The sequence below is a fragment of the Stenella coeruleoalba genome (genome assembly GCF_951394435.1).
Source record: "Stenella coeruleoalba genome assembly, chromosome: 12".
Classification (NCBI taxonomy): Eukaryota; Metazoa; Chordata; class Mammalia; order Artiodactyla; family Delphinidae; genus Stenella; species Stenella coeruleoalba.
The window spans coordinates 16,267,926-16,340,014 of record NC_137158.1 but is presented as its reverse complement, the minus strand read 5'-3'; the positions used below and the strand labels follow the sequence as shown (position 1 = coordinate 16,340,014).

Below are 72,089 nucleotides of genomic sequence, written 5' to 3'. Positions count from 1 at the left end.
ATTCGGGGGTGGGAAAGGCGACGAGAAGAGCCAGCAGTGTTTGCCCGTTGTGCGCATGCGGAAAAGGGGCAGGTGAGCTCCAATGAGATTGTTCCTGGAGGCGGAGTCCTCCCAGTGTCAGCTGCCAGGGTCCGGGAGCAGAACGCGGTTCTGCAAAGTTCCACGCTCTACCTGGGTTTGTTCTTTTCCAACGTAATCTGCGTTGTGAGGTTCCGATGGCTTTTCCATTTTAAGATTTATATTTTCTTTTGAAATGTAACCCTTTTTTATCCTCTCCTGCTCTTTACCTTTATTATCCTGTAAGTAAGGGATGGAAAGGGTTACCGATCGGCATTGGTTACTGGCTTTGAGTTTCAGAACACTGCGGGAATCGCTGCTCTTAACCTGCGCTCTTTAGTTAAACCCTCCCTGAGTATTTAATAATTTTGTATAGATTTTTATTTTGTTTTTCTGGATTTAAATGAGAGTGAAAGAGGTAAATTTAGATTTCATCCTGCAAATCCACTTAATACGAATTCGGATGCAGTTTTGCCCAGGTACAGTGAAAATAGCTGATTAGCTTAGAAACCTGGAGAATTTGAGAATTCATTAATTTACGTTTAAAATTATCAACTTTGTAAATTTTCCTTTTAAAAATTCAGATGTTTAAAAGGATACCTACTCTGTCCATGAATTTACAAATTATAGCAAAATACGATAGAAACAAGAGTGAAAGTGTTTCCATCAGATGAAGGTGGGAAAATACAGGCCCAAAGCAATATGAAGAAGGAAGAGGGGGAAAGATTGTCTCCCTTCTGCTATTCCTGGCCTCCCAATCCATACTTGGTTTTGCAAGGAGGCAAAGGACAAGAGAGAAGAAATGGGGTGAAAGGAGAGACAAAGAGATGCACCAGCTGCCTGTTTTCTGATTGGGATTAAGAGACAGGAATTTAAAACTGCCCAAAGGAGGATCAGAAGTCTGTCGCCATTATTCCTACTCCCATGTAAGCCCCAAAATTTAACATTTCAGGGATTTTTAATCTTGTCTTTTGTTTTGTTCACCTCTTCTGTTTCATGGTGTATGTGTGTGCATGTGTACACGTGCGTGTGCATGCGTGCTGTATTATGTCTTTTATTTTTATGTGAGTGAAGGATTTTTTATTTAATTTTAATGAAGGAGGGGGTAACAAAATTAAATTACATTTACATAGTCAAAATTTAATTTTTAAAAAAGAGGATAAAGGGCTTCCCTGGTGGCGCAGTGGTTAAGAATCCGCCTGCCAATGCAGGGGCACAGGTTCAAGCCCTGGTCCAGGAAGATCCCACATGCTGCGGAGCAACCAAGCCTGTGCACCACAACTACTGAACCTGACCTCTAGAACCCGGGAGCCACAACTACTGAACCCACGTGCCACAGCTACTGAAGCCTGTGCACCTAGAGCCTGTGCTCCGCAACAAGAGAAGCCACTGCAATGAGAAGCCTGTGCACCTCAACAAAGAGTAGCCCCCGCTCGCCACAACTAGAGAAAGCCCGTGCACAGCAACGAAGACCCAACACAGCCACAAATAAATTAATTAAATTAATTAATTTTTTTAAAAAAGAGGGTAAAAAGCAAGGATAAAAACCAATCAATCTGCATTTTCTCAGTTTGCTGATAGTCTAGGGAGCTGGGGTGCTGAGATGATTTAGGCCTGGGGGAAAAAAAGAAAAATAATAAAAGAACTGGTGAGAATTTATTGAACCTCTGCTATGTATACCAGCTGGAAACAAGCTACCATTGAGACAAATATGTTCAAGATATAGTCTTGCCTTTAAGAATGTCCCAGGTGGCAAAGAAAGGAGACAGATTACATGACAAGTATAATCCGATGTGATGGGGCCCTAGGACAATGTAAATAAAATGAAACATACAAAGAGCAATAAACTCTGCTTTTGTTAAGTCAAGAATGCTTCCAGAAGTAACACTGAGCTGCACCCAAAAGATGAGTAGAAGTTACCAGGCAAACTAGGGAGGAGAAGGCATTCCAAACCAAGAAAAAAATGTGAACAGGCAAAAAAAACATAGTGCCTTCCAGGAAGAGAAAACAACTTGGTACTATCAGACTCAGGGTATAGGGAAAGATACAGGAATTGACAGAAGTAGGGAAAAAAGATTAGAGGGAGATTTTGGAGGTCTTCATATGCTGGTCTAAGAAGTTTGCATTTCCAGCTGTATTCAGTCAGGAACAACAAAGAGCGCACCTAACAGATGTGTCCGCCAGCAAATCACTTTTTGGGGGGTGGGGGGTGGAATTTCTCCTACCCTTCACCACACTATCTACCCAGTAACCATGGAAATGTCTATGTTATTAAAGTGGACCCACCCTGGCCACATTTCATTGATACTAATTTGGGAAACTGACTGTTATTTTCTGGGAATTTTGGAAAAGTACTTGAGAAAGAAAGATAGGCTATCTTTCAATGCCACTGGGAGATGCAAAGACAGTTTTCAGCAATCTCGTGGACCAGAAAAGGTGAAGAATGTGACTGTATTTGAGTTCCTAACTCTGTTTGTTCTTGAAGCCTAAACACTTTCTGGTGCTGAAGTTCTGTGAGATGCCGTGATATTCTCAAAATAGATTCTTCTCTTTGCTTAAGCTACTTCCAGTTGCATTTCTGACACCGTAACCTCCCTGGACACATACAGAGCCCTGGGGAGCCAGAGTTCAAAGTTGCTGGCCGTTCTTCAGAATGACTCTTGACTTAATTTCTGTCCCTGAGCTGAACTACTTTGCAGCCTGTACCTGTTTGAATTCAGCGTGCTTTTGGACACCCATCATTTATAGCAACATAATATTTCATAGTGATACAGCCTTATATCCTGGCCCCTGCTCCCATTCAAACTCAACCAGAGGCATCAGGGAGGCAAGTAGCCAAGGACTCAAACTCTCGCTTTAGAATTTTAAAATAGATTGTAATGCTGATGGCCAAAATAATCATTTGAGAAAAGAGTGTGAGTTTTAAAGACTGGTTTCTCAGTATTAAACCTCAAGAACCTGAATGACTTAGGGAACAAAATTTATGACCTAAACAAAAGATTATAAGTAGCCTGCTAATTTAAGAGCCAGTCTTTCCCACCTTCCATGGAGGTAGAGCCATAGAACGCGAAGAACTGTAGATGGGCCTGGAGGAGCATCACACGGTCCTCAAACACCCCTCCAGGGCATGGCATTTGGAATAGCAGAATGTTTCTTCTATATGGCCAACCCAGATGCAGATATGGTCTAGGGAACTTGAAGAGGCCCAGCAGTCAGAATGATAAGGAACTTATATCCGGAATATACTTTTTAAAAACTCTTAACAATAAACTGATAAATTACCCAGCTAAAACATAGGCAAAGAATTCGCATTCATTGACAGTGGGAATGCAGAATGGTTTGGAAGACAATCGGGCAGTTTGGGGTTTTTTTAACTAGACATATTCTTACCATATAATCCAGTAATCACACTCTTTGGTATTTTCCCAAAGGAACTGGAAAATTATGCCCAACAAAAACCTGTCCACAAATTTTCATTGCAGCTTTATTCATAATTGCCAAAATTTGGATGCAACCAAGATGTCCTTCAGTAGCTTATTGGATAAATAAACTCTGGTACATCCACACAGTGGAATACTATTTAGCAAATAAATGAGCTATCAAGTCATGAAAAGATATGGAGGAAACTCAAATGCATATTACTAAGTGAAAGAAGCCAATCTGAAAAGGCTACGTACTGTATAATTCCAACCATATGACATTCTGGAAAAGGCAAAACTATGGAGGCAATAAAAAGATCTGTGGTTGCCAGGGGTTGGGAGTGGCGGAGGGATGAATAGGCAGAGCACAAAGGATTTTCAGGACAGTGAAACTGTTCTATGTGATACTATAACGGGGGTAAATGTCATTATACATTTGTCAAAACCCATTGTACATACCAAGAGTGAACCTTAATGCAAACTATGGACTTTGGGTGATGATGACGTGTGTAGGTTAATCAGTCATAACAAAAGCACTACTCTGGTGTGAAGTGTTGATAGTGGGGGCATCTGTGTTTGTGTGAGGGCCAGGGGTATATAGAAACTCTCTGTACTTTCCACTCAATATTGCTGTGAAGTTAAGCTGCTCTAAAAATAAAGTCTATTTTTTTTAAAAGAGGCAACGGTTTTGAATAGACATTTCTCCAAAGAAGATATACAGATGGCCAATAAACACATCAAAAGATGGTCAACATCATTATTCATTAGGGAAATGCAGACAAAACCATGAGGTTTCACTTCACATCCACTAGAATGGCTAAAATAAGACATCTATAGCAAGTATTGGTTAGGATACGGAGCAACTGGAACCCTTTTACATTGATGGAGAGAATGTAAAATGTGTAAAATGGTTCAGCTGCTATGGAAAATAGCTTAACCATCCCTCAAAATGTTAAACATGGTTTTATTATATGACCTAGCAATTCCACTCCTAAGAGAAATGAAAACATATGTACACACAAAAACCTGTACACAAATGTTCATAGCATCATTGTTCATAATAGCCAAACAGTGGAAACAATCCAAGTGTCCAGCAACTGATATGGGTAAACAAAGTATCATATACCTAGATGGCAGAATATTATTTGGCAATAAAAATAAATGAAGTACTGCTACATGGATGAACCTTGAAAACATTATGCTCAGTGAAAGAAGCCAGGCACAGAAGACCACATACTATACAATTTCATTTGTATGAAATGTCGAGAATAGACAAATCAATAGAAAGAGAAAGTTGTGGTTCCAGGGACTGGGGTAAAGGAGTAGTGGGGAAGGGCTGCTACTGAATATGGAGTTTCTTTTGGGGGAGATGAAAATGTTCTAAAAGTAAATAACAGTGATAGTTTTCAATTATATCTCAGCAAAGCTGTTGCTTAAAAATCGAGTCATAGAAAAATACATTTGTACACCAACATAAGTGGGTTAGGGGATCCATCCCCCTACAGTATGTGTTCCATAACATGTATGTTAGTTCACAGACTGTTTGAAATTTGTTTCAACTCAGGACTGGGCATGCTTAGATGGAAGAGCTCCATGATTTTTCTTGCTTTGCTGATTACCACAAGGAATGATCCTATTGGGATCAATCTGAAAAGAAAGTCCAAAATATAAAGTCAATGTATTATTTTCCTAAGGCTTCTGTAACAAAGTACCACTCACGGTACAGAATTTTTCTGTGCCACAGTTCTGAGGCCAGAAGTCCAAGATAAAAGTGTTGGCAGGGGCTTCCCTGGAGGCACGGTGGTTGAGAGTCCGCCTGCCGATGCAGGGGACACGGGTTCGTGCTCCGGTCCGGGAAGACCCCACATGCTGCGGAGAGCTGGGCCCGTGAGCCATGGCCACTGAGCCTGCGCGTCCGGAGCCTGTGCTCCGCAGCGGGAGAGGCCGCAACGGTGAGAGGCCCGCGTACCGCAAAAAAAAAAAAAAAAAAAAAGAAGCAGGTCAATAAGAACAAGCAAATGGGGCCATCCACCGTGACACTCTTCCTCATACCTATTTGGCTTCTGCCTAGACATAGCCGCCTCTGAAACAGTCATCTTAAAGGAAGAAAGGAGTGACATTCATTAGCCCCTTCCCAGCACTCATCTCTCTAGACTGATAGGAAACATTGGACACTCCTGACCAGCCATTTTCCCTCTTTTCGTCTGCCACTTCTCTTTCCCCTACCACTCTGTTACTTCCTTCAGAGGTTCCTCTTCCTCCTTTCACCCTTCTCAGTGTAAGTATCCTTCCGGGTAGAAGCTGACATCCACTTCTGACACATAGGTTGAAGCCTATTCTGTAATTTGGAGGATTAGTGTAAGTTTTTTTCGTGACTCAGAGTGAAACTCAGATTGGGGTAGCTTCTATAATCATTCATAGAGTTTGGGTTTAATTGGCATTCGTTCATGATTAAATTCAGGTTATGCATTTTCTGGGGCAAGGATGCCAAAGAAATTATATTGTGTCCTGCTCATGGGGGGGATATCAGAAGGCAAAAAGGGTATGCCCCAGTCAGCTCTCTATTTTCACCAGGAGAAGGAACAGAAGCACACCATTTGCTCAGGAGACATGGCTTCTAGACCAGGTTTTCTACTGGCTTTTGTGACCTTGGAATAGTAACTGAACACACTCCATGTTTCAGAGTCCTCATCTGTGAAATGCATAATAATTCACTTAGCCTCTCTTAGGAAAATCAAATGAAACTGTAAACACAGAAGTGCTTTGAATAATATTAAATGCCATACAAATGTAAGGTATTATTATGTCTAACAGAACGCTGAGAAAATTGCGATCTATTGGCAATGGGGCAAATTCCATGGCTCTCAGCACTCATCCCTGCCAGTAGGATACTCATGTTGACAGTCACATCATCTTACCAAGTAAATCAAACTCTAGCATCCCACAGGACTGTCATTAGCCTGGCTTTAGATGTCCCAATATCTGGGACATAGCAAGTCTGCCTCTTTATGGAAACGGCATTCAGAAACCTCTCTCAATCCTCCCACTATAGATAATCCCCTCTTTTGCTATTTATTTATGTATTTATTTGGACCCTCCAGTGTAGAGAGTTAATCCATACTCATATTCTTGTCCCATTTATGGCACAGGCTCATCGCTAATACGTGTAAATATCTTCTCTTGATTTTTGTGTAAGTTGATGTATTTTTCCTTTCTCCACTACCATTGCCTTTCCCCAAATATGCACCTATTTTAATTTTTGACATGTATCATTTTATTTGTACATTTCCTTATAAAATATGTATTGTTCTGTGTGCCCTTATTTTAATTAAATGCTTTTGTGCCCAAGAGTTCTTTCTGTTTCTCACTTTCTTCGCACTGTTTTCAAGGTCTGTGCATGGTGGCCCATGGACACCTAGTCTATTGCTGCTGGCATTTACCCCTTTGATTCCATTTCCCCTGTGACAGACACCCAGATTGCCTCCAATTCCTTGCCCATAAGTGTGCTGTCATGAACATCCTTGAATGCTTCTCTGTGAATATTTGTTTAGTCTCACAAGAAGGGGCAAAGTCAAGGAATAGATGCACTATCTAATCATCAGAATCACATGATGTGGGGCAAGAAGCTCATTTGTGTATATTAAAATGCACCCATGACGGGCTTCCCTGGCGGCACAGTGGTTGAGAGTCCGTCTGCCGACGCAGGGAACGCAGGTTCGTGCCCCGGTCCAGGAGGATCCCACATGCCACGGAGCGGCTGGGCCTGTGAGCCGTGGCCGCTGAGGCTGAGCGTCCGGAGCCTGTGCTCCACAACGGGAGAGGCCACAACAGTGAGGGGCCCGCGTACCGCAAAAAAAAAAATAATAATAAACATCAATTAAAAAAGAAATGCACCCACGAGCAGTAAGACTTTGGGTAAGTCTTAGAACAGTTTTGGGCCCGTTTCCTCATTTGTACAATGAGAATATCAGTGAGATTATATCTAAATAAATATCTAGTTCTCCACTTCTTCCACTGCCCACTGCTGACTGCCCTCTGTGCCTGAGCTGTCTTCTTCAGCAGTCACAAATAAATTATGGAAAAGTTGTGTATCTACAATTTTTTTTTTTTTTTGCAATATGCAGGCCTCTCACTGTTGTGGCCTCTCCCGCTGCGGAGCACAGGCTCCAGACGTGCAGGCTCAGCGGCCATGGCTCACGGGCCCAGCCGCTCCGCGGCATGTGGGATCTTCCCGGACCGGGGCACGAACCCGTGTCCCCTGCATCGGCAGGCGGACTCTCAACCACTGCGCCACCAGGGAAGCCCAAAATAACCCACATTTATTAAGCACTTGTTAAATGTCTGACATTGTGCTAAGTGCTTTGAAGCATCATGACATTTACTGCTCAATCACGCACGGTTTTATGAGTTTCATTTCGTAGGTGGAAAAACCAAGGCTTGCAGAGACTAAACAGCTAGGGGAAAATTACACAGTACATGACACAGCTGGGGTTCAAATTCAGATCTGAATAACTTCAAAGCCAGTGCCCTTAATGATGCAAACAAAGGATATGGAGAAACTTTCAGGTGAGGATCTGAATTATACTTCAAAGTTCAGAAGAACAGACCGGCATTAAAGGCCAAGCCTATGCTAGTCAGTGTGACAATTGCTTTTACATCATTATTTCAGTTCATCTCAGTTATTAAACATTTTTTAGAATTAGGTCTCACTTCTGAAAATTTGGGATCAAGTTAGGTATTAATTATTCTCACCTAGATAAAATAAAGATTCATATAATATAGACTCTTAAAAATTAGTAGTTATTATTTTTTAAAGCTGTAGAGATTTAAAGAAAAAATAAGAGGCCTAGGATGGTCGAGTCAGAAGATCTGGATTCTAGTTTCCACTGTGAAAATAAACAGCAGTGCATCACTGGGCAAGTTGTTAACTTTCAGGGCTCAGTTTCTTCATCTACAGAGTGACACAGAGTGGCCCGAATGATACCATTCTAAGAAGGTGAACTCAGGGAGGAAGCAATTCCCCGGCTCCTGGAGGTTCACGAATGCCAGAATCACTCAGCTTACAAAGTGAGGAGTGAAAAAATAGGAGGGAATCAGGAAAGAAATCGGCACGTGGTTGGGATAGGTATGGGAAAAGCAGGGAAAAAGGGAGACAAAACTGTTTAGACTTTCAATCTGTGGACTGAAATGGCAAGGAAAAACAACAAAAAAGGAGAATGTTGGACGTAGAGCTGTCCTGATTATCAGAAGATACAAAATCAGTCTTTGTTATAAGCAGTGGCTGCTTGAATTGATCCCTTCCTGCTTGTTCCGTTGCCCCCAGTCATAGAAGATTAAGCAGCACGGACCAGCTGATGAGGACAAAATAAACACAAAGATTTGCAAGAATGCAAGGAAAGTGGTCTGGGCAGTGACCCAGACAGATTGGGTAACCTGTGATTGCCAATGTCTTTCAACCTGACCTGACCCACTTAGCAAGCCAGTCCCTGGCTGAGCCCTACAGCATTGTTTCAAGTGAGTCATTTATGCAGACTCACACCCAAACCAGAAATTCTTGCCCAGGACCAGAACCACAACTGCTGTCGCTGCTATGCCACACTGGCCTGGGGGCTGTGAACTTCGCCGCACTAAGCGTGGCTTCCAAATTTCTGGGGTGAGCGGCATCTCCGCTCCTACCACAAGGGGGCCCTCTCCAGCCAGCCAAGCGCGTGGAGCAGAGCGAGCCTCAGCCTGGGGTGGGGAGAGCATCTGGGGGTGACAAGCAGTCAGTTCTGGGGAGTCTGCATGCGAGAGAGAGCCAGGGAGCCCCTCAGAGTCGGGGAACGATGGTCCCCGCCCTCACCTGCTTCCCAGAGCTGTGGGCACACACAGGCTCACTGCTTGCCCGTTGTTCCTGTCAAACTTCCAAGCGTTTGCTCTCCTGTGGCGTCAGCGCAGACTAGAAAGTCAATGCCAGGACATCTGGGCTACAGCAAAAAAAAAAAAAAAAAAAATTCCCTTCATATCTTAGGAAGAGGAGAAACACAGAAATAAGCACCCAGGGGCAGAGACTTCAGTGTACTTCATTTATTTGAACACAGAAATACTGTATCTGGGACCGTGTCCTGTAACGCCTCTGGAAAGGCAGATCCTGATTCTGTGTGCAATCCTATCAGTCAAGGGCACACCTGGAAGAAGGGTCTGCCCCTGTGAACATCCTTGGCTCCTTGAATACCAGTGTCGCAAACCAGGTCACGCTGAACAGGTGATCGCCATCAAGGACATCTCATCTTGTCTAGCGCTCTAGGGGTTATTACAGCCGTCTGCTGGGCTAGCCACGGTTTGCTAAAACGGCTCCTATTGTATATCCTCCGTAAGAAATGTCTTATAATTCTCCCTTTCCAGGAAGAAAAGCTTTTATTCATGTTTCCAACCAGGATGTATCAAGTGGCAACTACAGGCCAGACACTGTGTTCAGCGCTGGGGATACAGGAGTGAACAAAACCAATAAAAAGGTTTGCATTGAGACTGGTATTACAATGGAGGGAGATGAACAGTAAAAAATCAATTATAGAGAATGTTAGAAGGATAAATACTATTATAAGTAATAAAGAAAGTAAGGGGATTATGGAGTACAGGGAACAGGGGGATTATGATTTTAAATATGCTGTTTAAGGAGGGTCTCATTAGCAAACTGACATTTGAACAAAGATGGTGTCACGATGTTTATTTATTTGTGGATTTATATTATTAGTTATGTTTTTGGACAAACATTAACTTCCATTCTTTAAAAACAAAACAGCTTTGTTAAGGTTTATTCTGAATTATTTTACACAAAATAAAAAATAAGGAAATATGTTTGTATATTCACGTGATAGGACATTTCATAGGAATTAAAATTATATTTATGAAAGGTTTAAATGACTTAGGAAAATGCCTATGAGAAAGGTAGGTGAAAAAACAGGAGTATAAAGTTATTAACATATTATCTCAATTGTGCAGATATGCCAAATGTTATCAGTAACTAACTCAGGGTGATGGGATTAGGTGTAACTTATGCTTCTTTCTACTTACTTTTCAACTGGATTAAGATGAGACTATTTTCAAGGAAAAAAAAAAAAAAAAAGGAATTCCCTGGCGGTCCAGTGGTTAGGACTCCACGCCCTCAGTGCTGAGGGCCTGGGTTCAATCCCTGGTCGGGGAACTAAGATCCCACAAACTGTGATACACCCCCCCCCCAAAAAAAAGAGGAGACCTTTTTCCTTTTATAATAACATTAAAAAACACACTAAATGGGGCTTCCCTGGTGGCGCAGTGGTTGAGAGTCCACCTGCCGATGCAGGGGACACGGGTTCGTGCCCGGGTCCAGGAAGATCCCACATGCTGTGGAGCGGCTGGGCCCGTGAGCCATGGCCGCTGAGCCTGTGCGTCCGGAGCCTGTGCTCCGCAACGGGAGAGGCCACAACAGTGAGAGGCCCGCGTACCGCAAAAAAACAAAACAAAACAAAAAAACACACTAAATGAACAAACTAGATAGTCCACAAGGACCTACTGTAGAGCACAGGGAACTCTACTCAATACTCTATAATAACCTATATGAGAAAGGAATCTGAAAAAGAATAGATGCATGTACATGTATAACTGAATCACTGTGCTGTACACCTGAAACTAACACAGCATTTTAAATCAACTAGACTCCACTATAAAATAAAAATTAAAAAGAAAAACCAACCCACTAAATGACAGATGCACAAGGAAAAGCCTCCATCTATGACTGCTTTCCATTTATCAAAAGAAATGAACTGGAGGAGGCAACGTCCCAGGTTTATTTGGGATGATCGGTCCCACGGAAGAGAAGAGAGGCAGCATGCTCGAGCCTCCCCAGATATGGCTCCTAACCCTTCTCCAAAGAATCTCACTCCTCTCCCTGCTTTCAATACCCCCCACCCAGCCCCACCATCACCACAGACTCCACTAGACTTTTCTCCCGGCTAGAGTTAGCTAGCCCACCATTGCTCTGTGACTAGTTATCATTTTTCTTCACTGGCACATGCTTTGAAAAAAGCATATTGTACCTCCAACATATTAGATATCCTATAAGGACATAACATATAGTAGCCTTAAACTAAGTGGAGACTTTGTAACAGAGTTTGGGCTGGGCCCTCTGCTCCACTTGCTCCAGTGCCAAGGAGACTTTGTAACAGAGTGTGGGCTGGGCGCTGTGCTTCACTTGCTTGAGTGCCAACTGTGTCAGAATGTGAACGGCCATCCACAATCACCTCCTCCTTACCCTATCTGTGCCTATAGAGGCCTTTCTGACCTTATTCTCTCAAATGCACTAATTTTGTATATTTCTAATAACATAGCATACAGATTATGTATATATTATATGTATTCTATACATAATTTTTACATTATTATAGCTCTACAAACATTGTAACCCAATAAAGGTTATTTCTTACTTTAACTATTAGGCAACTAAGTAGTGTAATTACTCATACATTTTCCTCTTCGGTACAATACACTTTCTCCAAAGGTAAAAGTGGAGAAGTAGAGGAGAGAGGAAGGAAGGAAGAAAGAAAAGAAGGAAGAGAAAGGAGAAGATTCATGGAGAGCATCCCCAAGTTGTTTGTAACTACTTCGGGAAAGTAGCATAAAATAAAACCCCTCCAAAGTGACGTAAGAAAATAGAATACTTCTATTCTCTTTGTGCCACTCAATACCCAGTAGTCCTGGGAGGCCCTGAACTACAGGGTAGGAACCCTTGATTGAAGCAAAATAAAAGAGTATTGCTATATCTTCTGATAAATTTTAATTGGTGCTGTTCATCATATATTTCTAGCTCTTTTTTTCTTTTTCTTTTGAACACATGGTTATTACATTTAACCATGTAAATTCTTTAGCCAATGAATTGTGAGTGGAAGTAAAGGGTGTCACTTTCAAAGGGTAATTTTAAGAGAGAATGTATAAAAAAATGATAAACCACAACCAAGTGGGATTTATCCCAGATATGCAAGACTGGTTCAACATTCAAAAATCAATTAATGTAATTGCTAGAGGACGGAAGAAATGAAAAGTGCCCACTGAGCTGGAAAGGCATCTTGAGACGGACAAACTGATCCATACAATCAGCGGACCAGTTTATTTTATGGTAATTTAATCATAGGGTGGGATTGGGATTGGACAGATAATGACCCGGAAGCATTCACAGCTGCACTCGGCACGCCGAGGGGCCACTGGGACAATTTTATAGTTAACTTAGGGTATGGGGGGTAGGTGCTTGGAAACAAGACAGAGTGCAATCCTGCGCAGGGTCAGCAGCAGGACAGGAGAAACTAGAAGGGCCCAAGATGGTGTCAGTTATAATAACACACAATAACACATCACATCAACAGGCTAAGAAAAGATAAATCACATGACCATTATTGATCGATGCGGAAAAAGCATTTGACAAAATCCAACACCCATTCACGATAAAAACTTTCAGCAATCTAGAAACAGAGAACTTTCTTAATTTGATAAAGAATATCTATAAAAAACATACAGCAAACATCATACTTAATAAAAACTTGAGGTTTTCCCACTAAGACCAAAAACAAGGCAAAGACTTGGCGTCACTCCTTCCAACATCATACTGGAAGTATTACCTACTGCAATAAGAAGAAATAAAAGGTATACAGATTGGGAAGGAAGAAATAAAACTGTCCTGTTTGCAGATGACGTTATCATGTACGTAGAAAATCCAAAAGAATCCATAAAACCACTCCTGGAACAAATAAGCAACTATAGCAACACTGCAGGATACAAGGTTAATATATAAATGTCAATCATTTTCCTATATAACAGCAAAGAAGAAGTGGAATTTGAAATGAAAAACACAATGCCATTTACATTAGCAGGCCCCAAAATGAAATATTCATGTACAAATCTAACAATGTATGTACAAGGTCTATATGAGGAAAACTACAAAACTCTGAAGAATGAAATCAAGGAAGAACTAAATAAATGGAGAAATAGTCCATGTTCTTGGACAGGAAGACTCAATACTGTCAAGATGTCAGTTCTTCCCAATTTGATCTACAATTGGGATTCAATATAATCCCAATCAAAATTCCAGCAAGTTACTTGGGGATACTGACAAACAGATTTTAACTCTTTGTGAAATGGCAAAACCCCCCAGAACAGCCAACACACTACTGAAGGAGAAGAACAAAGTTGGAGGATTGACACCACCTGACTTCAAGACTTACTGTAAAGTGACAGTAATCAAGACAGCGTGGTATTGGTGAAGGAAAAGCTAAATTGATCAATGGAACAGAATGGACGGCCCAGAAATAGAACCCCATAAATATAGTTAATAGATCTTTGACAAAGAAGCAAAGATCTCACTAAAGAAGGTATCAGGTGGATGGCACGTAAGTATATGAAACAATGCTCCACACATCAGCTGTCATCAGGGAAATGCAAATTAAAACAACAATGAGGGGGCTTCCCTGGTGGCGCAGTGGTTGAGAGTCCGCCTGCCGATGCAGGGGACATGGGTTCGTGCCCTGGTCCGGGAAGATCCCACATGCCGCGGAGCGGCTGGGCCCGTGAGCCATGGCCGCTGAGCCTGCACCTCTGGAGCCTGTGCTCCGCAACGGAGGAGGCCACAACAGTGAGAGGCCCATGTACTGCAAAAAAAAACAAAAAAAAAAAACAATGAGATACCACAACACATCTACTAGAGTGACCCAGATCTGGAACACTGACAACACCAAATGCTGGCGAGGATGTGGAGCAACAGGAACGCTCACTCACTGCGGGAGACAATGCACAACGGCACAGCCACTGTGCAAGACCGTTTGGCACTTTGTTACAGAACTAGACATACTCTTACCATATAATCCATCAGTCATGCTCCTTGGTAGTCAACTCCTCTGAAGCTGAACACCACACAAAGCCCTGCACACAGATGTTTACAGCAGCTTTATTCATAATTGCCAAAAACTGGAAGCAACCAAGACGTCCTTCAGGAGGTGAATGGATAAACTGTGGTCCATCCAGACAATGGAATACTACTAGGCACTAAAAAGAAATGAGCTCTCAAGCCATGAAAAGACATGGAGGTGCATGTTACTAAGTGCACATTGCTAAGTGAAAGAAGCTAATCTGAAGGGCTATGTACTGTATAATTCCAGCTATATGACATTCTAGAAAGGGCAAAACTATGGAAACAGTAAAAAGATCAGTGGTTCCCAGGGGTTGGGGGTAGGGGAGGGATGAATAGGTGGAGCACAGTGAATTTTTCAGGCACTGAAAATATTTTTACAATAGTATAATGATAGATGCATGCTATTATACATTTGTCCGAATCCCTAGAACATGCACCACCAAGAGTGAACTAGGTATATGTATACTATAGACTTCGGGTGATTATTACAGGGCGTCAACGTAGGTTCCTTAAATGAAACAAAAGTACCACTCTGGTGGGGATGTTGGTAATGGGGGAGGCTGTGCATGTGTGGGGCAGGGGTTAAATGGGAAATCTCTGCACCTTCCCCTCAATTTTGCTGAGAATCTAAAACTGTTTTAAAAGCTAAAGAAAAATTTGGGGAAAAGAATACTACATGGTAATATCCTTAAGTAATCTGTTCGATTCAGACTCAGAAATTCTGGGACCACATTTGTAATTACTCATTACCAAGCAAGTCGTACAATTGAGGTCATGCCCTATACAGACTACATCTTAGAATCCAGCATGATACTCTGAACACCCAAAACAATAGATACTATGAAGAATGAAACGGAGAATTAAGAAAGCCAAGTGAAGCCCTAAAATGCTGGAGTATTATCAGTGCCATAAAACAACTGGAAATCTATTTTAGAATTTGAACACGCTGGAATTTTTTTTCCCCCAAAGTTAATTTACTAAGGTCTACTCTCATGTTTCCCCTTAATCCATTTTTATTAAGAATTCTGTTGCCTCACCAACAATATATTTGCTTGAAGAAAACAGTTCTACAACTTTGACATTTTAGTGTCATTTTATACTATACAAAGCCTATTTACATAGTTCTTCAGAAAATATTTCCACTTTTCACCCACTATTCCAAGTGTGAAAATGATATCAAATAGATTAGATTTACAGGGAAGCACAAAAGAGAAAACAATTCTACAATTTAGTACATACAGTGTCATTAGTGGTTTTTTACAGTTTTCTTTTGAGGATAATCCACTGAATTTTTCTGCCAATGACATTTCAGAGTGAAGTTGTCTTCAGGAGTAGATTTCCACACAGAATCAAGAGTATAACAGTCCAATATATTTTACAGGTGATACCTGACAGTTTATGAGTAGGTGCAAATCATTTTTTTCCCCATTTTTTTTCCAAAGTCTTGGATGATGAACAGGAATCATGGCTCTCACCACCACTATAGTGCTCATATAAAGTCTGAAATTAAAAACACACATCTGATTTATAACTTTTAAAATTCAATGTATTACCATATCAGATTAACAATGGTTTAACTCCACATCTTCTAATATGTAACAAATTTCTCCCTTGTTCTTATAATTAGGAAATTATTTTATACACTATTGGAGATAATGAAAAATTTTTAAACAGCTAGCTTGGCCTAAGAATCAGCGATCATGCAATGCAGATCAATCTTTCTGTAAGAAAAATGTAACATAGCTATTTATAAGCATATATATGCATCCTCAAGGCCTTCTTAATCTCCCTTACTTTTTCTTTTTCTTTTCTGTTTCAACAAACCTCTTTTTAAATTGTTTATTTTTATTGAAGTATAGTTGATGTACAATATTGCATAGCAAAACTTTTTTTAAAAATTGAAGTACAGCTGATTTATAATATTGTGTTAGTGTCTGGTGTACAGCTAAGTAATTCAGATTATATCTATATCTGTATCTATCTATCCCTCTCTCTATATATTGTTTTTCATATGCTTTTTCATTATAGGTTATTACAAGATACCTTACTTTTTCTTAAATAAAGCCAGTCTTAGATAAATTCCTATACTGTAAAATACGCTCATCAGGAAATATACTTTCAGCTGATATTTAAACTAAAGAATGGAAGACATTTAAAAAAAATACAACTGCTATACAAATAAGTATAATTAGCTATATTAAAATCTACATATTTAGTAAAGGACTTAAGGCTAAGCCAACATCTAATTTATGAAGATGAAAGGTATCTTTGCCATCAAGGAACACATAACCTTAGTGATAAAGGTAACCCACCTCACTTTTATTTATAAAAGACTTTAAACAATACACTGGTAGAAATTTAAAACATAGAGAAAAATTACAAAACAAATTTTGTCCAATTTCAATTCCTAAAGCCATTGATTTAGCTATCAGAACTTGAGAAAATTTAAGAAAAAATTTATCTTATATCATATGGATACAAATATAATGGTGAATATATAGTAAATTCCTCCAAAACTGTATCCAAGTTCTTAACATCTTAGATTGGTGTTATCCCTATCCATAGAGCTAACAGTGATTTTAGTTTAAGCTCCCATAATTTTACAATAATGTTATAACTGATATATATAACTAGTAACTAAAGTCAAGAAGCATACCTAGTGTTCTGGAAATGACTAGGTGTTTGATGTCAGTGAGATCCAAAAAATTATGGTATAGATATAAAGAGGCATTGGGAGACTAAAAGATTTGAGACATTTGCTTTGAGAAATGTACTGACTGCTATATACAGCCTCACAGAAGTCATTACATGTGACAAGTACTGTGATTTCTCTACGATGGTTTAAAAATAAAGTTGGCTAGAAAAAAATGAATTCAAAAGCTGTGTTAAAAATGGTGTTGATTTAAGCTTCCTTATTGAATTTATTCCAGTTGAGACCCAACAGCAGTCTTTTCAATGCACCCTGTATGACAATCCATTTTCAATTGTGCTGTCTGCACAGTAAGAATATAAATCTAATAAATCTATATTTGTCAAAAAGTACATGTTAAGTATCTAAATACAGAAACACACTTCATAGCTGATCTGATGATTGGGCCAACTTTCCTTTGCATTACCTGTTTAAGTGTCTAACTCACTAAATTATACAAAACGATTAAAATTAGTGTAGACAAAGAATAGACATACTTTAGCAGTTTTCAAAATGGAGTTAGGAGAATTCAGGCCAACAAGTTGGCCCAGAACATATTTCATTTCTTCAGTGGTTCCCTTAGCCATCTGGTTCCCTGTAAAATAATATATATAATCAATAGCACACTGGTATCAAATAAGAAAAATATAAGTTCATATATAAATATGTATTCTGTTTAAAAGCACAATAACTGGCATTCTTGTAACTTATCACTGATCATAGCCCCTTACCTAGGATAGGTAAAAATGAATGACAGCAGGTAGAGAAAGGTGATCTCATTTATTTTAGTATTTAGCATTAAGGAATATCCTTAAGGAAGGAGGCAGGCAGGAGGAGAGCAGCCAGAAGGCTGTTTATATTAGCAATCTGGTAATAAACTTATTTTTAAAGAAGTACCTGGATGAGTTTGAATCTGAACATATGGATGTGCCAGGAGCTCAGGAATGGAGATCCTCTGTTTAGGGTCCCTTATTAAGCAACACTATAAAAATAAAGATAAATTTTTTAAAAAAACGAAGCAAGTTTTCTTATGCAATATTGATACAGTATTTTCCCAGACTGCATCATATTACAGAAGTTGCTTTCTAGAGAACCTACTTAGAAATGACAAAATTATTTTACACGTCATTTTTGCAAAATCTCCAAGTATTCATAAGTTTTAAAAACCTTCAAAGTGAACTTAACACATCTTTAAAAACTAACTCAGTAAGCAATTCCTCTCAATAGACCTCTCAGTTATATCTAAGCCAGTTACATAATTCCAATCATTTCAACTATTTCTTTTTCTTTCTTTTTTCTTTTCTGGGTGTGCCATGCGGCTTGTGGGATCTTAGTTCCCTGACCGGGGATTGAATCCGGGCCATGGCAGTGAAAGTGCTGAGTCCTAACCACTGGACAGCCAGAGAACTCCCTCAGCTATTTCTTTAAGTAAACAATTAAGTACTACATGAAATATAGCTCTTCTATATGTATATACTATTAATGTTACCTTTAACACATCTTGAAGATCTTTCTCTGGAATATCAGGAAATTCAATTTCATGATTAGGGTCAATTATGGCATGTAATTTAGAAATCTGATTAATGATATGCTGAAACGGTGTTTTCCCGTAAGTCATATAGTACAAAATGCAACCTAAGGACCAAACATCACTTTTGGGGCTTATCTAAGTTAAAAAAAAAAAAAAAAAAAGAAGTTACTGTTATTTTAACATAAAATTAAAATATTATACACACACACACACACCCTAATATTTAAAATCATAACTAAATCTCAATAAATGTCCAACTATTAGACTATGTTCATGACAAAACATCCTCTTCTTGTTTTGATTACACTTGGTTATTTTATCAAAAGAAATGAACTTCAGTTTAAATCTTTCAACAAACTCATAATCAAAATATTTCAACTGAAACAAAATATGACATTCTTGTCAGCCTGTGAAAACACAAAACTAAAAACCCTAAGTGCACATTTTAAATTTACATGTTTTCCCCAAAATTACTGAATTAAAATAAGTTTTTATATAAATTCATAAGTATGTATGGATTTTAAAAAGGTTATTTAAGTTGAGCTATCCTAAACTTAAGAACACAAACTATAGAGCCAGACTGGGCTGGGCTGGGCTTGAATCCTGGTCTTATCACTAGCTAGTAATTCTACATGTCTCTGTTTCCTCATCTCTAAAACAGAAATAACAAAAGTACGTTGTCATGGGCCTTAAATGATGTAACCATGAGATATGGGTAAGCATAGAGAATAGTTTCTGGTATAGTAAGTACTCAATAAATATTACTTATTATTAAATGTTCTTTGTATTAAATAATCTCATTAGAAATAATGTGATATTATAACATAATTATGCTTTTGACTTTTAAAAGAACATGATTAAGACCAAACACAGAAGTGAGCATAATAAATGAGAATGGCTAAATTCCTCTTTTAAAAGATACTCAATATGCATTAAAACAAAATGTAACCACATGCTCTACACAAAGGATTAATCTAAACCAAATGACACAGAAAGGTACAAGGAAAAAAGAAATGGACATCTATAACCAAATGCAAGAAAGAAAAAAAAAAAGGAAATGAAAGCAGAGACAGCAATATTAATATTAGAAAAAGAGAACATGGCAAAATGCTTCTAACAGAAGAGAGAAAGCCATTTTACAGTGATAAAAGGTACAATCAACCAAGAAGAGATGACAGTTATGAACTTCTATGCACTGAAACCACATTTAATAGAACTATATAAAGCAAAAATTGTATTAAATTCTTTGAAGGAGGGCAGATTTAAACATGCCTTTCAGAACATGATAGAATAGATCCCGTTATCTGAACACAAAGAAAACTGAAAATTAATAAAAAAATAACCTGCTCTTCCTCCAATTTAACCACTTGGAAATATAAGTCCATTTCTAAATACTAAATCATGAATTAAAACTGGAAAAATGGCTGTGGCCGTGTGGTTTTCAAACTCTCCAAAGCCCCAGATAAGACAGACAGAGCAGCCTGGTAGCAAAACCATAAACATATGGAAAATATTTACAATAAAAGCGGAACGTGAATGGAGACAAACTACCCACAGCCACAGGTCGTGCGTGGTAGAGGCATTTGAAGCAGAGAGGAGAGAGGAGTAATGAATGGGCCCAACAGATCTCAGAACAGGAGCCCCAGATGGCCAAGCCTATTCACCGGAAAGCAATTCAAGAACAGAGGGAGACTGGGAGGGGCTTTGAGCTCTTCCATAACAAGGATTACCTCCCATGTTGGGATAAAAATTTATCTTCTATTCAGAATCACTAGTTGAGATTGACCAATACGACCTATTTAAGTACTGAGTTGATAACTGAAAAGAATCTGAACACTACATGCAGTTCAAAGTAAATTTTATTTTAAAGTAACAAAGAATGAAACAATTTTAAAACTGAAATTAGAAATTTTGGAAATTAATGAAAATAAGAAACACTACCATAAAACCTAGAAGTAGCAGCTAAAGTAAAACTCAAAGTAAAATTCAGTTTTAATGTTTTAATTATAAGGAAGAATACTAAAATTAAATTAGCAATTATTTAAATGCAGAAGCTGGGGGGAGAAACCTAAAGGGAATATAAATAACAAAGATAAAAGCAGAAACTAATTAGAAGACAAATGAAAATAGAATTAATAAATGAAATGAAGACCTGGATCTTTAAAATTAACAAAACCCTGGCAAGTCTAATCAAGAAAAAGAGAAAGACAAATCTAAGTATTAAAAGAAAAGGAGAAGCTAAAGAGGTATAAAAAGAATTTTTATAAGAGAGACTATTTGGCATAATTTTATGCCAGCTATTTGAAAAGATATTTAGAAGCCACAATTTCCTAGGAAGGAAAATATAATTTAGTAAATGAAAGCACATTTATTAAGCAATTGTTTCAAGCTGGACAATGTACTAAGTGCTCTGTATTCTTTCTCATTTAATCCTCAATTACTTTTAAAATAGGTACTGTGTGCAAGCCTAACTTGCAGATGAAGAAACTAGGCAAGTTCAGTCACAAAGACAGTTGATAAAGAGGCAGATCTATGACTTGAACGCAGGTACTGCACAGTGGTGTGTGCTTGCATCCATTTGAGGACACTGGTATAGAGAAAGAAGGATTAGCTTGGGAGCCAGAGGCACCATGGCAGGCGGAATGGACCCAGCAAGGGGCACCAACGAGGCTAACACAAAAGCTCACAGAGGTGGTGAAATAAGAAAAGTGGGAAGGCACCTGGGAATATTACCTACTAGAGTTGTTCTTGGAAACAGAAAATTAACAAATGAAGAAACGGTAAATAAAATTTAAGAATCAGAAAGGAAACAAAGGTTATCAGTTCACTGTTATTTAATTTAAGGTGCCCGTATCAGAGCTAATTTAGTCTTATTTTTTTTCTTTATTTTTAAAACTCAAAACACATCCTGTGTGCATTTCTTACAGGAGCACATTGTGAGGCATCACCATATTAAAAGCGCAATATTAAAAGAACAATCTCAAATCAATAAAGAAAAGTGAAACTGAATCCCATGACAGTTTGCTTAATAAAGCAAGGTCTCTGTAATGGCCTAAAAAGTTTTAGAACTTAAAGAAATAAATTTTCAGTTATCTGTTAAGTTCATTCAGAGACTAGCCCATTCCCTATTTGTGCCAGAGAAATGGTATGTAAATAACCTTACGGTACCTTCGATTTGGATTTCCCATTTTCTCTTGAGGAAGACATATCTTTGATTGCTTCTGGTGGCATATAATTAACTGTACCAACCTACTTGCCAAATCACAGAAAACACAGAAATCAATGAAAATACTTCATTCTGCTTTAGATTTTTTAAAACACGAATGCCAGATTTTTGGCAACTTGGAGAGTTACAGGTTTCAGTTAATATATTTGAGAAACTCTAATAACTGAGAAAAATATTAAGACATAAATTTCTTCACAATTCCAGCAAAATAAATTAGATTCATAATAAAAATAATTGACTCCTTACAGAATGCTGAGCTATTTCTTATGGTGGGCAGCAACCATAAATCTTTCCAGGATAAAATTATATTAATGGCCATAAACTTTGAAGGAATTGATCAATCGCTCATTTCTGTGCTGGAATAGACCCAGAACACTTTTTTATTTTTTTTATTTTTATTTATTTATTTATTTTTGCCGTAGGCGGGCCTCTCACTGTTGTGGCCTCTCCTGTTGCGGAGCACAGGCTCCGGACGCGCAGGCTCGGCGGCCATGGCTCACGGGCCCAGCCGCTCCGCGGCATGTGGGATCTTCCCGGACCGGGGCACGAACCCGCGTCCCCTGCATCGGCAGCCGGACTCTCAACCACTGCGCCACCAGGGAAGCCCCAGAACACATTTTTAAATAAACCAAACAACAACCAAAAATCTAGCTTTGTCTCCCTGGGCCCACGTCCAAATAGAGATGAGATGGGTGTCTGCATTATGCAAGATTTTCCACAGCAGGAGTATGCCAACCTTACACTGCATTCATTTTATTCTAAAATGATTCTGCTTTCAAACACAGAATACCTATACTTTAGAGCCTTACCATAGACGATATCGTCAAGCTGATTTACAACTAAATGTTCAGCCATATTTTTGATCTAGAAAGAAGTGATTGTCAAATAGAATTGTTTGAAGGGCATGCTGCCCATCTACTCCTGAAAGAATCCAGTTTTACTGCTAGGATTAAGGAAGATCCACGTCAGCAATCTGTATACATGAAACACACTGTCTTGGCTCCAAGCAGGATTATTTTTAGTCATTCTTTGGTTGTCATCACCTCAGTTTTTAGGGGGACACATTTATTAAGATTGCTATTGCATATCCTATTATAAAAATGCAGCTGAGTATATTTATTATGGTGTTTCCAATAGGAAGGCCCAATTAAGAATTTTTTTTCAAATGTAAGTGATAGGGAAAGCTTTACTTCTCTGGAAGAATGAAATAATTTTACCTTATGGACAATGAAAAACATGAAACTGCAATTCTCTCTTTGGTTGCTACCAGGAAACTGAGACAAAGTTTCAGGTGAATTTTAGATAATGACCAAGATGATTTCCAAGGCAGATATTACTGCTTCTCTACCTCAGCTATAGGAAAACCATTCAAAATTGCTGGATATATTTCTACCGGATCTTGACTTTCTATACTAAAATTGTCTTAATCATGTGATTAATTTGTTTTTTATAGTTATAATATCTGTTCTTGTAAAAAGGCTTCAAATCCTTTGAAAAATGAAGTAGGGAAAAATAAAATCCTCATTAGCAAAATAATACTTCAAAGGTGAAAAGGAATTGAACTCTACTGTGTGGTAACCAGCCATTCATTACCTGAGAGTCTTTAACAATACTTGTTGTATCTGGTTGCATTTGGTTTGCAATTCCAAAATCAATTAGCTTTAGCATTCCATCAACTATCAGAAAGTTAGCAGGTTTCAGATCACTGTGAACAATACCTTCAAAATAAAAATCCATTATAATATTAGACCATGATAAACATCCTAAGTACAAAAAAATTTCACAATCTGCTGAGTTGATTCCTTTAATTAGTCAATCAAATTAAATATTCACTTTTAATGTACACTACAAACATACAGCACTTGCTACGTGCCAGGCACTATTTGAAGTTTGTCGCTTGTATTGAATCATTGAACCCTCATACCAATGCTGAGGTTAAGTACTATTATTATCCCCACTTTTAGCTGAGGAAACTAAGGCAGAGTTTAAGCAATCTGTTCAAGGTCACACAGCCTAAGTAACAGTGTCATGAGTTGAACCCAGGCAGTCTGGCTTCAGAGTTTATGCTCTTAACAACCACTGTGATTCACTGCCCACGAGAGAGCACTGTAAATTACACTGCCAGGTGGTAGGAGCCTAATGCTCCTGACATATCCTTCCCTACAGCCTGATCTTCATCACTGGTGAATTATCTTTTAACTTATGGGACGGGAGACACAAGGAGACGATTTACAATTACCTACATTATCAGTTATTTAAAATAAGGAAAAGGTAAAGGCAAAGAAGCCATAAAAAGAACCAAGGCCAAGTAAGGTGAAAGCCAACCCAGAATGTAGGGCTAACAGTTAAAAAAAAAAAAAGTAAAACCAACTCCCATACAAGGTACACAATACAAAACAACTAGGAGAATAAGTGAAAAAAAATCTCAGATTTTTAGGATACCTGAACCCCAGTCTCATATCTGCTATAATCCAAGTATTTGGAGACCCAGGATTATGGACTATGTTAATACTGACAAAGATACATTTCGTATTATGCATGCTCTATGGATGTGGGGATTTGAGTTCATGCACTATATCCTCTCGTTAACAGCATTTTTTTTAAATTAATTTATTTATTTTTGGCTGTGTTGGGTCTTCGTTGCTACGCGCGGGCTTTCTCTAGTTGCCGCGAGAGGGGGCTACTCTTTGTTGAGGTGCGCGGGCTTCTCATTGCGGTGGCTTCTCTTGTTGCGGAGCACGGGCCCTAGAGCGCACGGGTTTTAGTAGTTGCGGCATGTGGACTCAGTAGTTGTGGCACACGGGCTCAGTTGTTCCGTAGCATGTGGGATCTTCCCGGACCAGGGATGGAACCCATGTCCCCTGCATTGGCAGGCGATTCTCAACCACTGCGCCCCAAGGGAAGTCCCTGTTAAGAGCATTTTAAAGAAATGGTTTTGTCCCTTCATCTTTATTAAACTTCCAAATATTTAGTTTATCTAGCCTAAAGGTGCCAATAACCAATACCTTAAAATTATAGGTGTATTTCTCTAAGATAGCACTACTAATGAATATTTTAATTTTACATACGAAGAGATTTTAAAATACCATGTTGATGAATCGTGTGAACTGCCTCCAACATATTTTTCCAGTAACTCTTGCGTTCCCATGGATTGATGGATTTTTTCTTTTTAAGCCAAGTATTAAGATCAATATTTCCACATTCCATTACCATGTAGATGTACTGATCTGTGATTTCACTGGCATTAAAAACAAACAAAAACAACAAAACAATAAATGGTTAGGTTATACTACTAAGATTTACAAAGTATTTATCTTAAGAATTAGAGAAAAAAAAGTCTCCTTTTTAAGTTAAAAAAAAAATTCTTACTAATCATAAAGTCGGATGATTTTATCACTGTGTTGTTGTAGTTTATTCAGATAAGCAATTTCATTCCGGTAACTATCAATTGTTTGGCTATCTGCTTCTTCTAAGTTCACATACTTTATAGCATGTATCTGTTTCTTTCCATTCAACACCTGAAATACCTATAGAGTAGAACAAATGAAAAAGGTTAGAATACACTATTTACATACTGCCACAATATTTCTACATTAATAGATAAAATCTTAGATAAAGGATTATTGATGTGAATAATTTAAAATGTCTGGGTTTATTTTGAGTATAGAAGGAAAAAAAGCATGTTAGGAGAGTAACAGTACATTCTCAACTACCTATGACAATGGGCATAGGTAGTTGCCCTATCTACGTATAAGAAAGGTAATTTAAATTTCATATACATTCATAACACTCTGTTAGATGTTGCAACCAGAAAAAGACATTAAAAAATGCTAAGGAAGACTAAGGGCTGTAATAAAGATAATTCATGGCACAGATGGTGTTTATTCCACTGTGCCTGGAGTTGACAATTTCATTCATGTGGTCGAGAATATTTTAAAATAGGTACTAATTGTAAGCTATTAGTATACTCGGCTGTAAAAAGTAGATCAGGTCCAATTTTCAAAATCAAGTTGACAGGAACAAGATGTTCCTGTCAGCATATTGAGGTCCAGGTCAAATTGCTCTGGCTATAATGACAGTCAACTTCTAAGCAATATTGATAAGGCAGATAGTACATTTCGAAAACACTGCTAATGTGTCTAACTTTCAGCAAACGTGCAACAGGGATGGGGCTTCTAAAATGCAAGAATTCAGATACAAAATGCTAGTGTAAGCAAGAAAAATTACATTCATTTATCTCCTTGCACCCACTGAAGTAAAACATCATTTATTTAAAAGCCATTAACCATGACTATCCAGCAGATGCTGGCAAGAAGTGAGAAAAGAGCCGAAGTGTAGATGCGGTTCATGCACTTCAAGTGCACTGTTAAGCAGAGTCTGTCAGGTACAGCTGAGTTACCTGCATTTTAAATACAAAACTCTAACAAAGTATTACTAGTTTTACTTGCACAGAAAGCAAATTAGAGGAGGAGGGGCATAAAACAGTGATAGGGCAAGAAGCGGCAGAAAGTAGCAAGGAAGAAAATTTTAAAACAGCAGAAAGCCATTTTGTGTGAGGTAAACAGCCTTATAGTGTCAGAGTTAGAATCTGTCAGTTTCATGGAAAGTTAATGAAAGAACTAGAAAGGTTAGTGTTTTGAACATTCCCACTAGCCCTATGAATTTTCTAAATTCTCTTAATAGGGTGTAAGTTGGTCACTGTCTATACTCTAGCATAGACAGCATAAACAATGTTAGTTTCATCAAGCATGTTACCCTCTTTTCCCTGAGGTGTGATGATTTTGTCAACGCCGTCATAATAATTAAATAATAATTCAATCGCACTAAGAAAATATGGGTCAGTCATAGCTTTATCACTTGGCCCTTGACTTAAGTAAGCTTACATTTTCATTATCCTCCAAGGAAAAAATGTTTAAAACACTGTTAAGATTATTGTACATCTTCTGAAAGCATGCTACTAAATAAATAAATATGTTGGTAAAAATCAATTCCATCATCCTTTTATTCCCATGCCTAAAATGTAAGGCAAGGAAGAGAACAAAGGAAATGTACACAGAAATTAATATTATTGAACAACTGCTAAACATGGTAATGTATACACCTTATTTATAGTAAGTTAACAAGACATCTTAAGCAAGTCTAGTTATTGTCAGCTGGCTTAAAAAATTATAATAAAACTTAAAATGAACCAAACAGGCTGTGTTTCATGTATCATCCTTAACAACTTAAGAGTAGCAAAAGAGCTGAGGAGGGCTTTTCATTCAACAAACACTTCAGTGTTTGCTATTTTTCCAGCCACTGTTCTAGATAACGGAGCAAACATTGGTGAGCAAATCAGACAAACACCCCTATGCTGATGGAACTCACATTCAAGTGCAAGGGGACACAAACAACAAAACCAAATAAGTCAATTACAGAGCATATTAGCAGATGAGCTACAGAGAAAAATAAAGCAGGAGAGGGGAACGGAGCTTGCTGGCAACTGGAAGGTAGGAGTTGGGGTTATAGAGCATGGTCAAGGAAGCACTGATTGAGAAGACACTAAAGCAAAGATGTGAGGGTATCGAGGAAAATCGACTCTTATGCTAAAATAGGCCAGGAGAGCAAGGACTGAGTCAGCGAGACTAGTTAGAGGGCGACTGTAACAGTTCAGGTGAAAAGATGAAGCTACTTTGGCCGAAGGGATAATAGTGGAGGTGGTGAGGAACAGTCAGATTGTGGACAGACTTTGAGGTAGAACCAGTAAGACTGATGATTGGCTGGGTGAATGTCGAGAGAAAGTGCAGTCAGTGACGACCCCAGGCTGCTTGGCCCAGCAACTGGAAGAATGAAGCTGCCATTTACTGAAATGGGAAAGACTATGAAGCAGCAGTTAGGCTTGGGACATATTAAGTTTTAAGTATCTATAGACACCCAAGAAGAGACGCTGAGCAGTCAAATTGGATACATAAGCCCGGAATTCAAAGAAGAAGTCTGAGCTGGAAATACAGATTTGGGAATTGTCAGCATGTACATGGTACATGAAACCACGAGACTGGATGAGAACACCAAGGGAGTAAGCGAGTTTAGAGAGAGAAGAAAAGAGAAGAAAAGCCAAGAACTGAGCTCGGGGGCCCTGCACCATTCAGACCAGGGATATGAGGAGGACAGAGAAGGAACGGTTGCTGGCCAGGAGGAACACTGAAAGAGGCGGAGTGGGAAAAAAAGCTTCAGTGAGGAAAGAAAAATCAACTGTGCCAATTGCTAGGTAACCCACAATCAAGGCTAACAATTAGTTTTGGCAAAAACATGGAGGTCATTAGTGATTTTGATAACAATTGTTTGGTGAATAATGAAGGTAAAAGTAAAAATCTGATTTAAGTGGATTTAAGTGAACAAAATGAGAAGAATTGAAGATGGGAGGTTTAGACAACTCTTTTGAGATCCCTTCCAGCCAGAGAATTAGAACCACATACATTTAGAACCCAGATAAATTTAGGAAATGATCTATTCCAAATCTAGAAATTCATGTGTTGCTAAATGTTTCTGAAAAGAAAAACTCAGAACAAAACAAAACCCATTAATCAAATACCTTGCTGAATCATCCTAGGCATAGCAGTTATTCACATCACAGTCTGACTCACTTTTAGAAAGACTCTGGTGATAATACGAAGCTGTCATTTGCCACCCCCAAGTCAATGTTAATGTTATTTAGAGAAGAAATATGGAATCATAGGACATTGGAGGGAAGAACAGGGAACTGAAATTAAGAGGTGGGTCTAAAGAAATATGCCATTTGTTGAGGGGAGGGGATGGGGGGAAGGGATGGGAGAAGGGGATGAGAAGGAGTTTTTGGCTCAAGGGAAATACAGGCCCCTAGAAGTTAAGAAAAAAGGCCTCAAAAGGTAAAAAGACAAAGAGAGGAAAGTTTAAAATATTTTTATCCATTCCTTAAATATTCAGGATACCTACCTTACTTGAACCTCCACTTCCTAGCTGCTTCAATATGGAATACATTTTTCCGTTAACTGAAATGCATTCATTTGCTGAAGAGGATGCTGAAATCTAAATCATTAAAATAGATAAGGATTCAAATGTTCAGAGAACATGCCTGAGAAACTAGCTTGCATTTAGTACAGTGAAATGCTTCCAATTCTGAAATTATCTGAACTCTTAATTAGATGTCACAATATTTCAATATTTTAAAGAAGCAATTTACATACTTTAGTCAAAAAAATAAACTTATTAAATTAATATATAGGCAAAGTTCCAAAGTCTCCGCTTCCAACTTGCCTTTACTTCTTAACATAATACATAAATAGAAAATTTAAGGGGGAAAAAACCCTCTTAATGTCCAACACACAAACTCACAAGCTATCGCTTTTCATCTTTCTTACCTGTTCTTTTTTCTTACACAAACCTTTTTACTTACATACGTACATATATAAACACACAACTTTAACTATATATTTTTTTCTCCTGGAGCATTACATTATAAAGGAAGCAGCATGCTAAGGTGCTAAGAGTTCCAGAGTCAATCAGACAGATGCAGATTTTAGTGATGCCCCCTTTATGCTGAGTGATATTCAACACGCTGCTTATTTTGAACTTGAGCATCTTCCTCAGCAAACTCTCAACCGATGTACTATATACAACACGCCTCCCCTCTCTTCCCTGATGCTAGACCATCTGTGGACCTATAAACGCTCTGAACAGATGGAGTGTGTGAGGACTTACTCTGAGCTGACAAGGAAGCTGGAGACACAGAGAGTGCCTGATTAGCTGATTAACCAAGTTGAAACAAGGTCTGAATAAACCTCAATTCAACTAAGTCCTGCTTTACAGCCCAAATGGTAGAATCTTTCTCACGTGCTCTCCTTCTACATAACATAAAAGATAAGCCTTCTCATAATTCAAAAACAGTAATGTATGTACCCCAATGTTCACTGCAGCACTATTCACAATAGCCAGGACATGGAAGCAACCTAAGTGCCCATCAGCAGATGAATGGATAAAGAAAATGTGGCACATATATACAATGGAATATTACTCAGCCATAAAAAGAAATGAAATTGAGTTATTTGTAGTGAGGTGGATGGTCCTAGAGTCTGTCATACAGAGTGAAGAAAATCAGAAAGAGAAAAACAAATACCGTATGCTAACAGATATATATGGAATCTAAAAAAAAAAAAAAAAGGTTCTGATGAACGATTTTAGGACAGGAATAAAGACGCAGACATAGAGAATGGACCTGAGGACACGGGGAGGGGGAAGGGTAAGCTGGGACGAAGTGAGAGAGTGGCATGGACATATATACACTACCGAACGTAAAATAGATAGCTAGTGGGAAGCAGCCGCAGAGCACAGGGAGATCAGCTTGGTGCTTTGTGACCACCTAGAGGGGTGGGATAGGGAGGGTGGGAGGGAGACACAATAGGGAGGGGATATGGGGATGTATGTATACATATAGCTGATTCACTGTGTTATACAGCAGAAACTAATACAACATTGTAAAGCAATTATATTCCAATAAAGGTGTTAAAAAAATAAAAGATACGGTTTCTAATTTCTTTAATCTAGGGCTGAACAACACTGTTGAGTCATGAAGTATGTTTTCTGTAAGAAAGTGTTAGGCTTTGAAACATGTACCCATTATTTGTCATTGAGTTGTAACTTCATCACAAGTCTTCACTGCTCCCTCCCCTCTCTTGCTTTTGGAGCTTCCTCTCCTACTTAAACTGAAAATTTCTGAGAGGAAAGGAAGCCCTTCAATAGTCTTTGCCCCTAGCTGCTGAAAGTTATTAGATAAAGTAATTCTGACCTATTTCGGATTCAATGCCGATGTGACATTCAGTCTCCTACACCGGACATACCGCAAGGCGCTTAGGCTAAGGTCACTTCACTTCCCTTCTCCAACCTGTGCCACAGCTTCCTATCTATCCCTCTTGGGGCAAAATTTAAAGGGCCCAGCAGAACCCTCAGGGTCACCCCTGCCCCTTGGGGAGCTCTAGCCACACTCTGGCCTCCTTTAGTTTCCTCCCGACACTGGCCTCTTCTGGAAGGCTCCTCGACCCTTCACTCGGTCATGTCTGCTTGGCTTTCAGAGTTCAGCTCAAACAGGCTGAACTACTACTACATAACTAGTAGCTCAATGAATGCTTTTTGAATGAACGTGTGGGCAAACCTGGTCAACCTGCTCTGTCTCCTTTATAGTTATTATACTGCTGAGTCAATCCTCAAAGCACTATTATCTCTTTCCACAGTGAGTATACTCTACTGTTGGCTAAATTTTTTATTCCATTATTTTTAAAATTATGGTAAAATTTACATAACACAAAATGTAACGTCTTAACCATTTTTAAGTGTACTCTTCAGTGGGGTTGAGTACATTCACACTGTTGTACAACCATTACCACCATCTACCTCCAGGACTTCTCATCACCTCATACTGAAAAAACCCTGCACCCCTCAAACAGTAATTCCCCATTCCTCTCTCCCTCTAGCCCCTGGTACCCATTGTTCTACTTTCTGTCATCTAGTTTTTTAATCTCTTGATTTGTTTAGTTAATCACTTGTGGTTTATTTGGGGTTTTTTTTGCTGTTTTATTTAAACAATTGCTGCTAATTCTATTATTTACTAAGCACCAGGCTCTGTTGTAAGAACTACGTATATATTAACTAATTTAATCTTCACAATCATCCTATGGGGTAGATAGGTTTATTACCCCCATTTTAAAGATGATGAAATGAGCACAAGAGTTTATTTAACTTGTAAAAGGTCACATAGCTGTTAAGTAGTGAGGCCGAGAGTCAGGGACAGGCAGTCTCCCTTCAAAGCCTATTCTTTCTACCAATATTAAGCTGCTTTTCAGATAGTTATTAGAAACAAATTTTAGTATTGATGTCGAGAGAGTCTCTAAATAATTTTTTTCCCAGATGGCAATACCTTACCAGCAAAAAATTTTTTACCTTATCAATACTTTATAATAACTACTTTATAATATATTCTAGTAGTATCTCATATTGCTATTCTGATATTCTTAAAAATTTACTTGTATATTAAACAACCAGTGAAATGAAGCTGCTCACTAACAGCTGGTTTACATTGTTAAACAGAATAAAAAAATAGCCTAGATTACAGAAGAAATTTTATCTAGCTACTCAAACTAGATACTTCGGGCTAGTTAGTGAAAAAAGCTTCATTAGCTTCTTCAATAACTAACCTCTCAAAGTCATAAGGCACCTTTACGAGAATAGCAGAAAAGAGTTTTGCCTAATGGGACTAAGAATGGACAAGTCTTTAACACCATTCTTAAAAACTAGATCCTGCAAAAATAAAACCTTTGAAAGTGATCATACCTTAACATGTACCATTATAAATAAAGCTTATCAAACCTGCAAATTTTGAAGTGGAGTAACGGGTACTTGCTGCTGTTGCTGCTGGAAATAGGGAAGGTGGCTATATGGTGTTGACAACTGACAAGCAGGTAGAAAGTCGTTCTTTACAACTGGAGTCCTGAAACTGGGAAAGGTATTTTTCAAAATTTAAAACATTAAAGCTTTGAAAACAAGATTCTGACTCAGACTTTGTATGGTGGATATACATCTACATGTGTTACATCAAACAGAATCCAAATGAGTTTTCCTAGTACATCTGAATTATTTATCCTTGAGACACCATCACCAGAAATTTCATTTTGGGGGAGTTCTTTCTGAAAGTAATTTTTTGTCCCCAGACAAGAAATCCTTTTTAAAATAAATAAGATGTCATTTAAAATATAGAGTTGGGGTTATTTTATAAAATTTAGCCAAGGCAAATCTCAGCCTGTGGCTGATCACAGATTTTATGAGTGCTTCTTAACGATAACGTTCTACACAGCCTCCTGGAAGTATGTGAAAGCCAATTACATCAGAGGAGTTTGGCCTTTGAGCATAAAGCAGCTCAGCTCCCGTTCGTGCTTTGCTTGTCTTGTCCACTGTTGTATTCTCAACACCAAGAATGGTGCTTGGCACAAAGGAATTCTACAAGTATTTGTTGACAGTAAATAGTTTTGCAAGAAATAACTATATACCTTGTTTAGTTAGCTATCATTCTTTAAAATATTCTAAGTATAATAAAATTAGGTAATATATAGCAAAATTGTATTAAGTAGGAAAGAGACTAGGTTATAAAACCCCAAGGCCAGTTCTAATTAAGATCAAAGATTACATTATGAAAATGAAAAGCAAAAGGCATCATGGATTTCCGTTATGCTCTAAGACATTAAAAATATAGCCCCTAGTTATAGGATATGCCACATCCCTTTCTTTCTTTTCTTAGAAATGCCATTGATTTGCTTTTCAATATCCCTTGTGTTTCCTGTCAATCAACACCGACCAACTTCTTCACTCATCCCTCACTGCCCGCCACTCCGGTCTTGAACACCACCAGAACTATATGAGCTGCACCACCAGCAGAGACCAGCACGCTCCAGTTAACACCTCCTTTGCCGTGTAATGTATCCACACTTTACCCGCTCTAAGAATGCTAACCTTTAAAATCTCTCTCTCAATTACAGAGAGTTATCCGTGTGGCAATGCATGATTATCAAGAAGTTTTGCATACTGAGAGTATTTAAAGGTACTGCCTATAGGTAAGTATAAAAAGTATAGAGTATATATAGTAGGTACAGATTACAATATGACAGAGACTTTCATTACAATCCTTAAAAATATATCGTAGCCACCTTCCCCTCCCCTTTTACAGATAAAAAAACTGATGCTGAGAAAAATAATATGAATTTGGAAAGTCTTTAAAGTAAAAGAGCGGGATCCACCTCCAGATCCATTTGGCCCCGAAGCCCATAGTATTTCTATTGTACCAAGCAAAGAAAAGTAGTTACCAGCTCATATAATCATCCAAGACACTGTTGCTGGGTGTCTTACAAATAGATTTTGGGTCAATCCATTTAGGTGTTGATATCGGTGGCGACTGCTTTGAAACCGAAAGGGCAGGTTGCTCAAAACTGGTTTGTTTCTGCTAGACCAAAATAAAAAACACCACGATTTTGGGTTTTTAAATTAGTCACCTGTTCAACAGTTTCACAAACATAACTTCTAAAAGAAAATTAACATATGAAATACAAAAGCATGCTCAAATAGGTAGACGTATGTGTTCCAGACTTTCACTAACTTTTTAGTACAGCTCTTTTACTCTAAATTTTGAAGCCTGTTATATTTTCCTCAAAGGGACTACAAGTAGAGGGAAGGTACACAGCATTGTTTAACAAAACAGGATCTAATATCTTCTCCCATTAGGGCTACTATCACTAGCATTGAACTTTTATAATCTAAGTAAGTACTCTGTGCTTCAGAAAACTAGTCTTTCTTTAATCAGTAAAATCATTCCCTACTTTTATGTTTGGAGGGAAAATGACCAAATACTAATTATTTAGCAAAATTTGAAATGGCAAATACCTATCTAGTGTTCTTCTTTCTCCCTTGTAAAAGACATAGAGCTTGTAGAATTTATCTCATACAAATCCCAAAGCAATAATGAACATCCTCTACAGTAGAGATTGGCTGAATCTGGCCTGCTGCTTATTTTTATAAATAAACTTTTATTGGAACACAGCAATGTCTATTTGCCTACATCTTGTCTGTGGCTGTTTTCATGAGATAATGACAGAGTTCAAGAGTTGCAGCAGTGACCATCTGGCCTGCAAAGCTTACTAGGCTTTTGCAGAAAAAGCTTGCCAACTCCTGCAAACCACATTTTGCTTGAACGCTATTAGTGAGCGCTCACTACCTCTACTTCAATTTGGGGACAGCTTTAGCTGTTAGCAAGTATTCACAGATATTTAGGTTAAATCAGCTTCTATATTATAATTTCAACCCACTGGGTCCACATTATGCTCTGGAGATCCACAGTGGATAAATCTATACTATTTTCTGCATTTCAATCCTTTGAGTTTTTGAAGATAGCTAGCATGGCCACTGTATCTCTTTTCCTGGGTAAATTTTCCACTTCCTTTAAGACTTCCTCATATATATATCTGGATTAGTGGTCAGGATGGTATTAAGAATCTGTGATAGTAAGATTATTAAGCAAGGTAAGTGGAATGGTTGTACTCATAGACTGGGATGTTTGCATTTGAGATTTTGGAGATCAGAATTGAGAATATAGGAATGGGTAGCTAAGGTGACATTAAGAAAATGGGCATGAGGGAGGAAGAAGTTATGAATCTGGAGGCCAGGTGTAGGACTAGCGATACACAGGGGTGAGAAGCTAACAAAACGTGATGATAGATGTTGGGTTGAAGCTGAAAGAAGTGGTCCAGAGCCTAATGTTTTCAAAGAATGATGGGGAGTCACTAGGATGTTCAGAGATGATGGCAACGAGCAAGACAGGAGAGCATGTCCAGAAGGCAGGCGCCTCAAAAGGACAGGGTTTTGGCAAGAGAAGAAATGGTCTGGACATAGCTTCGGGGAGCTTGTAGGTAAGTGAGATGGGAGACAAAAACAGCCTCCACTTGAGGGCTGCTGCAGAAGTAGCAACCTCAAGAAACTGCCTAGTTTTTTCTTCTTTACCTAAGTGTACTATTCAGTGGTTTTTAATATATTCACAAGAGTAGGCAATCATCACCACTATTTAATTACAGAACGTTTTCATCATCCTAAGAAGCAGCTCTGTATTAGCAGTCACTCTCATTCCCCACTCCTCCTGGGCTCTGGCAACCACTAATTTACTTTCTGTCTCTATGGATTTGCCTATTCTAGACATTTATTATAAAAGGGATCACAAAATATATGGCCTTTTGTGACAGGCTTCCATCATTTAGCATGTTTTCAAGGTTCATCCATGCTATAGCATTTATCAGTACTTCATTACTTTTATTATTGAATAAAAAAATGAAATAATAAAATCAGAGTAACACATTTGCTTATTGACTCACCAGGTGATAGATATTTGTGTTATTTCTACTTTTTTACAATTATGAATAATGTTGCCATGAACATTCATGTACAAGTTTTTGTGTGGATATATATTTTCAATTCCCTTGAGTATATACCTAGCAGTAGAATTGCTGGATCACATGGTAACTGTATGTAACCTTTTGAGGAACTACCATACCATTTTTTTTTTAAATTCAGGACATTCTAATTTCAAATTAAGCACAATTAGTAATTATGATAGGTGTTTTACTTTTTAATATCTTCCCCCCAAAATTCTTAGGAATTAAATGTTATAATGAGCACTATAATTGATACGATCATAAAAAAATGCATGAATAAACATAAAATAACTAAGCGTACAAAGCAATTTTTATGAATAGCGGAACAACGCAAGTTGGTGGTTGATGAAGCAGCATATAGATACAAACCTGGAGGGCAACTAGCAGGCAGAGGAAAACTAGACCTCACGTGCAACCAGGAGTAAAAGGCAGAAAATTACTAGTAGGAAATCTCTTTTAAGAAGGCACATTTAGATTTTTTTCTTAAGTGTAAATTTTCTCAACTAGCACCTCATAATAACTCTGGTAAGGTGGTCACCATTTATTTAGGTCTCAGAATGGTCCTCTTCTGCCTTGACCCAAGAAGAGGCAGTGGAGTAAGTTATACTGCTATACCATACCATTTCAAGTGACTGCACCATTCTACATTCTCACCAGCAGTGTATGAGGGTTCATTTATCCACATCTTCATCAACACTTATTACTGTCTCTTTTTAATGATAGCCACCTTGGTGTGTATGAAATGGTGTCTCATTGCAGTTTTGATTTGCATTTCCCTAATGACAGATAAATAGTTTTAAGTCCCTTTACCATTCTACCGGTTTACAAGTTTTAAAAAGAAAAAAAGAGAAAATGCTGTTTGTCCAAGGTTCAACCTGTCAGGATTCTTCTCATCTAACATTTGTTACCTACTCCATTACTTAGATCAACAGTTCTCAAAGAGTGATCTAGAAATAGCAGAAAGAGAGGGGTTCCCAAGATCTTTTCCTGGAGTCTGAGAGGTTAAAACTATTTTCATAATCATACTAGGACATTATTTGCCTTTTTCACTTTCATTCTTTCATGAATGTAAACTAGAGTTTTCCCAAGGCTAGAAGGCACGTGATAGTGAAATAGATTGAATGCAAAAGTAGATACAAGAAATCCAGTCTTCTGTTAAGCCAACCATTATAGAAATTGTAAAAATTGTAAAACAATATCACTCTCTTCACTGTAATTATTTTGTTTTGAAAAATACTTATTTTTCAGAAGGAACATAGCTCAACATAATAAATCCATGTATGACAAGCCCACAGCAGACATCATACTCAACGGTGAAAGCTTTCCTCTAAAATCAGGAACAAGACAAGGATGCCCACTCTTCACACTGTTACTTAACATGGTATTGGAAGTCCTAGCCACAGGAATTAGACAAGAAACAGAAATAAAAGGTATCCAAATTGAAAAGGAAGAGGTAAAACTGTTACTATTTGCAGACATGATATTATATACAGAAAGCCCTAAAGACTCCATCAAAAACACCTGTTAGAAACAATCCCATTAAAAACAATAAAATACCTAGGAACAAATTTAACCAAGTAAGTGAAACACTTGTATACTGAAAACTATAAGACACCAATGAAAGAAACTGAAGACACAAATAAATGGAAAGATATTCCGTGTTCATGGATTGGAAGAATATTGTTAAAATGACCATAACTACCCAAAGCAATCTACAGATTCAATGCAATCCCTATCAAAATTCCAATAGCATTTCTCACAGCAATAGAACAACCCTAAAATTCATATGGAACCGCAAAAGATCATGAATAGACAAAGCAACCTTGAGAAAGAAGAACAAAGCTGGAGGTATCACGCTCTCTTATTTCAAACCACATCACAAAGCTATAGTATTCAAGACAGTATGACACTGTCATAAAAACAGACACACAGATCAATGGTGTTGGGAAAACTGGACAGCCACATGCAAAAGAATGAAACTGGACTACTTTCTCATACCATACACAAAAATTAACTCAAAATGAATTAAAGACCTGAATATAAGACCTTAAAATATAAAAATTCTAGAAGAAAACATAGGTGGTAAGCTCCTTAACACAGGTCTTGGCAATGAATTTTTAGATCTGACACCTAAGGTAAAGACAAAAGCAAAAATAAATAAGTAGGACTACATCAAACTAAAAAGCTTCTGCACAGCAAAGGAAACCATCAACAGAATGAAAAGACAATCCATGGAATGGGAAAAAATATTTGCAAACCACATATCCAATAAGAGGTTAATATCCAAAATACACAAGGAGGGGCTTCCCTGGTAGCACAGTGGTTAAGAATCCACCTGCCAATGCAGGGCACATGGGTTCGACCCCTGGCCCAGGAAGATCCCACATGCCATGGAACAACTAAGCCCATGCGTCACAACTACTGAGCCGCACTCTAGAGCCTGTGTGCTACAACTACTGAGGCCCATGCGCCTAGAGCCCATGCTCCGCGACAAGAGAAGCCACCGCAATAAGAAGCCCACACACAGCAACAAAGAGTAGCCCCTGCTCGCTGCAAACTAGAGAAAAGCCTGTGCACAGCAACAAAGACCCAACACAGCCAAAAAAAAAAAAACCACAGGGAACTCATTACAACTCAATACCAAAAATCAAATAACCAACTTATAAATGGACAGTGGAGGTGATTAGATATTTTTCCATAGAAGACATACAGATAAATAGCCAACAGATATATGAAAAGATGCTCAACATCACTAATCATTAGGGAAATGCAAATCAAAATCACAATGAGATATCACCTCACACCTGTCAGAGTGCCTATTATCAAAAAGAGAAGAAATAAGAAGTGTTGACAAGGATGTGGAGAAAATGGAAGTCTTGTGCAGTGTTGGCGAAAATGTAAATAGAACTACCATATGACCTAGCAATTCTACTTCTGGGTATTTATCCAAAGAAAAGGAAAACACTAACTTGGAAAGATATCTGTACCCTCATGTTCATAGCACCATTATTTACAATAGCCAAGAAATGGAAACAACCTAAATATCCATTGATGGCCGAATGGATAAAGAAAATGCAATACATAAATACAACGGAATATTATTCAGCCATAAAAAGGTATGAAATCTTGCCATTTGTGACAACACCAATGGACCCTGAGGGCATTATACTAAGTGAAATAGCTAGAGAAAAATGAATACTGCATAGTATCACTTACATGTAAAATCTTACATGGGGAAAAAAAAACCCAACAACAAAACACCAAGCTCACAGATAGTTTGGTGCTTGCTGGGGGTGGGGATGGGTGGGTGGGAGCGGGGCTGGGTGAAGAGGATCAAAAGGTACAAACTTCTAGTTACAAGATAAATAAATCATGGGGATGTAATGAAAAACGTGGTGACAATAGTTTATAATACTGAATGGCATATTTGAAAGTTGCTAAGTGAGTAGACCTTAAAAACTCTCATCACAAGAAAAAAATTTGTAGCTATGTATGGTAAAGAATATTAACTAGACTTATTGTGGTGATCATTTTGCAATAGAGTTGATCTTTGAGCAACTGGGAGATTAGGGGCACCAACCTCCCATGAAGTCAAAAATCCACATATAAGTTTACAGTTGGCGCTATGTATCCACAGTTCCACATTCTCGGAATCAACCAACCAAATATCATGTAGTACTATAGTACATATTTATTGAAAAATATCCATGCATAAGTGGACCCACACAGTTCTAACCCATGTTGTACAAGGGTCAACTGTATATACAAATATACAAATATCGAATCATTATGTTGTACACCTAAAACTAATATAATGTTGTGTATCAATTATATCTCAATAAAACAAAATACTTATTTTTAAGTGTATCTACATTCACATGTAAAAAATTTATTCTTGTTATTTTTAATAAATTAGTAAATATTTAAAAAATGTATTGGCTTTACTTTCTAATATAGCAAATACAGATAAACATAGCCTACGTAAACCAAAGCTCTTTTTTTCCCCATTTTTGGCCACGTCATGCAGCTTGTGGGATCTTAGTTCCCCGACCAGGGATTGAACCTGGGCCCTTGGCAGTGAAAGTAAGGACTCCTAACAACTGGACTGCCAGGGAATTCCCCCAAAGCTCTTTAGGAACCTCGATAATTAAGAGTATAAAACAAGGCACCAAGACCAAAATATTTGAGAACTGCTGAGTTAGAATACAACCGAAAAGTAATAATGACAAGAGTATGGCCATGGACTACATACAGGTATGGCTCTCTACCAGATCCTTGCTTCTGAAATGGAGCCCAGCCAGTGGGAATGATCATTCAACCTATTATGAATTCACATTATCTAGTCTATATTTTTCTATTTTATCCATGAGGACGACAATAGGAAATTGTCAAATGCTTGGTACAGCATTGCACTGGTTCAGCCATCTGCATACTGTTTTCTGTAAAAGGTAAGATAGTAAACATTTTCAGCTTTGCAGGCCAGGTGGTCTCTGCTGCAGTTACTCAGCTCTGCTGTTACAGTTCAAAAGCAATCACAGACAGTAAGTAAATAAACGGGTATGGCTGTGTTTCAATAAAATGTTGTTTACAGACAGGCTGGGAACTAGATTTGGCTCCTAGGCTGTAGTTTGCTGACCCCTGCCCCAGTCTACCAGCATCCAAAAATACTATTGAAAACAGAAAAGAATTCAGCTTGACATATATTCTTACTAAACTAAACCTTTATTACTGATCATTGTTTTGTGAATTAAAAACAAAACACCACACACTTGAGCAAACTGCTCCACTAAATATGGTACACAAGAATTTAATAAAAGAAGAAAACATTTAACATGATCATCACATTATGAACAATAGCAATGCTACACTTGAAAAGGAAAGTTACCTCTGTATCAACTTTTGAGATTACCTCTGAAATTTGCCACTGATTTGAAGATGCAGCAGGATTCTGGTTTACACATTCTGACTTTCTCTTAGATGGCCATTGTTTCTGGTTACTTTCTGGAACCTTTGGTTCTTGATGTTCTCTAGTTTCTGAAATTGTATTTGTTGCTATTGTCATTAAAAGGCAAGACTATTTGATAATAACAAAATAAACCTAAATGATAGAACATGTTAAAAAACTGTATTAGCATTTTGCTCTTAAAAAACAAAGAAACTAAAAACTTTAAGCCAGCTGCTGACAATTTGCTTTTAGCAAGTTAATTTTTCAAAGCTGCAACAGCCATCTTCCTTGGTTGTTACCTAGAGCTTTACCAAAGACCATTCTGAATTTAAATGCTTCTGGTCTTTACCAGAAAACAAGGAAATAAATAAGTAAAAATTTAAAAACATGTATGTCTTACTAATAAAGAGAAGCTAGTTCACCACTTTTCATAGACCTCTAGCTTTTTAACAAAATTTTTACGTTAAACTAGCCTGTAATTTACTTCCTTAAGCGTCTGAACAAAAGAGCCTCAACAATAACATTGACTATTTTATGAATGTCAATATTCTGTCCTTATCATAACAGATGCAAAAATTCTAAACAAAATATTTGCAACTGATATACAAAATATATAATAAATTATGACCAAGTTGTGTTTATTCCTAAATGCAAAGTTGCTTAACACTTGAAAGTTAATTCAATTTGCCATAATAATAGAGGAGAATAGTCTGTGGTCAACTCCAAAAATGCGGAAAAGGCATTTCATAAAATTCAATACCCAGTCACAAAAAAACTTTTAGTCTAGCTATAAAGCAAAACTCACTCTGTTTTGATATTTGATAAAGAAGAGCTGTAAGACTCTAAGGCAATTATCATGTGAGGGTAAAATAATGAAAGTGGCTCTCTAAAATAAGGAGTGAACAAAAACGCCACCTATCATTCCTTCTATTCACCATTATGCTAGAGGTTATAAGTGCAATACAGCAAAGAAAAGAAAGTTAAAGGACTGGAAGGCAAAAAATGTTACATTATTTTCAAACAACATGAAAGAATTTATAGGAAAATATTAGAATTATTCAGTGACTTTAGCAATGTCACTGTAAATATGATAAATAGCTAAAAATCAGTTGTATTTTTACATATCAGCAACAAAGTAGAGGATAAGTATTTTTTTTTAAAAAGATCCCATTCATTATCATATCAAAAAAAAATCAGATCTTTAAGTACATCTCCAGCAAAAGATAAGCAAAATCTCTACACAGAAAAGTATTTCTTCAATAATCTTTTAAAGATTACTTAAATGAATGAAGGGATATGCCAGGTTAGTGGACTAGAAATTTCATCTGTTAAGATGTCAACCTGTCCCACTAGATCTCAATCAAAATCCCATTTAAAAAAAAAAAAAATGGGGCTTCCCTGGTGGTGCAGTGGTTGAGAGTCCGCCTGCCGATGCAGGGGACACGGGTTCGTGCCCCGGTCCGGGAAGATCCCACGTGCCGCGGAGCGGCTGGGCCCGTGAGCCATGGCCGCTGAGCCTGCGCGGCCGGAGCCTGTGCTCCGCAACGGGAGAGGCCACAACAGTGAGAGGCCCGCGTACCGGGAAAAAAAAAAAAAGGAAATCTGACAGATTCTAATATTTATATGGAAATCCAAAAGGCTTAGAATAACTAAAATAGCTTTGACAAAGAACAAAGGTGGAATTTACACTGACAGATATGAAGCCTTAACTGCAGTAATTATGTCAGTGTTAGCACAAGGACACAAAGGACTATGGAACAGAGAAGAATTCAAGACCAGACATCAAACACAGACTCACCTAATTTATAACAAATCACTGAGGGGAAAAAGGGTCTTTTCAATAAATGCTTCTGGATCTATTGGATCTCCACATGGGGAGAAAAGAATGAATCCAGACACTTGATCTTAGCTACACACAAATATTAAATTCAAGTAGAATATAACTCTAAATGTGAAACGTAAAATGATGTCTTCTGCAATATATGGAAAGGGCTTCTTCCCTGGTGGCTCAGTGGTTAGGAATCCGCCTAAAACCAACTAATAAAACCAACAATAAAAACTATTGGGAATGCAGGGGACATGGGTTCGAGCCCTGGTCCGGGAAGATCACACGTGCCACGGAGCAACTAAGCCCGTGTGCCTCAACTACTGAGCCTGTGCTCTAGAGCCCACGAGCCACAACTATGGAGCCCGTGCGCCACAATACTAAAGCCCGCACGCCTACAGCCCAAACTCTGCAACAAGAGAAGCCACCGCAATGAGAAGCCCGCGCACTGCAACGGAGAGCAGCCCCCACTCGCCGCAACTAGAGAAAGCCCGCCCGCAGCAACGAAGACGCAACGCAGTCAAAAATAAATAAATAAATTTATAAAAAAATAAATTAAATAAAATATATGAAAATATCTTTATGATCTTGGAGGAGGAAAAGATTTGTTTAAAGTCACAGAATACACTCACCACAAAGGAAAAGACTGATAAATTAAAATGCATGATAATTAACAATTTCATCAAGTCTTCACCACATAATAGGAGAAGTTACTTGTAAAATATATACCCAACAAAGGAGCTGTATCTAGATCATATTAATGTCTCCTAACATCAATGCGAGAAAGAAAGGAAACCCAATGGAAAAACTGGGGATGCTTGAACAAGTACTTCACAAGAGGATACCCATATGGCCAATGAACACAAAAAGGCCTTCAGCATCGTTAGACATCAGGGAAATGCGCATTAAAACCACAGCGAGATATCACTTAGCAGAATCAGAATGTTTAACATTAAAAACCAACAATAAAAACTATTGGGAAGAATGTGGAGCAAGAGTAACATAAGTGCTGGTGAAACACAACACTTTGGAAAACCGTCCAGCACTATCGATGAGACGAATATATACAACGTCCTGTGACCCCACAGCCCCACTCGGAATACACTTGACGGAAATGTGTGTGAAAGAAATGAAAGCATTAAATTAGGTGCCAGGTCAGTACTATAAACAAGAATTTTTGGTAAAGATGATTTTTCAATCATATCCGTTTGTAATAGGTGCCATGAAAATACAGAATATGAGTTTCCCCCAATTACTAGCAAGAGGAATCTACAGTTGGCCCTCCATACCCGCAGCTTCCACAGGGCTGACTATACCACATCAATTTACAGAAGGGACTTGAGCAACTGCGGATTTGGGCAGCCGAGGGGGATCCTGGAAACAATGCCCTGCTGATCCGAAGGGACGCTGATGTTCCCAATCAAAATAATGGCCGCCCAGTTTGCAGGGATGGAGGGCTCTCCTGTGACATGGGACTTTCCGGGCTAAAACCAGAAAAGTCCCAGTGTTCCTCTTCAGTCCAATCAAAAGAAAACATTACACCCAATCTGGCAAACTTTGTTTGGACAATGGTCATCCAATTCATGATCCCATTCAAAAACCTCTGATGGTGCTCTGACATCTAAACAAATAAAAAATTTAAGCCTGACATTCTAAGTCTAACTAGTCTCATCTCCCACTTCTATACTACCTGTGTTACAGTTTTCAGCATAATTGACCATCTTGGTTCCTAGAATATTTTATTGTTTTGCTTACGTTACTCCCTCCATCTGAAATACTCTATCACTGCCATTTCTTCCTATTTAAATGCTAACAATGCTTCACGTTTCTTCTCCTCCACAAACTATTTCCTTATTTCCCCTAAACCGAATTAGCTCCTCAGATTTCTCCTTGCACTGAATCCTCATAGCACTTTATTGATGTGGTTCTCATGATACTCTATATTCTACCCAGCATTATATTTATCAGCAGATGTCCCACACTGCTGGGCAATCTCCTTGGGACCCTGTCTCATTCATGTATATATCCTTAGAACATGCACCACAGTACTCATATATTGGAAAAGCAAATGTTTGACAAAAGAGGAAAGGGAGAATTATCATAGAAATACAGCCTCTGCGTCCTTTCCAGAAAGTATTTATCAGGCCAACTGAGAACAATAACTCCGTGTCATGGTATTTTCCCTCCAACCTTCCTTTAATGCACCTTTTAGGCAAATAAACTTTCTTTGCTATACAATTGAATACTTTTCATACAATCTATAAAATTTAACTGAAATACAAGATAAAGGGACACAGTCATAGTCTTACATGGCAATTGTTAGGTGGCCGGTCAACTTTCACAAGTACAAAGTGATTCTCTTAATTAAAGAAGTAGTCTGTTTTGTCACTCTTACCTTCTAATTTTGTTAGAAGGCTTGATTCACTTTTATTCTTCAGGGTTACTGAATCAGTAATAAGTTCAGAACTCTTCTCATCTGACATCTGAGGTTCCTTGGAACGAATATTTTTAACAGACTACATAAAAAGAATAAGATTTGATTGGATTTTATATAAAGTCTCATCAACGGAAGTAGTACTAATCTGTCTTAGTGTTCAGTATACTAAAGTCTCGCCTATATGAAAAGACTGCTAGGAAGATTATCTATTATACTTGCACGTGGACTCACGTGCAAGGAAGATAACTTCTTGAATTACTGAGTAGAGCAATGGGAATTGCCACAACCATAAAACTGGCCAATTTTCTTTCAATAGACATATTAATCAAATGGTAAAATTTAGTCACTTAAAACGAGAGGTTGGAAAATTTGAATCTAACATAAAACACACTTCATTATTTTGTTACTGTGATCATATTTTATCACCAAAAATAACAGCACTGGTCAAAATTAAGATTTGCATAAGTCTAAGACAGTATTATTCTAAATCCAGAAAATAAACTTTTGACACAACTATGCACTATTCTCTAAGATAGCTGTAAACTAGTTAAACTCATTATTTAAAAGCAAAGACCATGAAAGAGAGAGACAAATTACAGGGAATCGAAAATCAAAAAGACCTACATTGTGATGCCAGGGGTTTAACTCAACTATAGTAACAATAGTATAACCCCTAAAAATCAGTGCACCAGGGATTAAAGCTGTTTCCTGTCTTTGAAGTTCACACATCTGCCATATCAGGACGCCAGGATTATCTAAGCCCTCACCTCTGCCCCATCACAAAGCCACTCCCTCATTTTTGTCTAAGATGCCCTGCCAGGTCATATGATTAAACACACCAAGAAACAAAAGCTGGGGGGCATGGCTCGCCCCGCTATTCCCAAATCCAGGCCAACTAACCTGCTAAAACACTATATAATAATTGCTAATTCAGAGTTACCCCAGAAGATCGCTTATCATTGCCCTACCACCTCAACTGAGGAGAAACAGTTTAGGACTTATGTGCCACTTCCCGTCAGTGGTCCGGCATATCTTGGGGCTTCAGGAGCACTGCTGGAGATACATAAATCATGGACTCCTTTCCCGGAAAAAGCTCCATGGACCCTGGGTCAGGAACCCTTGCTTCATGGAAAGATTTAAAAATGGACATACCGTTAAATGTCTCAAGTCACTGGAATCATTTCCACTTGATTTAGATCCAGAAACGACTGTATCTCGGCATTCTGATCCAGAGATCTGTCTGTTACCCATGAAACAAAACAATCGTAATGTTTAACCTGAAATCAATCATTTCAACGAATTATTTTTTCAATTTTAAAGTTGACTTTTTAACAATATGTACACCTTTTAATTGGAAAAATCACTTGGAAAGATTTTTTTAAATAAATGTATGAATGTATGTATGTATTTATTTTGGGCCGTGTTGGGTCTTCGTTGCTGCGTGCAGACTTTCTCTAGTTGCGGCGAGCGGGGGCTACCCTTCACTGTGGTGCGTGGGCTTCTCATTGCGGTGGCTTCTCTTTGTTGCAGAGCACGGGCTCTAGGCATGCAGTCTTCAGTAGTTGTGGCACACAGGCTCAGTAGCTGTGGCACACGGGCTTAGTTGCTCTGCGGCATGTGGGATCTTCCCGGACCAGGGCTCAAACCCGTGTCCCCTGCACTGGCGGGAGGATTCTTAACCACTGCGCCATCAGGGAAGTCCCCTGGAAAGATATTTTTAAAAATAACAAGATTCCAGTATAAACGTGACTAAAGTGCTGGGCAGTGATAAAAGTGAGAGAGATGAGTAGTAAGTAGGTGATTGCCTACCCTGTTATGTAATAAGTAACAGCTGGAGTCAAGGTATGAATGTGGGAAAGGACAAGGGAAAAGCAGTATGTAGATCAAACTACACTTCAGGTTGCAAATAGCTTAAGGATAAGAACTAGGGTGTAGGCCCTCCTGTGGGAGGCTGCCTAGCTCACAATCTATCAAAACAAGCACCAAGAAAATGGCTGGCTTGTTTATTTTTTTGAGTGGGAGAAAATCTCCTAAGCTAGCACTTGAAATGGAGATGACAAGAAAATAGTCATAAGATTTTGGAGCTTAACCTTGACATCCAAAATGCTCTTTAATATCAATGTTCAGTCAAGCCCTAAGTATAATAAGAATTTAAGTATAGAAGACACCAGCTAAAAACAAACGGTTATATTTCTAAAGTTTACTTGTAAAATGATTTTCTAGCATCCAAGGAGCCTTTCCCATTAGAAATAATGTAATGAATAGTGGTTATAGTTAAAAATAGAGTAGAAAAATGAGGTCCCCTAGCTAAGCTGGAATACGAGATTCTCAGTTTTCAAGTTGAAGGAAGGAGAACACATTAGATGTAGTGAACAATACTTCATCTCTACCTACCCTGCCCCACTTCTTGAAGCCCTAGGCTCAGAAGCAAATGAGTGGGGACTTCCCTGGTGGGCCAGCGGTTAAGACTCCCTCCCAATGCAAGGGTTCAATCCCTGGTCAGGGAACTAAGATCCCACATACTGTAACTAAGCCTGCATGCCACAACTACTGAGCCCATGCACTGCCAACTAGGGAAGCCTGCATACCGCAACGAAGACCCAGCGCAGCCAAAATAAATAAATTAAAAAAAAAAAAAAGAAGAAGAAGGGCTATGCTGACTGTAAAGTGAGGTGCACATGTAAAAAAAGAAGGAGCAAGTGAGTGAATTAATCATCTCTCCCACTGATAGCTGCGCCTTTCCTTGAACTAGCTGCAAAAGAAATTGTTCCCAGACCTCCCTTCACCCCTATGGAGACTTCCATACCCACTAAAAAGAGTCTTACCAGAGAGGCTACCATAAGGGAGAAATGTTCAAACATCAGGAGTTTTTACCCCAGGGCTGTCTGCATAGTCTTTTTAAGCTTCGTGTTGACTTAATCTTTTTTCCTCTGTGTTTCCTAATTCTTTAATAGTTCTTTTAATGAATATTTTAATGAGTGCAAAAGCAAAATAAAGTCATATCTCCCACTCATACTAAATAAAAATGTAATCATAATTACTTTCACATAGTAAAAGACTTTAAGATCATTCTGCCATCAATCTTCAAGTTTTGAAACCAAATTAAAAAATTAAAACTCAAACATACCTTTTAGTAAAAGGTGGTGCAACTGAAGCATCTGTCTTCTCATGGTAATCCGGGCTACTTAGAAGGTTAACTGGGACTCTTCCGAACGGGCATGACTAAAAATGTTTTGAAAGATTAAGTAACTAACTAGGAAATAAGTATAGACCTCACCACTACCATTTTAATCAGAGTTAAAAATAACTTACTCGTTTAGCTTTGTTTGTTTGTTTCAAAGGATTTCGATGGCCTATCTCTGCATCTTGAGGGGGTATGTTCTCCCTAAACAGAAAGAAAATAGTCCTGATTTTTAAAAGAATAATACTGACACATGCATTTTCATCAACTGTTAAACACTGTTATTGTAACATGAAAATATATATGCAGATGTATAAATAATATAAATGTAGGACGAGCATTTAAAAAATGGATTCAGTTTCCTTACCCATACAAAAACCTGGCTTTAGTCTGTGCTCTGGAATCACAACTGATGTTCCTATTCGGTAAATGTCCAAGTGTACTGGGGAACGGTTCTTGCACATTTGATACTGTAGATGCTGTAAACATTTGAAATTGTAATTAAATTTATAAGGACATAAGAAATACACAAAAAAGTAATCTCATAAATAAGAATGTTTTAAAAGTCAATTCATAGTAAATATTTGTCCCCAAATAAGATATGCAGACATGAAGATGTTATGAAGATAATTCTCTACCTATACTTCAAAACTATTCCATAATTATATAACTGTTTTCTCAAGAGTAGACACATTCCTTATTTCTAATAGCAAAAAGTCATTCTCTCGCCTAGATCAAGTTTTTGTTTGTTTGTTTTTAACTGAAGTATAGTTGATTTACAATGCTGTAATAGTTTCTGGTGTACAGCAAAGTAATTTATATATATATATTCTTTTTCATATTCCTTTCCATTATTGTTTATTACAGGATATTGAATACAGTTCCCTGTACTATACAGTGGGACCTTATTGTTTTAGATCAAGCTGTTTTTAATGTGTTACCAATTAGAGTTTGATTAGGGAAAAAAAAATTCCAACAAGAAAGTAATGACTTTGTTACTTCTAAAAGTCTTACCTCCTTTACATCTAAAACGTAATCTTAGATTTTGATCATTCTAAATAAATGATATTTTTCTATAAAATATTATCCTGAATCCTTTTTTGCAGGACAAAACACCACAGAAAAGTATTAGCACACACTAACGTATTTACCTGATAAACTCTTCTTTTCTTCCTCTGAAAGCAGCTGCTTTTTTTGAAGGTTTAAATTCCGAATGGCAATTTCCAGCATTTCTAGGGGTACTGCTCCACATTCCACAGCTTTATGAAGAAGTTGCTTACTTTTTTTGAAATTACCTAACAAAGTAAAAAATAATCGTCATTTTAATGCAGCAACCTTTACTCCCCAGAGGCGTATTCATCAGGACCTAGGAAAAAAATTGAAAAGTCTTAGGCAAAAATGTTTACTCCAAGGCTCACGCACGTTATTCATAAAAAAATAAGCAATTTCTCACTTCTGATAACAAGTCATGTCAAACAGTTTACTTGTGTAAGATGTAACTGATGTGATTATGTATTGGTTTATTGCCACGGTCCATTTTCACAAGTAAAAGAAATGTTAGCAAAGCAGTTACAAAATGGGGGCAGCAAAGGTCAACTCAAACAGAAACTTGAGAGAATTTAGTAAAAGGGAAAACTAAGCCTTAGATGTTGCAACAGTCTCAAGAGCATCAATCTGTTACAACACAGCATAATAATTATCATTTATAATAACATTTAGTCATTAAGGTTGACACCTTTTGCTAAAGGGAATTCCCATCAAAAGGATTCATGTGAAAAAATGTAACAATAAAGATTAATCTTCAGCTACCAGACTTAGCTACACCACCCCCAAAATGCAAAATAACTGAGAAACTACCAAAATCACCTCTTGACTACAGATAAATTACCAAACAAATTTTCTTTCAACTGCAAACTTACCCAATACATTTAGTTTAGAATTTCATTTATAAATATTAAATGTATACGTCATGTATGTTATGAAATGTGTTAGCATTTTTGGGAGCCACTAGGCTATGCTATGCACTTGGCACTTGGGTGTAAAAATGGTTAAGAGTCAGCCTCTAGTTTCTCACAGTTTACAAATTTTAAGAACATAAACATATTTGATAGAGACTAAGACTACATTTATTCAGAGTACTGAGATTTCATATATTGAGCATTTCAGGATAGCAAAAGAAGAAAGAAAGGCTTGGACAGGAACTAGTAATTAGGGAGCCTACTAAGGTCATAGACCCCTTTGAGAATCTGATAAAAACTATGGAATGTCCTCCACTCCTACAAAAATACACATACACACCAAAAGCACATAGGACTTTGGGGATTTTGCATTTTTCCTGAAACCCTATTCATCAACCTTGTTCAAAATAATCACAATTTGGACCTTGAGGTTACTACTACATCCCAGTGGTAACAATGAGGTTTATTTCTTATTTACAGATAATATAATTTGAGATTTTCAAAATTTGTATTCTAAAGATATAAGTTTATAGCTGCTGTGGATAGGCCATAACACCTCAAAAATTTTAAAAAGTAGAATGAAGGAGAGATAGATGATCTTAAAGGCCTGGCCATACTCTAACGAGCAGTGAGTCAGTTCTCCTAGGCAGGAAAGGGATTTTTTTTTTTTTTTTTTAAGTCACCTGATAGTGCACAGGATAGACCAGAGAAGATGATTCAGATAACTAGGACTCAGAAATCATCTGCATAAGTAGAAGTTCAGGATTTGAGTTTATACAGTGCTTTTCTCCAACCTCGGTCTTGGCGAACACTCTCTAAGGAGTTAGCCCTGCTTTGGACACGACTACAAGGATTCCGGCTGAGCCAAAAAGAAAAAATGGTAATAATATGTGTATTACTGGTGGGAAATGGGATCAGGGTTGGAGCAGCAACAAGGCAAATGGAAAAACAGGAAAACATGGCCAGAGGGCCAGCAGGATAGATCCAAAGGCCCCAGAAAATGAAAGGAGTAAAGGCTAATGGCCAGGCTAAAAGTGTCTGAGGAAGAGACTGCCCTTGTTCTATCTAAAATGTCCAGACTAGGGAGAACCAAGTGAGCAAGAAATAAAAGCTTCTACAGCAGTTTACTTTTTTTTAATTGAACTACCAATTAATGCTACAATTATATTCTGATATATATTTCGGTGCTATGACACCATCGCACAAGATAAACTTATCTAAGCTCTGGTTTAAATATCTTATATCCTCATCCCAGAAATACTCAGTAAAGAAGCCACTTTCCTTTAGATGTTTCCTGAATCTAATAGCACACACGTGATGTTCATGCTTATCTTCCTGGGTTACTCCTCACAAGTGGAAGGGCCAGTATGACAAATATTCTCCACATGTACACTTAGGTAGCATTCTTCCCCCATATTCTCACCTGACGTTTTGCCTCATACTTCTATTTCATACACATGATTTAATATTCGAATGTACGTTACAGTAGGAAGTTATCTTCTACTTAAAATTCGGACTTGACATTTTCAGATTACCTTGTGATAGTTCAAATTGTGCAAAAGATATATGCACGAAAGCAAATTTCTTGCAGTTTGCTCTGGCCATCTGAAAGTAGTCGCGTGCGTCATCTGGCTCTTGAATACTGAAATAAAGATTTCAGAGTCAAGCTTTAAGAAAAAAGACACATTTGCCTAAGTTTGATAACTCCTCATTCTATTTTCCAGAGGACACAGGATATTGTTCTTTTTTCTGTATGTAAAATTAAATAAGTTAATTTTTACAATCTTTTTAGGCAGAGTCTAGAGTATGTAACTTTGTGGAAATATGTACATAGTAAAGATAAAGAAGGTTTACATTACTCACTTGTTAATTATAAACAAAAGGATTTCGTCAAAAAATATTAAATTTCTTACAAGTAATTCTGACAACATGTTTTCATTTTACCTTTTGGTGATGTAGTTATGTGTTATGTAATGTAGTTAGCTAAATGCAGTTAAAATGGTAATACTTACGCTTTTAATTCAGCAAATCTCACTTGAATTCTAGCAAAACTCTCATTTTGGCCATATTTATCTGGAGGAAGTGCTTCAATTGCTTGATTGTAACGACCAATCAATTTATTTAAAAGGGCATCATTTAAAGGGACACTGTTTTTCTCTAGTTTGAGCAACAAGTTCAACCAGTCCTCTGGGTTGTTTGCCATCATCATAATTTGGTTAACAGTTCCCGAGTTATCTGAACAGGGGACAAAACATACCACAACAGAGGAAAGACATAAAACAAATGCCAAATTGCACTTTTCTTTCAAATTACAGTTAATCACTGATACTCTCAGTATGAACATACACAAACTCCCTAAAATACTTTTTTAAAACTTTAACAACTCATGTAAATATAAGCAAACTTATTTACTGTATATATATTTTTATGATGGTATACTGTACTACAAAAAGCTATATATTTTGAAGGAAAAAAACCTTGGAAATAAATGTTTATGAGGAGCTTTAGAAAACCATATGCAGTCTAAGAATATTGTATGCTGCAGCAGCATAATTCTATCTTAGCGTCCTAACGATGCAAAGAAAACCTGAGCCTCTCTCACCACCACCAGTACCAACTTTCTTGGAAAATTCTTCATGCTTATTCATTCAAAATTTAGAAACTTACTGCCCTAGTCCTAACATAACCTTTACAACCTTATTGATCCAACATTATATCCATATTCCTCAAACTTAGTTTTAAACCGATCAAACAAAACCAATTTACAAAAGATAAGCAGCTAGTATGGTCATTTTCCTCTCCCTCCAGTTTACCCACATTTCTCCAAAATTTTCATGTTGTTAATCTATTTTTAACCTTCTTTAGTGTTACTAGTTGTCCTGTTCAGGATATTTTAGTCATTATTAAACATTATTAAATTTAGATTTCTCAGAGAAACTATCGTTCCTTCTATTAGTTTCAGTTACCTTCAACAAGGGTTAAATATTTGCTTTTACAAACAAAATTACTGTTTCTGCTTTTTACTAAAAAAAAAAAACCAAAAACCAAAAAAACAGATTCATAACTTTGTTTTTACCCTTAAATTTAATCTGGTCTGATCTTAACTTCATTTTCAGTTTTACCTCCCATCGCCTTCCTAACAAGTTAGGCTTCAAGGTGTCTAAAAAAAGGTCTTTGAAGATGTATTTCTCATACCCCATTCTCCCTCTGTTAAAACCTTAAAGCATCCTGTCTTATTGTGTTAGTATTCATTCGATGTCAAACATATGTTACAATGCAGCATAGTAGATACTAAATTCTTCTCATCTAGAAACCACGGTTTTAATCTTCCTCAGTATCATGTCTTACATCCCAATTATCAATATATGTTAAGTATTCACAGTTTTGAGCAACTAAAGATTTTAAATAAGGACTTATCTACCTTGGCGTACAAGCTTTGTTACCACTGTTTAAATACACAAAGTGTGGTGATAGAATATCACCATATTAAGAATTTGCTTAACACCAAAATGATCAGTTTCTAAGTGGTTTCAAGTGAATATGACCTGCCATCATGACTAGTTACAGGTTCTTCCATTTGCTTTCAATCCCTCATCCACTTAATGGTTAGTACAGATACAACAAACTTATCCAAAGGTCACTTTTCAAAAATCTCAACAATCTAAAATATAGTAAAAAATTCGGCTTCTGAACTAATACTTTTCATAAAACTAGGGCATTAAACTTTGGGCACTTTCACTCATTCATCATTCAATAAACATTTAAGTACCTACTACTTGCTAGGCACCATTCTTAGTTCTGCAGACACAACACAACAGATAAAAGCCACACCCTCAGAGAGCTCACTTTCTAGTGGAGGAGAGAGACAATAAACACATGAGTAAATGAGATATAAAGTGATTAGTGCTATAGAGAAAAATAATACAGGGAGAGGAAACAGGGGACACACACCCAACCCCACAGGTTGCTATTTTAAATAGGTGGGTTAGGGAAGGCCTCGATGAGATGACATTTGAACAAAGACTTGAAGGAGGTAAGAGTGGGCAGGTAGCTGGGGAGCGGTGTTCCAGGCAGAGAGCAAGGACGAAGGCACTGGGATAGGAGCTGGTCCAGCACACAGGAGGCATAGCAAGGAAGCTGCTGTGAGCAAGGGAGAATAGGAAAGGCCAGGAAAGTAAGAGGAAGATTCTTCAAATCAAATACTGAGTGTTTAACCTTAAACCTGTACATCCTTTTATTGAGATTGGTGAGGTTTTCTCAGTTTGCAGCAAAAAAAGGAATGGAAAAAAAATGGCATACCTATTGATGGCAAGCATATCAGCAGAAATGAGAGCTGCCAATAATGGAAGAGTTATGAAAATTACCTCTGAGCACACTGTAATATGTGATGTTAAGTATCCTTTCTTAAGAAAGTGGAAAATTGTGGGAATATTTCCACACAAAAGGGTTAAAACATAAAATGTTTGTGCTCTAACTGGTGAGCGTCAATTACTGAGAAAAGTACACCATGTGAACACCCAGTGGTTAACATTTCCTTCCTTTACCGCAGAGGTATTCAAAACAAGGGAACTCACCTGTAGTATCAGCAGAGGCTTTATTCAAGCTTAGCTCATCAGTAAGGTCTTCGTTTTTAAATTTATTTTTAATATCTCTCACTTTGTTCATTATGGAATCAATTGTCAATTCTCTGCCACTTAAATCCTCAGCCTCCATTTCTAAGGAAAAAAAAAATCGAACTATTCAGAATTCCTATTTTTACTAGCATTAAAGAAAAAAATGTTGCAACTAGCCGTTTAGAACCCAGGAGACTAAAGCATTATAAATATGAATATCTCAACACAGATATTATCAAGGTAGTATTTATGAAGCTATGTGCACAAAAACAACAGCATGTCTTTGTAATCTACCCAGCAAGGATTCCAACACGTAAGTCCACCTCTTCTTTCCACCAGAACATCAATGAAGCCATTGCACAACACAGAAGTTGCTGCCCCCTTTCAAACTTTCCATTTTTCTTCTCTGCCTTCCTTTCACTCTTTTTCCAGAATTATTTTCTCTGGGCCATCTGCAAATTCAGTCGTTTAAAAAAATGTGATGGTATGTTTGCTTGGATTCTGGTAGTGACATATAGGCATAAAAAAACCCTTTTGGTAGTGAGAATAACCATTCATTTATTTATCTGCTTTATGTCAGTAAACCTGCACATTGCAAGTGCTTTCAAAGCATGATACATACAACATCACTGTCCTTTACTGATAAATGGGGTATCAGCAGCTTGTTCTTGTGCATATCTGGCAGAAACATGATGTGCTACCTTAATCATTCTAATACCAAGAATCTACTGTATTAGTACAGTACTGAGCACTTGCTCATCTGCATGGTGTTGATGTTTAGTCCGCAAAGCGTCCGCAGTCTTTCTTCCTGTCAATCTCATCTTTGTGATTCTCAAATCCATCAATCCAGTAACCCAGGGCCACTGATATCAATGGTGCCCCAGACCTCGAGCGTAACAATGAAAAAGGGGGATAAAGCGGGCAGCTAGGTATCACCCCTTGAAGCCAGGTTCCAAAGGTAACTGTCAGAATCACGGCCACCATCTCCTCTCCCTGTTCTAAAACACCAGACAACAGAGGGAGTCTCCCCAGATGCCCTGCCAGGCCCTCTCTCCAGCCAAGTCCACATCTACCTCTCGTTTCCCGGGTTCTCAACAAAAAAAAATCTCCGGCACTACCGGGAGGATTGGAGGGGCAGAGAGCCCGCCCCTCCCCCTCCAGCCCGTTGAGCCGCACCCTACGTCTTCTGCCAGGCTGTGAGCCCTCCCCGCCTCGCCCCCACCGCTCACCGGCCAGCGCGGCGCGGCTAAAGAGCCCACACACCGGCCGCCGCCGTCCCTCCGTGCGCCGGCAAGGTCGGACTCTCCTCCGGAAAGCTGAGTTGAGAACAAAAGATGGAATCCCAGCCCCGCTCCGCAAACACGTTTGAATTTCCCCGCCGCGGCCGCCGCGGCCGCCTATTGGTCAGTGCTAGCTACGTAAACACGTCTGCCGTGATTGGTTCGTGTGCCCTGGCACCGCCCCTTCTACTGCGGCCCAAGAGCCCAGCCCCGCGGGGTCTTCCGGTCTGACTCTGACCCCTCGGCGCCGGGAGTCAAAGGGATGCTGGCCGTCGGGGGGTGTCCCCGGGGCGCCGGTAGACTGGCTTTCCTGCACCTTCCCGTTTAACCAGGCCATAGTTTTGCCCGAGAGGTAGCCACTCCCGGGCAGAGTGACCCGGTGAAAGGAAAATAGGAGTGCGGACGCTGCTCCCAGCATCAGGACCTAAAAGGGGCCGTGTCAGTCGGCCCTTGCCCGCCACCGCCCCCTCACTCCTCGGTTCTTCAGGCTCCTCACTGCCCGACTTAGGGAGGATGCGGCCAGGAAGGATCGTTCACAGCGCCAACTCAAGAATCTCAGTGCTTTTTGTCCTTGAGCTTCCACTAGGCTTAGTTCTTCCACTATACTTAAATGACTGTATGCCTCGTCTTCAAGCCAAGGCCCTCCCGTTTGTCAGAATTCTGCGCAAAACTCACATGCCCATCACTGTTGCTATTTCTGAACTCGCCTTGTTAGCCCCCCTCCCTCCGGGCCTGTCCCACTTTAGAGGTCAAGTGCCCTCGGGGGAAGGGCACCTCCCTGGTAATTACGCGAGGGCGAGGCTCTGCGGCTAAGTGGCTTTGTGGTCCAAGGCAGTGCTTCTCTTCATTTGCGAAACGAGATGCCTGTTGTACCGGCATTATGACATATGCTCTGTGGCAGGACAGGTTGGTTAGTTTTGTGTACGTGTAGGAAACTAACTGCAGCTGTCACTTGTTAACTCCAAAGCTGTCCTTAGAACCCTCGCATTCCCAGCTCTGACTAGCCACCCGGCCAGCCTGAAAGCCCTTCCTCACCAAATACATCTTTCCATATCTTCTGGCTCTGTATTTTTGCTTCAGCACAGCAAAATGATTTGCTATACCTGGTTGGCTAATCACTACCTTTGCATCATTGAGCCTAACACTGCTTTTAATTGGAGGAATATACTATTCCACCAATTCTTGTTGATCTCTTTGGGGCCTGATCTCAAAACTTGCATTTTGAAATGCATTTTGAAAATTGCATTTTCCTGAAAATTCTGCTACTAACTCTTCTTTCTGTACACTCACTCCTTTGGTAAGCTCCTCCAATCTTACTTTATTCTTTTTTTGGGGGGTGCCGCACTCTGTGGCATGCGGAACTTCCCTCACCAGAGATCGAACCTGTGCCCCCTGCATTGGAAGCAGGGGAGTCTTAACCACTAGACCACCAAGGAAGTCCTCAAATCTTACCTTTTAAAATACCACCGTTGGAGACTTCCCTGGTGGTCCAGAGGTTAAGAATCTGCCTTCCAATGCAGGGGATGTGGGTTCAATCCCTGGTCAAGAACTAAGATCCCACAGGCTGCGGGGCAACTAAGCCTGTGTGCCACAAGTGCGCTACAGCTGGAGAGCTGGGGGACCCCAACGAAAGGTCCCACGTGCCGCAACCAAGACCAACACCTGACGCAGCCAAAAATAAATAAATATTTTATAAAATAAAATACTATCTATGTGTTAATGATTCCCAAATGTATAACCCCAGCAGAACTCTCTCTCCTGAACCCCAGACTCAAATATCCACTGTCTACTTAACGTCTCCACTTAACTGTCTCATAGGTATTTTAAACTCAAAATGTTCAAAACAGCCCCTGATCTCCCCACCCCCAACATACTTCCTACAAAGTCTTCTCTGTAAAAGACAGTCCTTGTTCCATTTTTAAGCCCCAAATTTTGGTGTCATTCCTGACCCCACATCTAATCTGTAAGCAGATTGTGTCAGGTCCAACAAGGTAGTCCTGGAATCCTACCACCTTTCTCCACCTCTACTGCTACTGCCCTAGTACCGAGCACCTGCCTCACTCACCTGGGTTATTGCAGTAGCCTCCTGGCTGGTCTCTTTGCTTCTGCCCTCACCTCAATTTGTTCTCCAGCACAGCTGAGTAATCTTCAATGAGATCATGTCACTCCTTTGCTCAAAACCCTTCAGAGCTCAGAATAAAAGCAAAAGTCCTTACAGTGGTCTAGAATTGCACTGTTTAATATGGTAGCTGTTAGCCACATAGGGCAATCGTGCACTTGAACTGTGGCTACTGCAACTGAAGAACTGAATTTCTTAATTAGTTAATTTAAATTTAAAAACTGATAGTGCAATTATTGGAAGAATTTTAAGTATATTGGAACAACTGGAGAATGTGAATCTACTTTTTCAACTGTAAATTTTGTGAGCTCTAAATGCAGATGAAGTACTTCCAATGAAAGTGTCTGAGTTTAATTTGTGTTGTAAGTATACACACTAGATTTTGAAGATTTAGTATGAAAAATAATGTAAAATACATTATTGATAATTTTTAAAATATTGATCAGTTTTAAATGATGTTTTTATATATTATTATCATATAATATATTGTGTTAAAATATATTATTAAAATTAATATCCCCAGTCACAGACCAGAAGAGACTACGACTTGACAAATAAAAGCAAGGTAGTATCATGGATTGGATCCTGGAACAAAAAGTGAACGTTAATGGAAAAACTGATGAAATCCAAGTAATAGAGGTTTAGTTAATAGTGATGTACCAGCGTTAGTTTCTCAATTTTGACAAAGGTACCACAGTACATATGATCTTAATAATAGGGAAGTTGAGAGAAGAGTGCACATCAACTCCCTGCACTTTTGCAGCACTTGTGTAATTAAAAATTACTCCAAAATAAAAAATTTCTTAAAATTTGGAATTTTCAAAGGAAAGGTAGGAGAACTAAAGAATGTATTTGAAGGAAATATGGCCAAAAATTGTCCAAATATGGTAAAAGCTATAAGCCAACAGATTGAAGAATCTTAATGAACCCCAAGCACAAGAAACTTTACAAAAATTACATGTAGGCACATAATTAAATTGCTCAAAACTGGTGATACATATATACAATGGAATATTACTCAGCTATAAAAAGAAACGAAATTGAGTTATTTGTAGTGAGGTGGATGGACCTAGAGACTGTCATACACAGTGAAGTAAGTCAGAAAGAGAAAAACAAATACCATATGCTAACACATATATATGGAATCTAAGAAGAAAAAAAAAGGTCATGAAGAACCTAGGGGTAAGACGGGAATAAAGACACAGACCTACTAGAGAATGGACTTGAGGATATGGGGAGGGGGAAGGGTAAGCTGGGACAAAGTAAGAGAATGGCATGGACATATATACACTACCAAACGTAAAATAGATAGCTAGTGGGAAGCAGCCGCATAACACATGGAGATCAGCTCGGTGCTTTGTGACCACCTAGAGGGGTGGGATAGGGAGGGTGGGAGGGAGGGAAACGCAAGAGGGAAGAGATATGGGAACATATGTATATGTATAACTGATTCACTTTGTTATAAAGCAGAAACTAACACACCATTGTAAGGCAAATATACTCCAATAAAGATGTTAAAAAAAAAAAAAGGATATGTGTACCACAATGTTCGTTGCAGCACTATTTACAACTGCCAGGACGTGGAAGCAACCTAAGTGTCCATCGACAGATGAATGGATAAAGAAGATGTGGCACATATATACAACAGAATATTACTCAGCCATAAAAAGGAACGAAATTGAGTTATTTGTAGTGAAGTGGATGGACCTAGAGTCTGTCATACAGAGTGAAGTAAGTCAGAAAGAGAAGAACAAATACCGTATGCTAACACATATATACGGAATCTAAAAAAACGGTACTGATGAACCTAGTGGCATGGCAGGAATAAAGACGCAGATGTAGAAAATGGACTTGAGGACACAGGAGGGGAAAGAGAAGCTGGGACGAAGTGAGAGAGTAGCATTGACATATATACACTACCAAATGTAAAATGGATGGCTAGTGGGAAGCTGCTGCATAGCACAGGGAGACCAGCTCAGTGCTTTGTGATGACCTAGACGGGTGGGATAGGGAGGGTGGGAGGGAGGCTGAAGAGGGAGGGGATATGGGGATATATGTATACTTATAGCTGATTCACTTTGTTGTACAACAGAAACTAACACAACATTGTAAGGCAATTATACTCCAATAAAGATACAATAAATAAATAAATAAATAACTCAAAAAATAACAAAAAATAAAAATTGCTTTTATCATGAGTCATCATTTTTTAGCCCCTTTTAAAAAAAATCTTGGATGTGATAGACTACACTTTGGCTTTAACTTTACTCATTTATTTATCCTCACTCTCCACACTCCCTGGGCATTCAAACAATTTTAATACATATAATTATGTTCATATTTTAGAATACAGAATACAGCAACGTTTTGTTTATTACAAATATTTTAATTTACAGGTTTGTATAAGTTTATTAAGAATATTTTAATTTACAGGTTTGTTCCACGTAAGTAACTTAATTAACCTACAAGTGAGAGAGAAGGAGGCAGAAGAAACCTTTTGGTCTCTGCATTTATACATGCAGCTACAGTCTGCAAGTCCACAGGCTTGTGGCAGGGCTCACTTGGAGGCCGAGATGACTAGCTTCTCTTTACATGCGGTCTTTCATCTTAAAAGAAGCTAAATGGGCCCTTTCATGTGACCATAGTATCATTCTAAGAATGCTGAGTGGCAAGCCCAGGTCTAAGAGCATGAATGCCTGGGTATGGTTGGCCTACCACGGTGACTAGGAATGAACATAATCCATTAGGTTTTGCTAACCTTCTAATTTTCCTTAAGTAGCCAAATATCTAGATGCAGAGTCTCTTAGTGATTATTATTATGATTCTGACTTGGCAGTTAGAGATATCTGTGACATTTCAAGTAAATTGTACTATTTGGTGATCTAAAGCCTCAACATACAAACACTTACCAAGCATCTGTTTGTATCATGTCTGCTGATGTCCCCATGGGCCAATGCGGACACATGGCCAAATCCAGAGTCGATTCGGAAGGGGATCCACAAGGGCACAGGTACTGGGAAGAATGATTCATGGGGCATTAATGTGGCAATCACCACAAGATCATTGAAAATTGTAATGTATAATTTTCTTAATTATTAAAGTGGGAGCATATTTTGTCAATTAAAGATATCAACCTCAGTGCATGGATTTCATTTTCCATATTTAGTATTTGAATTTAATTATCTCCTTTAACTATTTCGTTTTATTATCAATATCATTTTGTGTTTCATTGAATTCATAGATTTTTTTTTTTAAACCGCATTGCTATTTCTTTTCTCACATTATTCTGCTCTGGATTTCATTGAATGTAATCAATTAACAATATAGTCATAACAATTATATGGAGAGTCAAATGTTTTCGTGTTTTTAAATTTTTTCTTTAGTAAAGAAAGTTTAGCATGTCAACAGATCAAAAGAAGGTTAATATTTCTAAAGTATTTTTATGGATGAGGTTCCAACTGTAAAATACTATGACAAATAAACAACAACAACAAACAAGAACTACATATGCCACAAAAAACACATCTATAGATCGACTTGGGCCCAAGAGCTATCAGTTTGCAAACCCTGCTCAAACTAAAAGTAAATGATAAAATTAATATTTTAGCATAACAAGCCCTTTTTTTTTTTTTTTTTTTTTGCGGTACGCGGGCCTCTCACTGTTGTGGCCTCTCCCGTTGCGGAGCAACGCGCAGGCTCAGTGGCCATGGCTCACGGGCCCAGCCGCTCACTCTCAACCACTGCGCCACCAGGGAAGCCCCAACAAGCCCAATTTTTGCTCCATGCTATGTGGTCCAGATAGGTCTTAAGAGAATTTAGAATGTTAATGTTTTCCACCATCCGCCATTTTCAGAATGAAATCCTCAATCTAATTTGGAGAAAAGATCTGCCATACAGCAGACTGTTACAGAGTTTTATATATATTCATTAGTGATAAGCATAAAATCAGTTTAATTTATAGTTAAAATGCTATTCAAGAAAACTTGAATGCAAGTTTTTCAGCCAGAACAATTTTAATTTCATGCCAATTGATAAAAGTTGGCTAAATTAGGCCTGTTTTACCAGTAATCACTGGTCATCACTTCGTTTGTGGGGACAGAAATGGGATGTGTAGGACCCTCAAAAGTGTGGTCTGCAGACCAACATCAGCATTACCTAGGAACTCCTTAGAAATGCAAAATCTTGGGTGCCACGCCCAACAAACTGAATTGGAATCTGCAATTTAACAAGATCCCCAGGGGCCTGTGTATGCCTTAAAGTTTGAGAGGCACTGGCCTGGGATACATTTCTTGATTAAGTGGTGTCTTGTTCAAAACCACCAGGACGGACCTCATCAGTGAGCTTTTGTTGGGAGATGAGAAGCATGATCACTTGGGGCAGGGCCCTGGCTCTGGGCCATCCTGAGACAGAAATATTTGAATTGGCTCCAGAGCCCCATGGACATTTTGCTATGCGCCCTGTGCAAAAATGTCGGTGTAGCATACTACCGCTTCTCCAGCAGCTGAGAACTGTTTCTATATGAATGCTGGTTTTCTGAGGGGACACACAGTCTCCCAGAAATACTTGCTGTCAGTACATTTTGCTCATACCCACTCCTAAAACTTTCACCCACACTTCATTTTATGACTCAACCTAATAGTTCCCCTGAGAGCCTAGTGAAAAGGAGCCATGGAACCACTCGCCCTTCTAGAGACACACTGCCATGTAGTATTACATATGCAGTGGCCTTTTCAGTGCCTCACTTCAGAAGGCATATGGCATCAGTCTGTCCCATTACTGGTCATAGTAACATGATCATTTTGTTAAGGTGCTATCTGTCAGTTTTCCACTGTAAAACTTCCTTTTCTCATAGAGGTTCGGGAGAAAAGGATTTGTTGTGGGGGGACAGATAAAAATTCTAAAGAAAACTTATATTGTCTTTTCCCAGTATAGCCCTCTGTGAGAGAGAAAATGTTAACAAATATCTAATCAAAGATTAGAGAATATAGTTCATGTTATTTTTTTAAGAACAATAAAAACAATTAACAATGCTAAGTTATCTAAATTACACTTGTGGTGGCCAAATCTATATAATTCTTTTAAATTACCTTGGTATTGGGGGTGGTTTTTTCAACATGAGAATACACTATAGAATATCCATATTTTTCCCCATGGGAAGAAATAGCGATGGTTATTTCCTTTTTGTACTTACAAAGTAAAATTCAGAACATTATATATGGTTACTTAATTCAATTATTAATGAAAAGATATATCACAATAGCTTTTTTTAAAATAAATTTTATGTACTTATTTATTTTTGGCAGTGTTGGGTCTTCGTTGCTGCATGTGGGCTTTCTCTAGTTGCGGCGAGCAGGGGCTACTCTTCACTGTGGTGCACGGGCTTCTCGTTGAGGTGTCTTCTCTTGTTGCGGAGCATGGGCTCTAGGCGTGCGGGCTTCAGTAGTTGTGGCACGCGGGCTCTAGAGCGCAGGCTCAGTAGCTGTGGCTCACGGCCTTAGTTGTTCTGCGGCATGTGGGATCTTCCCAGACAAGGGCTCGAACCCGTGTCCCCTGCATTGGCAGGAGGATTCTTAACCACTGCGTCACCAGGAAAGCCCCACAAAGTTTTTAAAAAATCTTTTCAATATCCACTAAAGAACTTACTCTCTTTACAGTAAAATTATGGGTAACAACCTCAGTGGTTAAAATGCCATGCTTTTTGTTTTTTGGCCAAGACAAGACACTCAGTTTTACTCTTCTTTCAGTGGCAAAAACATATAATCAACATGAATTATTACATAACATTTGGGCATGTAAAAATATTTTTCTAAATAAAGTTAAATCTAATACTGACTCCATCCTCCTGGACTTTGGAATTAAGTACAAATTTTCCTCCCTCCCTCTCTTCCTTCCTTCCTCCCTCCTTCCTTTTTTTTTTTTTTTTTTCCCTTTTTTAAGACTTCATTTTGTTTTAGAACAGTTTTGGGTTAAAGAGATTTCCCATATACCCCCTGGGCCCACATATGTATAGATTTCTCTATTATCAACTTCTCCCACTAGAGTGGTACGCTTGTTACAACTGATGAACCCATGTTAACACATCATAATCACCCAAAGTCCATAGACACCTTAGGGTTCATTCTTGGTATTATACATTCTATGGGTTTAGACATGCATAATGGCATATATCCATCATTATGGTGTTATACTATTTTCACTGGCCAAAAAATAAAAATGCCATGCTTTAACTATACTTTAATAGTCATTATCTCATTTGACCCACACGACAATTATATGAAGAAGATAGGGAATGCATTATCTTCATTTATCAGGTAAGGAGAACCTTAAAGAGACCAGTGATTTGCCCATGCCCACACATGTGAGGGCCAGAAATAAAAATAGAACTGAGGTCTCCTGATTCCTGGACCAGGATGTTTTCCATTATAACATAGTATTTATCTCCTTAGTTGCTCTTAAAATCTATGATCTGGGGCTTCCCTGGTGGCGCAGTGGTTGAGAGTCCGCCTGCTGATGTAGGGGACACGGGTTCATGCCCCAGTCCAGGAAGATGCCACATGCCGCGGAGCGGCTGGGCCCGTGAGCCATGGCCGCTGAGCCTGCGCGTCCGGAGCCTGTGCTCTGCAACGGGAGAGGCCTCAACAGTGAGAAGCCCGCGTACCGCAAAAAAAAATTAAATTAAATTAAATTAAATTAAATTAAATTAAATTTAAAAAAAAATCTATGATCTGTTGCAGACAAAGTGCCAAAGGAAAATTCTATCAGTAAAATAAGCAACCTACTAGTTAGGATCTAATAAAATGTGCTCAAACTATGTTGTTTTCCTTTGGTCTTATTCTTACTTATTCTAGATCAAAAAAGAACAAATGAATGCATACCACCACAGAGTTACCAAGAAACCAGTTATTTCACAGTCTTGAGGATTTTGTGCCAACACTAATTCATATATCATCCTTTATTTGCACATCTTTTGTATGATTCTGGACCAAAATCTTACTAGTGATATAAGAAACGTTGCCGAGGGCTTCCCTGCTGGCACAATGGTTAGGAATCTGCCTGGCAATGCAGGGAACACGGGTTCGATCCTGGTCCAGGAAGATCCCATGTGCTGCGGAACAACTAAGTCCGTGCGCCACAACTACTAAGCCCGTGCACCTAGAGCCCAAGCTCCACAACAAGAGAAGCCACCGCAATGAGAAGACCCTGCACCACAACGAAGAGTAGCTCCCACTTGCCACAATTAGAGAAAGCCTGGGTGCAGCAACAAAGACCCAGTGCAGACAAAAATAAATAAATAAAATTTTTAAAAAATGTTGCTGAATCTATTTTTAAAAAATGTTGCTGAATCTAATTCATCTTTGACTATTAAAATTTGTGAGTTTGCAGACCAGCTCTACCAGATAGACCTTATTACTTACAGACTTGATTTAGTTTCTTGGTAAAATGATCTTCTCAGTAGGGCATGAGAGCATAATATTCCTTTCACTTTCTAGCTTGACTTTAAAACTTGGGTTACTTTTATGACCGTTTAGGCCCTATTTACTGCCAACCCCCTGCAATTTAATTCTATATATGTTCTGGACAACAGTGTCCAATTTACAAAGACATTTTTCTTTAAAGAATGCCTGTTAGCTCCAGATATGAAATTGACTAATGTCAATTATTTAAAAGAAAAATAAAAATTATTAGAAGGCTGAAATGTGATGGGGAAATCACTCTTGATGTGTTTCTCAAAAAATGATGGGGGAGTGCCTGATAAACAAAGTAGAAACTCATTGAATGTTTGTTGAATGAATACATGAATTAGTTAACATGTATTCATGACATATATCTTAGCTATTACCTTTTCTAGTAAGCCACTGACATCCCCAGTCTAGGTTAGGAGATACTACTGTTTCCATGGCACCCCATCATACTTCTGTTGTAATTTGTCATCAATGGTATTGTTGAGATTAGTATCATTATTATTGCTATATTTATTGGGTGCCAGAGGCTGAGGCACTGAGATTAACTCAGATTACAAGGTCACATAGTTAGTAAGGGAGATTAACTCAGATTACAAGGTCACATAGTTAGTAAGGGAGATTAACTCAGATTACAAGGTCACATAGTTAGTAAAGGAAGACTCATTTGTCATCACTTATTACCCTTTATTACACTCATCTTCTTACTTGTCTCTCTACTGCACTGCTGATTCTTTGAGGATTGAACCTGAGTCAGAGTCAGCTTCCGTAATAACAAGAACAGTAGCAAACAACATTCACTGAGTAGTCATACTACTTTACATGGTTGACCTCATTTAAATTTCACAACATGCTTATGCGTAGGTACTATTCAACCTATTTTACCATAAGATACATTTGGTAGTTATTTCTTTAAGATATACCATATGGAGCTTCCCTGGGTGGCGCAGTGGTTGAGAGTCCACCTGCCGATGCAGGGGACACGGGTTCGTGCCCCGGTCTGGAAAGATCCCACATGCCATGGAGCGGCTGGGCCCGTGAGCCATGGCCGCTGAGCGTGCATGTCCGGAGCCTGTGCTCCGCAACGGGAGACGCCACAACAGTGAGAGGTCCGCATACTGCAAAAAAAAAAAAAAAAGATATACCATATGATTGAAATTATTGCAAAAGTCTATAATTATTTTTCACATTTTATTTATTTATGATTTTAAAAATAATCTTTATTCTTTAGAACAGTTTGAATTTAAATGAAAATTGCAAAATACAGGGTTCCCATGTATTCCACACATTTTCCCTTATTATGAATATCTTACATTCATATGGCACATTTGTCATAATTATTAAACCAATATTGAGTCAGCAGTTTATTCAGACTTCCTTAGTTTTTACCTAGTGTTTTTTTCCATTCCAGGACCCCATCCAGGATACTACATTACTTTCAGTTTTCATGTGTCTTCAGGCTCCTCTTGGTTATGACAGTTTATCAGACTTTCCTTGCTTTTGATGAACTTAGTTTTGCGGAGAACTACTTAGATATTTTGTAGAATATTCCTCAATTGGAAACCATCTAATGTTTTTCACATGATTAGGCTGGGGTTATGGGTTTGGGGGAGAAAGACCACGGAGGTAAAATGCCACCTTTATCACATCAGAGCAAGGGTACATATTATCAATATTTCTTATCACCATTGCTGTTGACCTTGATCACCTGGCTGAGGTAGTGTTTGTCAGATTTATCCACCCTAAAGTTACTGTTTTCCTTCCCATTCCACATTGTACTCTTTGGAAAGAAGTCACTACATGCAGCCCTTACTTAGGGAGCAGGCTGTTATGCCCCACCCCCTTGAGCGTGGAGTAGCTACCTAATTATTTAGAATTCTTCTGCAAGAGATACTTATCTCTTCTTCCCCATGTATTCATTCATTCAATCACTTATTTCTATCCATATGGACTCATGGGTATTATTTTACACTTCGGGTTACAGTTCGATACCACTTTATTTTTTTGCTCAAAGTGTTCCAGCTCTGGGCACTGGAGCTTTTCCAGTTGTTTCCTGTGTCCCTTCTCCATAACCTACACCAATTTGCAGGTTTTTTCTTTGAGCACTTTTTTACTTCTTGGTACTAAAAGATGTTCTGGGATCCTCTTATACTTTCCTGCCCCAGTCCTAGAATCAGTCATTTTTCCAAGGATCCCTTGTTTACTTTGGTTGGAGAATAGTGTTAGAAACCAAAATCTGGGTACTAAGTGTGCTTGTTGCCAGTAGGGTGTCTATGCTTCTAAACCCTCTCAGCTGACAGATCGAAGACATATGTGTGCATATACTAACCTGTGTATATACACATATCTATACGGAACCATCTGTATCTAAATTAACCTAAACATGACATTATACTTGTGTCTCCAACTCTGATCTATTGCCACATGGATTACTCTAGCCTCCTTTTGTTGCTTACCTATAAACTTTCACTTCAACAGTGAGAAACCTGGTTCATACCATTTGCCAACCATCCAGTTACTTAATTGTTCAGTTCCAGCAGATTCATAGAACAATATCAGAATTGTTGACTTGTACGCCTGTGGGAAACAACCTTATAAACTAGAGTACATTGCCCATGTGCGGTCCCTTTTGCCTTTAGTCTTACAGACTCTACTCATTTCCAAATCTACTAGGTCAGCAAATTTCACCCTGACCTTCTTAAATACATTTTATAATACAATTGGATTCTTTTGTCACAGTGTGTATTCCATCCTGGTATTCCCCAACCTCCTAAATGGATAAAAAAATTTCATATGTTAAGGCTCACTCTGCAGAAAAGGTCTATGGATTGTGAAAAATGCTTAGTGCTGTTTATCTACTATTACAACTGTCATACAGAATAGTTACATCACCCTGCAAAATTTCCCGTACTAGACATATGCAACCTCTTCCCAGCTCCCTAAGCCCCTGGAAACCACAGATCTTTTTACTATCTCTATAGCTTTACCTTTTCAGAAATATCAAATAATTGGAATCATATAGTATGTAGCCTTTCACACTAGTTTCTTTCACTTAGCAATATACATTTCAGTTTCATTCATGTCTTTCATGGCTTGCTAGCTTATTTCTTTGTATTGCTGAATAATATTCCATTGTATGGATCACCACAATTTCTGTATCCATTCATCTATTGAAGAGCAGATTGGTTGCTTTCAATGTTTGGTGATTATGAAAAAGCTGCTATACATATCCATGTGCAGCTTTTTGTGTAGACATAAGTTTTCAGATTTGTTGAGCAAATATCCATGAGTACAATTTCTGGGTTGTATGGTAAGGCTATGTTTAGCATTGTAAGAAACTGCTGAACTGCTTTCCAAAGTGGCTGTACCATTTTGCATTTCTGCTATCAGTAAATGAGAGTTCCTGCTGACCTGTAACTTCACCAGCAACTGGTATTGTCAAGGTTTTTAAAATTTGTTTTTATTTTTAATTTAGCCATTCTAATAGGCATGTAGTGGTATCTTGTTGTTTTAATTTGTTGTTCTCTAATGATACATGACATTGAACCTCTTGCATGTTTATTTTTTATTTTTTTTAACTTTTTATTTTATATTGGAGTATAGTTGATCAACAGTGTTGTGATAGCTTCAGGTGTACAGCAAAGTGATTCATTTATACATATACATGTATCTATTCTTTTTCATATTATTTTCCCATTTAGGTTGTTACATAATATTGATCAGAGTTTCCTGTGCTATACAGTAGGTCCTTGTCGGTTATCCGTTTTACATATAGCAATGTGTAGATATCAATCCCAAACTCCCTAACTACCCCTTTCCCTCACCTTTCCCCCACCCCTGTGTAACCATAAGTTCATTCTTTAAGTCTGTGAGTCTGTTTCTGTTTATTTGCCATCTGTATATTTTCTTTGGTGAGGTGTCCAGATCTCTTGTTTATTTTTAAACTGAGTTTTTTTTTTTATCATTGTTGAATCCTAAGACTTCTTTGTATATTTTAGATACAAGTCTTTATCAGAAAAATGTTTTGCAAATATTTTCTCTAAGTCTGTGGCTTGTTTTTTTATTTTCTAAACAGTCTTTAACAGAGCAGAAGTTTTTAATTTTAATGACTTATCAATTCTTTTTTCATGAATCGTGACTTTGGTGTTGTATCTAAGAACTCATCACCAAAACCAAGATCACCTAGATTTTATCCTATGTTTTCATCTAGAAGTTCTATTATTTTGCATTTTACATTTAGGCCTGTGATCCAATTTGAGTTAATCATGGTGAAAGATACATGGTCTCTGTCTAGGTTTTTGTTTTGTTTTGTATATGGACATACAATTTTTTCCAGAACAATTTGTTGAAAAGACTACCCCTTTTCCATTGAATTGCCTGTGTACCTTTGTCAAAGATCAGTTGACTATATATGTGTGGGTCTATTTCTGGGCTCTATAATTTTTCTATTTTACTGTGTGTTCATCCTTTCCGCAACATCACACTGTCCTGATTACTGTAGCTTTACAGCAAGTCCTGAAATCAAGCAGTGTAAGTTCCCCAATTTAGTTCTTTTTCAGTATTGTGTTAACTATTCTAGGTCTTTTTAAAAAATTGAAGTATAATTGACCTACAATTATGCTGCACAACATAGTGATTCAATACATCTATACATTACAAAATGATCACCAGGATGTCTAGTTACCATCTGTCACCATACGAAGCTGTTACAATATTAATGACTGTATTCCCTATGCTGTATATTTCATCCTGTGACTCATGTTTTTTGTAACCAGAAATTTATCTCCCTCACCTGTTTCACTCATCCCCCCATGCCTCTCCCTTCTGGCAACCACCTGTTTGTTCTCTGTATGTATGACTTTGTTTCTGTTTTATTATGTTTGTTCATTTGTTTTGTTTTTTATATTCCACATATAAGTGAAATCATATGGAATTTGTCTTTCTCCATCTGACTTATTTCACTTAGCATAATACACTCTAGGTCCATCCATGTTGTCACAAATGTCAAGATTTCATTCTTTTTTATGGCTGAGTAATAAATCCATATATATATATATGTATATATATATATATATATATATATACACATATATATACACCACATCTTCTTTATCCATTCATCTATTGATGGTATTTAGGTTGCTTCAATATCTTGGCTATTGTAAATAATGCTGCAATAAAACTAGTGTTTTATTTTCTTCAGAAAAATACCCAGAAGTGGGACTGCTGGGTCACATGGCAGTTCTATTTTGAATTTTTTGAAGAACCTCCATTCTGTTTTCCACAGTGGTCGCACCAATTTACATGCCCATCAACAGTGCACAAATGTTCCCTTTTCTTCACATCCTCACCAACACTTGTTATTTCTTGTCTTTTTTATAATAGCCATTCTCACAGGTGTAAGGTGATATCTCATTGTGGTTTTCATTTGCATTTCCCTGATGATAGTATGTTGAGCATCTTTTCATGTGTTTGTTAGCCATTGGTATGTCTTCTTTGGAAAAAATGTCTATTCAGGTCCTCTGCTCATTTCTTAGTCAGGTTGGTGTTTTTTTTTTTTTTTTGATACTGAGTTCTTTGTATATTTTGGTTACCAACTCCTTATCAGATATATCATTTGCCATGACCTGATGGGCAATTTTAAAAGAGTACTTAAGCTGTGTGTGGAGGAAAGAAATGGGTGCAGAGAGACCAGTTAAGGGCTGGTTGAGGTGATTACGGTGAGAAGGTGATGCAGGCTTAAGTTAAAGTGTATGCAGTGGAGCTGAGAGAAGTGGAAGGCGTCAAGATATATTTTTTAAAATAAATTTATTTATGTATTTATTTATTTATTTTTGGCTGCGTTGGGTCTTCATTGCTGCCTGCGGGCTTTCTCTAGTTGCGGCGAGCGGGGGCTACTCTTCGTTGCGGTGCACGGGCCTCTCACTACGGTCGCTTCTCTTGTTTCGACCTCTAGGCATGTGGACTTCAGTAGTTGTGGCTCGTGGGCTCAGTAGTTGTGGTTCACAGGCTCTAGAGCGCAGGCTCAGTAGTTGTGGCACACGGGCTTACTTCCTCCCCAGCACGTGGGATCTTCCTGGACCAGGGCTTGAACCCATGTCTCCTGCATTGGTAGGCAGATTCTTAACCACTGTGCTACCAGGGAAACCCCCAAGATATGTTTTGCAGGAGAATTGATAGGAGTTGGTCATGGATTGGATGTGGGTGGTAAAGGAGGATAAAGTGTCAGTGATGGCTTGGGGCACATGTAGTAATGGAAGAATATGAAGGAAGAACAATTGTGGGGAGAATATGTTCTAAGATCTCAGATTCAGATGCCTGAGGCCCATCAAAGACAACATACCACACAAGCTGTGAGATATACGAGCTTGAAAGAAGGATGTAAGCTGGAGATACACACTTGGGAGTTACAAATAGATGGCAACCAATGGCATGAGGATGGATCACATAATTCAAGCAAGACG

At 38.3% G+C, this 72,089-nt stretch overlaps 1 protein-coding gene across 2 annotated transcripts; it reads right to left on the bottom strand.

Moving 5' to 3' along the window:
• Positions 1 to 15,801: 15,801 nt before the first annotated feature.
• TTK (TTK protein kinase) lies at positions 15,802 to 56,045 on the bottom strand (the record flags this gene model as incomplete). Of its 2 annotated transcripts, none has more annotated exons than XM_079939588.1 (22): positions 56,030 to 56,045; positions 54,728 to 54,868; positions 52,166 to 52,388; positions 51,689 to 51,795; positions 49,347 to 49,490; positions 48,563 to 48,674; positions 48,327 to 48,399; positions 48,142 to 48,236; positions 46,167 to 46,254; positions 44,973 to 45,093; positions 40,693 to 40,841; positions 33,696 to 33,832; positions 32,209 to 32,335; positions 28,786 to 28,878; positions 25,204 to 25,361; positions 24,921 to 25,072; positions 23,428 to 23,552; positions 21,777 to 21,857; positions 18,567 to 18,743; positions 17,975 to 18,059; positions 17,575 to 17,672; positions 15,802 to 15,888 (listed from the first exon to the last, which is right to left on the bottom strand). In XM_079939588.1, the coding sequence occupies exons 2-22, from the start codon at positions 54,864 to 54,866 to the stop codon at positions 15,802 to 15,804; spliced, it is 2,571 nt and encodes an 856-aa protein (XP_079795714.1). In that variant the 5' UTR covers positions 54,867 to 54,868; positions 56,030 to 56,045. The 2 variants fall into 2 exon arrangements, with proteins under 2 accessions (XP_079795714.1, XP_079795713.1); XM_079939587.1 differs by having other exon boundaries at positions 55,996 to 56,039.
• Positions 56,046 to 72,089: the final 16,044 nt, after the last annotated feature.